We start from the raw sequence: 72089 nt of genomic DNA on the forward strand, positions 1-72089 counted from the left end.
CTGACTTGGATTCATAAGGAACCACATTATCTTCTTTTAAATCTGTTATTGCTCCCCAAATCCAAGTAGGCTTTGTGGTTTAAATCTAGAAATATTTTTCAATCAGATAGCTTCTGAGAGAGTATAAAATAGATACTTCAAAAGAGAATAAGCTGGGCTTCTGGCACTTTAAATACAGACATGTCTTTCTTAGTTCTCCTGACATTTCATTAAAATTATAGTACATGGAATAGAAAAGCCTAAGGCTCCCAAACCATGGGAGTAGAGCTATCAACAGACAAGCAATGATAACAAATATCTGTAAAAAGGTCAGCATATCCAGGAGTGGTGTTAATAACTCAGCAAAACCATTTGCAACCAAAAATACCATGGAATGGGTACAGTCTATGGCTCTGAAGAAATCAGTAACTCAGAGAGGCCAAGTAAAATAAGAGGGCAAGAATGAGAATTTGTGCTGATAACAGATTAATCAGAGTCAGTATTTCTCCCTACCCCTATAGCTGCCTCCTTTTGATTCTCATTAAACAAACCAACCAACCAGCCATGGTACTTAGGTATTTACCACATCTCCCCGACTCTTTTCTTCCCTGGAAAGAGTGAGTACACCCCAGGAGGTTGGTGCAGGGAGTTTTGGCACGACAGCCAAACAGCTCTCCAAGTGAAGAATCAGCTTGTACTAGGACAAAAGAAGAGAGGTCCCTGGGTAGTGGAGAGAATCCAATGGAAGGAAAAGACATTAAGAAGGAGTCTTTAGACAATACTGAAAGTATGATAAGAGAATTTTCTGGATTTAAAAAAATCCATTTGAATTTGACATTGTAAACTTATCACACTGTCATAGGGGCCGTAACATTGAGCCAGTTAGAGAACAAACTATTATTCTAGCACACTGCTAGAATCAATACCAAACAATAATCAGCCGATCAAAATACTGCATAAGAGACATCTATGGATGCATAACAAATTACCCCCAAATCCAGTGATTTCAACAATAAACGCTGGCTCTCCCGTGGTCTCTGTAGCTCTGGAATTTGGGAACAGCTGGGTGAGAGGTTCTGGCTTGCCATTTGCCATGAAGTAGCTACCAAATGGTTGGCCAGGGCTGCAGTCATCTAAACTTGACTGGAGCTGGAGGAGCCAATTCGAAGACAGCTCACTCACATGGCTGACAAGCTGGTATGAACAATGGCTAGAGGTCTCAGTCCCTCTCCATGCGCACCTCTCTCCAGAGCTGCTTGACTGTCTTCTTGATGTGGTGCCTGGCTTCCGCCCAGAGCAACTATGACAGTTAACTGTATGTGTCAACTTGGCTGGGCCAGGAGGTGCCTAGAAATGTGGTCAAACATTACCCTGGGCGAGTCTATGACGGTGATGTTGGCTGAGATTGACACTTCTATTGACAGACTGTGTAAAGCAAATTGCCCTCCGTGATGTGGATGTACCTCTTTCAGTCCACTGATGGTTTGAATAGAACAGAAATGCTGACCCTCCCCAGAGTAAGAGAGAATTCTTCCTGCCTGATAGCTTTTGAACTGGGACATTAGAATTTTTCCTGCTTTCTGACTCAAACTGAAATATCAACTCTTCTAGGGTCTTAAGCCTAAGAGGCCTTCAGATTGGAATGACACCATCAACTCTCCTGGATCTCCAGCTTGCCAATTTACCCTGCAGATCTTAGAATTTGCCAGACTCCATAAGGCATAAGCTTATTCCTTACAATAAATCTCTTTTACACACACACACACACACACACACACACACACACACACACACATATATATAATTATATTATATTTATTATATTATACTATATTATATACCTATTGGTTCTGTTTCTCTAGAAAACCCTAATACAACAAAGGATCCAAAAATTCACTTAGAATAATGGAAAATGGAGGTTAAAAATGTTTGAGAGGGAGGAAAAAACGAGTGGAAGAATTTAGATTACTGATATAAAACTGACATGGCAGGAGCAGAAAGAGGTTATGGGATATTGTTAATAAGCTGATTGCATATCACCAATCAGGAAAGCTGTAGATAAACCAGAAAATTAATAAATAAAAAATTATCATATAATAATAATATTTTGAAATAGTACCGTAGCCATAAAAAGAATTGAAAGCAGAAATTTCTCAAACTCTTTATGGGGGGCAAGGGGGTAGCACAAGGACGGGATGATTGAGGGCAGGAGATCAGTGATTATATTATAAACCTATCTGTCCCGCAGATTGGTTTTAAAACGTAAACATATACATGTATAACTTGGGCAAAATTTGTAAACAGTGACTTTTCTAAGAATGAATAAAATTATTTTTGAGAAAACTAAACAAATCATCAAAAAAGGTTATAAAGCCTCATTTTCTTTATGTAAAACTTTTATTTCCTATTATTGAAGAGCTGATTGCCAGAGCTGTCCTCGGCTTTCTGAGAGCAAATAGCAGTCATGTATATCATCCAGATAGGATCATTCATAAAAAGAACATTTGATCATTCAAAATGCCAAGCAGCACAGGAAACCTTTCATATGAATCAATACATTCTATCTTCAAAGAGGTTATTTTGTAACTTGTCCAGGGCTCACAGGTAGTAAATGACAGACTAAAGAATCAAATACCTATCTGTGAATATAGAGCAGATGCTCTGAATCTACCGCCTCGAAAAGAAAATTCGGAAAGGGGCAAAGGGGCTAGAAAGAGGGAGCAGTTGTAAAAAGATGTAAAGAATGGAACGTTCTGGGGAAAATAATGACTAACACTCATGTGTCCTCCTTCCTCTCCCCTGAATCCTTCGCGTACCTCCTGCCAAAAGAATGTTTCTAAAACCAAATTATGAGTATTCCCAGTCCAGACTCCCATACTGCCATATGTCTAACTATCCTTCTCTTGCTCTGCTGTATAAAAGGTGCCTCTTTATGTATCTGCCTCCCAAACCAGACTGTAAGGTCCTTACGGAGCTATCCCCTTTAGGTCTGTATCTTAATGTCTAGCCGCGTATCTTGTGCATAGCCTGCACTCAATAAAGGCTGGCTGGATTATTAGAACAATTATGTTTATGCTCAGACTGCCCAAGATATCCTTATTCAATAAGCGTTTATTTAGTGCATGATATGCCAAGTACTGAGGCACAGTTATTGTCCTTGGAAAGTTTACAATTTAGATGCAGAGGAACTCACATGAAAACAAATAAAAAAATCAATAAAGAAACCACTGTGATAAGGCAGGCAGCACAAGTCCTACTTGTTCAGTACTTGTTGTTCAGTACTGGGGGAAGGAGTTAGAGAAAGAAAGAAACTGTATTTAAATATCAGTGGGCAAACGGAGTTAAAAGGTAGTGACAGTGCTACGTTCAGGTTCTGAGGAAACTGCAAATCCCATTTTGATATGACCTTAGCAGGCAGGACACCTACTGGACAGTGTCCCCTTAAGTCACACCATTGAGTCGATACAGGAACAAATAATTATGGAGGTTCTATATATCTGTCATCGTGATTCATAGGCACCATGTTGGGATACGGTGAATCTTGCTTTCATGTGCCCTTTGGTTCTTCCTGTCCTCCTGGAAACATAGTTTAACAAGAAATAAATTCTGGTTTGATCAGTTGATAGGGTTTTTTTTTTTTTTTTCCATTTTTATTTGCGCAGCTATCCTTGGAGAAAAAGTCCACAGAGTAGTAAACTGTGTGTTTAGCTGTATTCAAGCTACCTGGCACTCTTCTGAAATAGAAGGCAGTGAATACGAATGACGGTCTCTAGTGCTGTTTTCTCCAATCAGCAGGGGGTGACTAACATGAAGTCTCAAGAATAGACTTTATGACAATCCCAAACAGGAAAAAATAAAATTCAAAGCCAAATCCACTGAAAATTGAACAACCTTCTTGACAAATATAATCACGTTCCCTAACTTTACATACACAATTTAGTTGGACACCAATATCAAGACCAATACTGTACTAATTAGCCAGATTAAAGATAACATGAAAATTTCACTGTGACTAAGGAAGTCAGTTTTAATTATGTGGAGTTAATTTTAATAGGATTCCCAAACAACCTGAATTATACAGTAGATTCATGATATGTCTTGGTCAATCACATGCTTTTAAATCTAGTTATGTATATCACAAACATTTCATGCTCTTCCTTATTTAGACTCCAAATTAATTCTATTGACTTATCTTACCCCAGTTTCTCAAAAATTCCCAAGATATTTTTTGATATTTATAATCATTTAGTCCAATTTAAACTGTTATCACCAAAAAGTCCAATTTCGTACTTTGATTATATCTAAAAAGTTGGATTTTCCCCCCATGGTCTTCAGCTAAAGCTTTTTTCATGCCACGAGTTACACGGGAGCCTGCCTCTACACTGGCAGTCTTAAAATAATAGTAACTCTAAAGCAGCTTTACCAGTCACTTAGTAGAAGCACACACCGCTTAGCATTCTCTCCACCTTTCTCTTCTCCTTCACCTACTTACAATCTAAGGAGGCTTATGAAGTGTGCCTTCAGTGTGCAACAGCCTCCCACCCAGTCCCCAGATGTGAAATAAGGAAACTCTGTGATGGGCTTCAGGACACGCCCCTTCCCCAATATGGCACCCGGGCATATTGAAGATCTTAAGCTGAAGGAATTCTAGAAAATGGCACAGGCAGGAAGGTCACTCTGACCTCACCTCTTGCCCTTCTCAGAAACAGGTCATAAAAGTCCCATGTGAAAGGCACCCTCCCTGCATCAGGAGGAAAGAAGACATTCTTATCACCAGACACAGGGAACTGCGGGCTGAGAAACCTGTACAAAGAAACCTTGTTAAACTAATTCTTATCACCCTTACCTTCCTTATTACTTCGCCATTTAAGACCCCAGCCCAACGGCCTGTCTGGTCAATTCTTCACACATGTATTGTTTCTCTCTAAAAGGTGTAAAAAGCTTCCTGCTCTGGTCACTTCTCCGGGTCTTTATTCCCTTGTGAAACCTGCATGTACAGGTAAAGATTCAATAAAAATTGTATGCTTTTCTCCTGTTAGTCGGTTTTTTGGTTTAATTTTCAGACCCACCCAGAGGCCCTAAAAGGGTGAAGGAAAACGTTTTTCTCCTCTACAGTTGGTAATACAAAATGCTATAAGGATTGGTGGAGTCCAAGACAATAGAGAAAAAAATCCACTGATCATTTTAAGTGGTATCTTGTTGTACTTTAACCTGCTAAATTAAAACTATAGAAATACATCTCTTAGAAAAACAGAAATGGAAGGAAAACTTCCAAAGTCATTGTACGAGGCCAGCATTACTTAATCCCAAAACAAAGACCCCACCAAAAAGGAGAAATACAGACCAATATCCCTGATGAACATGGATGCAAAAATTCTCACCAAAATACTAGCCAATAGGATCCAACAGTACATTAAAAGGATTACTGACCACGACCAAGTGGGATTTATTTCTGGGCTGCAAGATTGGTTCAACATCCGCAAATCAATCAATGTGATACACTACATTAATAAAAGAAAGGACAAGAACTATATGATCCTCTCAATAGATACAGAAAAAGCATTTGACAAAGTACAGCATCCTTTCTTGATTAAAACTCTTCACAGTGTAGGGATAGAGGGTACATACCTCGATCTCATAAAAACTGTCCATGAAAAACCCACAGCGAGTATCATTCTCAATGGGGAAAAACTAAGAGCTTTTCCCTTAAAGTCGAGAACATGGTAGGGATGTCCACTATCACCACTGTTTTTCAACATAGTACTAGAAGTCCCAGCCTCAGCAGTCAGATAACAAAAAGAAATAAAAGGCATTCGAATCAGCAAAGAAGTCAAACTCTCACTCTTTGCAGATGACATGATACTCTATGTGGAAAACCCAAAAGAGTCCACCCCAAAATTGCTAGAACTCATACAGGAATTCAGTAAAGTGGCAGGATATAAAATCAATGCACAGAAATCAGTTGCATTTCTATACACCAACGAGACAGAAGAGAAATTAAGGAGTCAACCCCATTTACAATTGCATCCAAAGCCATAAGATACCTAGGAATAAACCTAACCAAAGAGGCAAAGGATCTGTACTCAGAAAAGTACAGAACACTCATGAAAGAAATTGAGGAAGACACAAAGAAATGGAAAAACGTCCCACGCTCATGGATTGGAAGAAAAAATATTGTTAAAATGTCTATGTTACCTAGAGCTATCTATACATTCAAAGCAATCCCTATCAAAATACCATCAACTTTTTTCACAGAACTGGAACAAATAATCCTAAAATTTGTACAGAACCAGAAAAGACCCCAAATAGCCAGAGGAATGTTGAAAAAGAAAACCAAAGCTGGTGACATCACAATTCTGGACTTCAAGCTCTATTACAAAGCTGTAATCATCAAGAAAATATGGTACTGGCACAAAAACAGACACATAGATCAATGGAACAGAACAAAGAATCCAGAAATGGACCCTCAACTCTATGGTCAACTAATCTTTGACAAAGCACTAAAGAATATCCAATGGAAAAAAGACAGTCTCTTCAACAAATGGTTTTGGGAAAACTGGACAGCCACATGCAGAAGAATGAAACTGGACCATTTCCTTACATCATACAAAAAAAAAAAAAAAAAGACTCAAAATGGATGAAAGACCTCAATGTGAGACAGGAATCCATCAAAATCCTTGAGGAAAACACAGACAGCAACTTCTTTAACCTCGGCTACAGCAAGTTCTTGCTAGGCATGTCTCCAAAGGCAAGAGAAACAAAGGCAAAAAATGAACTATTGAGGAGCGCCTGGGTAGCTCAGTCATCAGGCGTCTGCCTTCAGCTCAGGTCATGATCCCAGCGTTCTGGGAACGAGCCCTGCCTCGGATTCCCTGCTCAGTGGGAAGCCTGCTTCTCCCTCTCCCACTTGCCCTGCTTGTGTTCCCTCTCTCACTGCCTCTCTCTCTCTGTCAAATAAATAAATAAATAATCTTAAAAAAAAAAAACTATTGGGACTTCATCAAGATAAAAAACTTTTGCACAGCAAAGGAAACAGTTGACAAAACCAAAAGACAACTGACAGAACGAGAGAAGATATTTGCAAATGACATAACAGATAAAGGGCTAGTATCCAAAATCTATAAAGAATAAATCAAACTCAATACCCAAAGAACAAATCCAATCAAGAAATGGGCAGAAGACATGAACAGACATTTCTCCAAAGACATCCAAATGGCCAATAGACATATAAAAAGTGCTCAACATCACTTGGCATCAGGGAAATACAAATCAAAACCACAATGAGATACCACCTCACACCTGTCAGAATGGCTAAAATGAACAACTCAGGAAACAACAAATGTTGGCAAGGATGCGGAGAAAGGGAAACCCTCTTACACTCTTGATGGGAATGCAAGCTGGTGCAGCCACTTTAGAAAACAGTATGGAGGTTCCTCAAAAAGTTGAGAATAAGAAGGTATTATACTAAGGGAAATAAGTCAATCAGAGAAAGATAATTATCATATGATCTCACTGATACGTGGAGTTTGAAAAACAAAGCAGAGGATCATAGGGAAAGAGGAGATAAAATGAAACAAGAGAGGGAGACAAACCATAAGAGACTCTTCATCATAGGAAACAAACTGAGGGTTGCTAGAGGGGAGGGGGCTGGAAGAATGGGGTTACTGGGTGATGGACATTAAAGAGGACGTGTGATGTAATGAGCACTGGGTATTATATAAGACTGGTGAATCACAGACTTGTACCTCTGATACTAATAATACATTATACGCTAACTGAATTTAAATTAAAAAATAAAAAAAGAAATATCATCAAGGATGTTGATCAATAAATTTTGTGAGTAGAAACCCATCTTATATTGTTTCCACTTTTATGATAATCACCTCTACCACTGAAATTCATCCCCTGCAGTTACGCTCACCAATTGTCTGACCATTTCATGTAGCCATTTTCCAAATTCAAACTTTGTATTAATTCACTCAGTTCTTCTGGGAAGCCAAAATGCATGAGAGTAAGATCAACAGTGGTTCATGTACTATGGACTCATTCGAAACACACAGCCAATCACTGGGCAAGGATAGAAAATGCCTGCTGTTTTCCAGGCACTATTCTTGTCATTGACAAAAGACCCATGAAATTTCATCATGAAAGACTTCTTTGGAGAAGAGGAGTTTTTTGGTTTCGTTTTGCTTGCAGAGTTGGTGTTCACAAATATATTACAGAAACTATTTTAGTGGAAAATAATCTTTAATAAGTTGATGTGAAAATATTATTGCAGTGTAAAGCATTTAGCATGGAACGAGGATCTCAGGCAGGAACAACCTTTCATATCATATGATAGACTGGTACATTACAGAAAGAGGTCTTAGATTTTGAGATGTGCTTCCCTGTAAAAAATGCATAGTTTTTAAAAGCACTTAGTATTAGAAAGGTCAGTTAAATTTGAAATGATATTTAAATATAAGGGCAAACAGCTCGTGATTTACATAAACATTTGGAGAAATTGCCTGCGGATAGTTCTTCTGTCCTCTTCCCTGACTCCCCTAAGGTTAAACCATCAAGCCTGACCTGACCACCTTAGTGAATAACAATCAATGTGGAAAATAAGAGTTTAGTGGGGAGTCTAAAAATATTCCTTTCATAAAAGCCAGAACTACATTTCCAGGACACGGACCTAGAAAGTGCATTTCTTTGTTTCTCCTTTCCCTATTTTCTCTGTCTCACTAGTGATTTGGTTAATTAACACTTCACCCAAGGATTACATCTCTTAGAGGTTCAGAGGAGTGTGAAATTGCCCTCCTGGCAATGACAAGGATGAAGGAATATCCCAGTCTCTTAGCTATTACTCTACATCTGGATTGAAAATGCAATATTTTAAAGAACACTTTCTCCAGGAACAGAGAAATATTATTCTATGACAGTGACTCTCGAAGTGTGGTCTTCACATCAGTAGAATCACCGCCGTTTAGGAACTTGTTAGACATGCAAATTAGCAAGCCCCCTTCCAGACTTACTGAATCAGAATCCTTGGAGCTAGGGCCCAGTCACCTGTAATTTGATAAACCCCCAAACTGAACCTGATGATGGATAAAATTTGAGAATCATTGGTCTTTGCAGCTCCCTCATTATTTCTGCACATGAATATATTATTTAGTGATACAGGAAGACTTAGGTTAAATTTGTGATTAGTAATATAAATCTGAAATCATCACCTTCAGAAGTTAAACAGACTAGTTCAAGGCCGCAGGTCTTCATCAATGTTTTATTTCACTACAGAGCATGTAGGTCTGTTTGGCACAAAAACGACTAATTATCTTAGTAGATCCAAAAGGGAGGAAATGCCAGCTGAAATGTGGCAGTACTTGTTTGAACAAAGGCTCCCAGTGAAAGAAAGTACTCAGTAGTTTTAAATACCATCATATTCATTCTTGAAATATTGCTTTATCTTTAAAAGAGTTGGTTTATTTAAAGTTTTTTGTTTCCTTGTCCCTATCTTATGTTACAGTCATCTCAACGAGCACAGTTGCTGCTGTGGTTTTACAATGTTTGTGCTATTTCTTCCAGATAAGGCTAATTTGTCAGGAGAATTGCTAGTTGTGATACCAAGACAACACTGCTGGTGAAGAGGAAGTAGGAGTTCCCGAATGAGGCTACAGCAACCTTTTTCATGACAAATCTCCAAAGGCAAGAGAAACAAAAGATAAAATGAACTTGTGGGACTTCATCAAGATAAAAAGCTTCTGCACAGCCAAGGAAACAGTCAAAAAAAAGTAAGAGGCAGCCCACGGAATGGGAGAAGATATTTGCAAATGATACTACAGATAAAAGACTGGTATCCAAGATCTACAAAGAACTTCTCAAACTCAATACGTGAGAAACAAATAAACAAATCATAAAATGGGCAGAAGATATGAACAGACACTTTTCCAATGATGACATAAAAATAGCTAACAGACACATGAAAAAATGTTCAAAATCATTAGCCATCAGGGAAATTCAAATCAAAACCACACTCAGATACCACCTTACGCCAGTTAGAATGGCAAAAATGGACAAGGCAAGAAACAGCAATTGTTGGAGAGGATGTGGAGAAAGGGGATCCCTCCTACATTGTTGGTGGGAATGCAAGTTGGTACAGCCACTCTGGAAAACAGTGTGGAGGTCCCTTAAAAAGTTAAAAATGGAGCTACCCTATGATCCAGCCATTGCACTACTGGGTATTTACCCCAAAGATACAGACGTACTGAAGAGAAGGGCCATATGCACCCCAATGTTCATAGCAGCATTGTCCACAATAGCTAAATCGTGGAAGGAACCGAGATGCCCTTCAACAGATGACTGGATTAAGAAGTGGTGGTCCATATATACAATGGAATATTACTCAGCTATCAGAAAGAACGATTTCTCAACATTTGCTGCAACATGGACGGCACTGGAGGAGATAATGCTAAGTGAAATAAGTCAAGCAGAGAAAGACAATTATCATATGATTTCTCTCATCTATGGAACATAAGAACTAGGAAGATCGGTAGGAGAAGAAAGGGACAAAGAAAGGGGGGGTAATCAGAAGGGGGAATGAAGCATGAGAGACTATGGACTATGAGAAACAAACTGAGGGCTTCAGAGGGGAGGGGGTGGGGTAATGGGATAGACTGGTGATGGGTAGTAAGGAGGGCGCGTATTGCATGGTGTACTGGGTGTTATACGCACCTAATGAATCATTGAACTTTACATCAAAAAAAATAAATAAATAAAAATTAAAAATTAAAAAAAAATAATAAAAGCAGAATTTTATCCCTATTGTCCCAATTTCCCAGGCTAGAAAGTGGGGCTACTTTCCCTTTTTTCCATCACCCTCCACACCTGCTCTGTCATCATCTTCCACAAATCCCTTCTCAACCCCCTCCACTCACCTTCCTCATTTTGATTCCTTTGCCACTGTAGCAACTGAGATGCTAATCATCTTTCAACAGGATGAGTCTAAATTCAGGGACACAGAAAAGATTACCGTATCTATAACAAGCCAATTCTTTCACAGCAGCTAATTGTCATTCTAGCTTCTAAAGTGCTTTCAAGCACTTACTGCTCCTGTAATCCTAAATGAGCTGAATGGGAAAACCAACTAGTGGAGGACTGTGGTGGTTCTGTTCTTTTAAAAACCTCCCCTGCCCACTACCTCCCCACCCTGCCCAGCTACATACTACATAATGATTATAATAATTCATTCACTCAACTTTTTTTTTTTTTTGATGCTGTTATCTGTCAAGAGCTGTCTTAAGCATAAAGGCCACAATAGTCAACAGAGACAAAAAACAGAGACTTTGCTTGTAAAATTCATCATCTAATGACAGCAATGTGTGGAGAGAGACATATCATTATATCTATATCTACAGCTACATCCAACTATATGTGTATCTAGCTATCCTTCTGTCTAGCTATTTTAGACAGAACGGTCAAGGTAGTCCTCTGATGTAGCGACGTTCGAACAAAGACATGAATGAAGTGATTGAGGAAGCCATATTGCTACATGAGGAAACAGTGTTCCAATATAGCAACTGCAGTCAACTGGGGGAAACAGAGGAGGCTGGTATAACTTGAGGTAAGGAAAGGGCATGGGGATGAAAATGAGGCCAGAGGTAGCCAGGGACCATGCAGATTATTTTAAGGAATACAGATTTTACTTTAATTGAGATGAGAGACTCTTAAAGGTTTTGAGAAGAGAGGTGACATATTGTGACTGGTATTTTAAAAGGATGACCCTACTTACCAGGAATTGAAGCAAGGAGACCATTTAGGAGACAATTTGCAATAAACCCAGTAAGATTGATCAAATGATGAAGATTTGATGAACCAGGGTGATGGGGTGGCGGTGGTGGTGTTTTCTATTAGATTGAATGTGGGGAGTGAGAGAAAGGAAGGAGTTCAAGATAAACACAATGGTTTTAGGCCTAAGGAAATTAAAGATGGAATTACCTTTTACTGAGAAAGGGAAAGCCACAGAAGGAGAAAACTCGGCGGGGATAGGGGTTGATGTGGTTGGGGAAAATAAGAGATTAGCTTTGGATTTCCTTTCTCAGACATCTAGAAATCAAAGTAAAAAAAAAAAAAAGTAATAAATTTTTGGAGTCATCAATTCAGGTGGGAGATTTAAAAAACATTTATCTCAAATCACATTCTTGTCAAGAATCACACACCTTGTTGTATAGCGTTTTTCAGTATTATTGTCCTTATTACAAATCAAGGGCTGCTCATTTTTTTAAAGGTTTTATTTATTTATTTGAGACAGAGAGAGAAATTGAAAGAACAAGTGGGAGGAGGGGCAGAGGGAGAGGGAGAAGCAGACTCCCTGCTGAGCAGGGAGCCCAACAGGGTGCTTGAATCCAGGACCCCAGGATCATGACCTGAACCGAAAGCAGACACCTAACCAACTGAGGCACTCAGGTGCCCCAAATGCTGCTTGTTCTTCAAAAATAAAACATACAGATATAGAAAAGAAAACCAAATATTACTATCACCTAATCTTTTCAAAAGTAACCCTTGTCAACATCTGAATGTATATATTTCCAAACTGTACAGATGTGTACATATATTACATATATATTAGTTTAAACCCTATGAAACTACAGCTATCCAATCATTTTGACCTAAAAACACTTATTTCAGCCTCATATACAGAGATATTAACACTATGAAAACAGAAATATGCAAAGTACATTTATCTATGCAGTTATAAGATGCTATATTTCAATTGATTGTTTCAGTTGATTCTCTTATGTTGCCTGTGCTGGGACAAAGCTGGAGTAACAGACCAAGAATTACAGTGAAAGGAAATAGGTAGTGCAAAAAACCTGAAAAATTCTACAAAATACAATATAACTGTAAAGCATTAAGGGTTACAAAATGGCCCCAGGCTATACCAAAATCATCAACAGACAAAACACTCAGGACTAATTAGTATTTATTTTTTACGATGATTTTAACCAAAATTTATTGATTACCTTATGTTCAGCCAAAAATTATTTTGATTGTATTATGTATTCACACAAGCCATCTAGATCCCGTCCTAAAACCCCTAAAAATGCTAAAGCCAAAGCTCTACGTGAAACATTTAAAAACTTTGAATTTTTCAACAGATTCTCCACCAGGGCACACCAAAACTGAAAATGACAGTGGTCATGGCCAACATAAGCCATAAAAACATAACCTAGAATGGATGATCTCCATTCTAAGCCATCAAACAGAGTACTATCTTCAAATTCTTTTACCCAATGACATAACGTAATAAATCTTTCATTGTAGTGTGGCTCTCTAGGGAGTCCATACCCTTCTAGTTCTCTCTAGATATACCTTTATTTTTCTGTTGAGGACTGTAGCATAAATATAGCAAAACCCTTTAATTTACTTTAAAGCATTTTAATTGTGGTAATTGAATTCTGCATGATTGTGATTACTAAGTTACACGTTCATTCAGCTCAGTGGTGTTTTTATAACATTTTGTGCAACAACAGCATTAAACAAATTGGGTAACATTGGTTGGTGGTTAACCACGATGCTGATGAGATTGAGCTGATAGGTTTAATACTTCCCAGAATTAATTCAGGGACAAAGTAAATAATCTTAGCTGTGTCTATCATTGGTCTTGGGGAGAGCTGGAGAAATTATGTGTAAGCCAGCACATCTCTGTTTCATAAAAAATTACCCACAGTAGGTATCTCAGAGTTATTTGAGGATCAAATGTAAGATCACAGCTTGCGAAAGTATAAACCATAAAGCACTAAATAAATTTAAGAGGTTATTGTAGTGACAAGATACAGCTAGCAAATGTATCAGAAGAACACGTTCTTTCAAGTTCAGTCTTTTGTTGTTTACTGCTGTAGGTATTGTAGGTTTTGTTTTGTTGTTGCTTTATAAATGAAAAGAAAAATAAAAAAAACCCCTTGAATGTACTGTAAGGCAAGGAGAAAATAACTTCCAAAAACTCACAAAGTTTTAGTCTTTTCTTGAAATGATGCTTGTCATATAGAGATTACAAGGCTGCTAGACAATGATGGATTTTTTTTCTTTTTATATGCTCAATTAAGATTATAAAATTGCTCTGAACTACAATTGAAATTACAGACAACAGTTTGCCATTATTTCTTAAAAGAGCCATTACATCGCGATGAGTTTTCACTAACAAAACTCCTATTTTTTAATACTGGAACTTTGTTTATTTTAAGATGCAATTCTCTCAGTTACAGATTGAAAAAAAAAAAAACCAGCTTTCTGATAGGTTAATATAAATGATATAAACAAATAAAGAATAAAAATGATTTTCCCTGGGAATTCATATAAGACAAAACTCAAGTAGTAAATTCTATTACGGAAAATTTAATAAGTTCCTTCCAAAAACTAAATTTTATAAATTTGTTAATATGTCTACTTCTAATTTAAAACGTAGTTTTTTCAACGTTTACAAAGTAGGAAAACAAATGTGTTTGGCATGTCAGCTTATTTTAAAGAACTAAAATCCATAATCCAAGAGGCATTACCCACGACCCAACCTGGAAAAGAATATTGGCACAAACATATGGTAAAGTGAAAGTAGCTTGAAATTGGTGGAGTCAAGGCTAAGGGATTATCCGAGATGGAAGAGAGGGCCAGAGATTGAATACGGCTGCAACTCCGCTTCCAGGAGTGGGGGAAGAATTAGCTGCAAAGGCACAGACTGCATCCTTCACTGACACTGGGGCAGTTACCTACCTGATAAAATCAAGGACGCAAAGGTGCCTTGTATTGTTCTGTGTACTTCAGAAATGAAGTTTTGAATTATGCCACCAAGCAAATTATTATGACGAATTGAGGTTTTATCCGAAGGTAAAGGGAAAATAAAATGTGTAATGAAACAAACTTGAATAATACTATATACAACTGCATGACTAGTTGTAGCGAAGATAACTATAGTCATTATACATCTTATTAATATCAACTCTTTCATCTTCTTCTTTTACTAGTTTATATATAAAGTATTTGCTGATTTACCTTATTATTTGAAATGTTAAAAGATGTCATAAAAGGATAGTGACTGAGCTAATAAAGGAGCATATATCACTCAGAGATGGATAAGAAATGTTTATGGGCAGGGAGACCATATAATTTATTACCCTAACTGGGAGAATATTAAATTCAAAAGGAATGCTAAAATAACAAACAATATAAATTTTTACACATTTGATTTATTTATGTCAGTGAACCTACGAAAGAGTCCTGCTCAAAAATTATTTTCCAAAATAATTTCTAAGAAATCGTGTATCTGCATATATTAAACCAAACAATCCCCTTATTCATATTCTGAACATTAAAATGTAAGATAGGTGCGATGATTATTATTATATATCTATAAACTTTTATCAGGTATTTAACTATATATGTTTCTAGTAATGTATCATTAGTATTATCCTAAAGAATTTTTCCAATGTTGACTTGCTTTTAATTTTTTTTCAAAAAATCATTTGCAACTTCCTCAAAGTTGCATCTGATGGCTAATAAACTCTAACTTGTTGACAACTTCAAAAGCCTCCTCTCTCCAGGCATTAATAATGTTAATTGAGGAGAGTGTCTCTGTACAGGTGGCAAGGTGTCTGCTAAGCTTGAGCTAATTCTGCTAAATGGAGGCTATTCCCAGGACTATTTTTTCATAATGAAAGGTGTAAATATTTAATGTCGAATATCTTATTTTTGCACCCATACTGAATAACTTTGATAAATATGCTCCCGAGGGGCTTCTACGTAGGATGCTTTTTGAATATTTCACTGGGCTTAGATGCCACAGAGCCAGATTCTTTCCATTTCTCTCCTTTTCAGGACAGAATGTAAATTTCCCCAATTAAAAATATGAACTCCATCCAAATGACCACGTGCGAAGACTGAAAAGCAAATACAATGCTGTGAGTATTAGGCAAGTTATCTATCCTACAGTAAAACAGTGACTGGGACAGTCGTGGCGCCTGCATAGGATGGATTATCTCACGGTCTTGTGTTTCTTGACATTCAAACGGCATAGTAAAATGTGTGCAGTGCAGGCTTTCAAGAGAAACAACCTGTGGTCGTATTTAATACTTTCATACCTTCGTTATGATGCATAAGTTGTTTAACCAAGACTCAGTTCCTTCTTGTGGAAAGATGGTCATAATTACAGCACTTATCTTACAGGCTTTCTTCTGAATGCTAAAGAAGGTAATGGATAGAACATTGGTAGCACAATGGCTGGCCCTAGTGGGGATCACGAAAATTAGCCACTGTCATTAACTGAAAATGTTGTAAAGAGCATATTTCCTTTTTGTAAAAGAGTATTCACGTCCAAAAAAAAAAAGTATTCACATACATAAAAAGTAGTTATCTCTGAGTCTTGGAGTTACAAGTAATTTTCAGACTTTGCTTTCCTCTGTTACTTAATTTTACAGTAGAGAAGAATAAAATATATCATTTAAAAATTCATTTGGAAACTCATGAAAATGGAGACTTTCATAAAATGACGAAAATAATTTCTATGAGGATTATTAGTAGTGTTTAATTTGGAGTACTGGGGACTATGAGAAATGTTTTACATTTCCTTTATATTTTCCCAATTAGCTGTATTTATAAAAAGAAGGAGTAAATAGGAAATTTCTTAATATATTAGCTACTTCATTTGAAAAGGCACTTAATTTATCTTTTCATTTTATTAAAGAGATAAACTGGCTGTCAAATGAATACAATAAAAAAGCCATGTATACTGCAATCCAAAAGGGTGAAACACCTTATTGTGCTTGTGGAATTTAATTCAATAAGAGATTCTGGATTGACCTGAATGAATGGTCAGCCATCTAAATGTCCTCTAACTTGTATAGGTTCCTGAGACCATTTGGAAAGATAAAGGCGCAAATGCCAATAAACTTGTTTCCTTATCTGTAAACTAGGGAAAAGGAATCATGTGAAGCGCCACCACAGGATTGTTTTGAATATCACGGAACACAGACAAAGGTCCTGATAAAACAAATATCCTTTGCAAATAGAAAGCATTTTTTATCACGGAGATCATCACATATGTGTTCTATCATCTTAAAAAACTGAAAGCAGACCAAAAATTAGTAATCAAGAATGAAAAGAACCCTATCTGGATGAGTTAGGATAAAGATTCACCTCCATCACAAAGATAAAAACATCCACAAGCAGTACGAAGTCTATTTCATTCTCATGCTAGTTCCGCATCTCGACTGCAGGTGTGGTCTGGCTCGGAGCCATCAAGACACTCGACGGTAAAGGCGCCTTTGGCATTGGCGCCGTGCTACCCCCTGGCACACAGTCCTCCTCCTCACAGTCATAGCCTTCTGCTCTCCTGCATTTGGCTTCCAGCTTGTGTGAAGAGACAATAGAAGAAAGCCAGATTAAGCAAAAATTGCTTATGCTCCTATTTCATTAGCAAGAATTCAGCTAAATGGCCATATGTGGCTTTGCTGCAAAGGAGGCTGGGGACTACGGTCTCCAGTTGGGGTGCCCTATTTAATCAGGGAGAAAGGTATAACAGATTTGGAGGGGCAACTAGCAGTCAAATACATCTCCTTACAGAGCACATGGGGCCACTTAAAACCACAGCATCCAGTAGTAAAACTTGAAGGAATTTCCGGGAATTCATAATTAAATTCGCTTAGCGCCTAAGTCATGCTGTTTATCTTTCACTATGCACAGGTTTTCTTTATCCTACAAGCGATACTTAAGCATAAGACAAAAAAAAAAAAAAAAAAAAGAATAATTTCGACAAGTCTTGTACATTTTACAAGGGTTTCTCCTCTTCTAGTCACAAAAGAACTCTGCCCTGTCAGCAGATGTCTTGCTTCTCAAGAGCTCCCTCTGTGGAACTTCGGGACAGCTATAGGGGAAATTAGGGTTTGAAGATGGGGAACTTCGAAGGAGTCTGTTAGGTATAGGAAGAGAGAGAGAGAGAGGAGAGTGTTTGAGCTATTTCAGAGAAAAACACACTTTATACGAAAAGCTTGTAATGCAGCTTAAAAATTTGGGAAAATGCCCCAGAGGTGGTTTAACGCGCCTTAGTAACAGGCGGTTGCTTTAATACTGCTCACGAGGAAGAAATTCCTTTGTTAAAGGGCTTTCTAATTGAATGAGGGCGCCCTCTGCTTACCTTACGAGCTCTTCCTTTCCTAGGAACTCAAGTGCATTGCTTAAAGCATGCCTGGACTCAGACCTAACCTTGATTTCTCAAGGAAAAAAAAAAAAAATCCTCACCCTTGATATGAAAATGGACTTAATAGATCAACCCATTAAGTCTTTCGTTATTCTCAGGTATTATTGCCAGGATTAGGATAACCTCACACTATTTAAAACTCCCTCTGCTTCAAGAAGCATGTGGTTTGGGACAGAAGGTCTCCAGTCTAATTTCAAAATTTCCACGGCTGCTGTAAATTACTTTGGGCAGAAAGGTGGTAGCAGACAAAATTCCTATGAAAGATATCATTTTAAATGTCATGGAGAGAATCAATAATAAAGGTTTGTAACATAAAGTTTCTTTTGGCAGAAGCAAGAATGACGAGAGGCTCTATAAGATTCTCTAAGGTCTCCTGTCTGATCCCCACAAAAGGAATTAATAGTAAGTGAACAGAACGAGGGACTTGAAAAGATTACAATAATTCCTCTATGATTTGAAGAATGAAAAATAATGGGAAGTTGTAAAAATGTGTTAGTCATTAAGCAGCTGTTTCAGAAATTGTGAAAAATAAGGGTGGCAGGAAGTCAGCGGATTGAGAAATCAGACATAGGCTTTTTTTTAAGGTTTACAGAAATAAAGCAAATTGAAAAAATAAAAGGACACAAGAAACCTCTGGGAGGTGTTAGATACGTCTCTTCCCGTGTTTGCAGGGATGGTATCACAGGTGTTTGCCTATGCCCAAAACTTACCAAATCACACATATTAAGTACCTGTAATTCTTTGTCTAGTCTACTTCAATAAAGCAATTCAAAACATATACGCAAAAAAGCACACAAATCTTAATTATGCAGCATAGTACATTTTCACCAAGGAGACACACCCAGATGGAAAAGTACAATATTTACCAGTACCTTTAAGGCCCCACCAGGCCCACCTCCACTAAGTGCCATCATAAAAGCAACCATTACCCTGATTTCTGACATCTTAGGTTAGTGCTGCCTTGGTCTTAACTTTATATAAATGCAATGGTACGCTGTGTACTCTTTTCCTTGCTTCTATGGCTAAATATTATGCCGATGCTCATACAGGTTATAGTGTATAGCAGTAATTTAATCCCTCTCATTGCTGGATAACGTTCAACTGTGAGTACTTCTCAATTTGTTTATTCTTTCTCGAGGCAATGCGCACTGAAACTCCAGTGGATTTTTAAATTTTTTTTTTAAGTTTTATTTATTTAAGTAATCTCTACACCCCATGTGGGGTTCGCAGTCATGTCCTCGAGATAAAGAGCCACATGCTCTTCTGCCTAAGCCAGCCAGGCACCCCTGAAACTCCAGTATAGAGATCGTATGAATAATACTGCTATATACACCTTTGTATATATCTTTTTTTATCTTCTGATGCATATACACACATATATTACTTTGGGTTATATACTTAGGAGTTGAATTCCTATGTCACAGAGTGGACATATGTTCAGATTTTGAAGATATTCCCAAGGAAATTTCCAAAGCAATTTTATCAGTATAAACTTCTACCAGTAGGATATGATGGTTCCAGTTACTCCCATATCCTCAATAATTCTTCAAACTGTCAGGCATGTTAGTTTTATGCATTCTGATTGGCATTTGCTTCTAACTTTTTTTTTTTTTGCTTTAAAATTCTCAAAAAAAATGCATTTAAGCATGTAAGAATAGGTTATGTATGATTGAGGGGCAGTGAATTAATTATATACAGGAAATAAATATAATCGATCACTACAAATTTTCAGTATTCTGTACTATGTATGTATATATACATACTTCATATATATTCTCTCTCTCTATATATATGTATTCATATATTCTCTCTCTCAACATATATGAAGAGAAAGAGACTGATTTTTGTTGGTGACTTATTTACATACTTTATCTTAATAGCAATTTATTCATTTTAGTAGACATTTTATGACCTTCATTATCCCTCATTTGGGAACCAAATGAAACATTTTCTAACATTTCCAATTCACTGAACTGGTTGTAACAAAATATAATCAAATTATTCAGAGAAACAGTTTAAATTAATAGCACATGCTGGGTCTCTATCACAAACTTTGGTTCAAGAAGTTTATTCTCCTTTCCATTTAAGGAGTTGGGTTATTATGCTGCAACTAATGGGAAGTTGATAGATTTTTAAAGTTCTGCAAGCAATAAAGATCTTACACCCTGCATTATTTTTAATTACAAAATGTTACGGTTGATTTCTCTCAATGTTGATCTATACAACAAGGGTATAATTTTAAGTGGATGCAAACCTTTCATCAAAACACAAAGAAAATTCAGTTTATTCCTAAAAATTGTTCAGAAACTAAGTCAAGTCTATAATTTATCACTCATAGATTTACTGCTAAAGAAGTAGGTGGCACAAAAATTAAAATGTCCTTATATCTCACTTCCCGGAGACCTCCTTGAAAGAAGGGAACTGGACGTGCATTATCACTGTTTCCATGGGTCTAGAAAAGAAGCTTAAAAACAATAAGGGCGTAACAAGTACTTTTTGTATTGCTCTTGTTCTCTGTCATAAAACAGTCTGATAATAAAGTAGACTAATCTATACAGCTCTCAAATGATCTAAGGTGAGAATCACTGAATAGGAAACATGGACATGCAGATTAGTACTCAATCGTATTAATTTCTCCTTTGAACAAATGGAACGCTCCATTACCACTGTGCTCAAGACGGCTATCTTATTGCCGGCAGTACAGTATTCTGTCTGCTTTGTCAAGAATCAGACTCCAAACCTTTTGGGATAGACTTAAGTTTGGTTCCAATGCTTTCTTCCCCATATCATGCCTCTCCCCATGTGACTTTGTAATTCTCCCCACTAGAGGCAGAGTTTACTTTCCCTTTTCTTGACTTTGGGCTCAACCATGTGACTCACTTTGGCCAATATGCTTTAGGAGTAGTGATGTCACCAAAGGCATGAAATCTAGTTCCTTGGTAGGGTTTACCCTCTTGTAATTCTGCCATCATCTTAAGAAGACACAGGGTCTCAGAATGAACCTATGTTGACTAAATGCAGCAAGGAACAACACCCAATGGAATTTTCCATTTGAAACAGTCGGGAGATCACCCAACTCGCAGTTAATCTGCATACTCATGAGTGTGAAAATAAATACTTATGATTTCATGCCACCTAGTGGGTTATTCAGCATTGTTGAAGCAATAGATGATTGATATATATTTTTTTTTAAGATTTTATTTATTTATTTGACAGAGATAGAGACAGCCAGTGAGAAAGGGAACACAAGCAGGGGGAATGGGAGAGGAAGAAGCAGGCTCATAGAGGGGGAGCCTGACGTGGGGCTCGATCCCATAACGCCGGGATCACGCCTTAAGCCGAAGGCAGACGCTTAACCGCTGTGCCACTCAGGCGCCCCGATTGATATAATTCTTAAAGGCAGACACCACATTGAATTCAAGTTTGTCCACAGCACTTATCCAAGTGCAATTATGCAGTAGGCAACCAATAAAGGACTATGGGATGAAATGTTTGAAAAGATCTATTTTTGAAATTTTAAGCTTTAAGGAGTTTTCTTCTCAGTATTTTACTACAAAAATTTTAAAACAGAAAAGTTCAAAGAATTGTTCAGGGAACATCCATATAGGCATCACCTCAGTTTGCAAACTTAGCATTAACTTTCAGATGTCATTTTCAGTAACTGAACAAAACTGGCTAAGTAAAGAGCCTAGCTATAACTGAAGACTCTAGTAAAACAGTAAAGTACTGGTCCTCTAGAAATTGCAGTTATCGTATTGTATCATCCTTTTTTCTGGTATTTCATAACGATTCAGAAGAGAAACAGATCAAGACCAGTGCACTGAAGGATGATGGCTGCATATATTCTCTATCAGGATTTTAGAAAGATCGATTGAAATGACTAAGACAAATGACACAAATCTAAATCACATACATGACATAACTAACTGTACAGTTTGTTAGAATGGTTTCTGTCACTCACTATCTGTCCTGGCACAGTGCTCCTAAGAAATGCCCAAATTAATAATTTTCATGCAAGGAAGAGGGGATCCTCTTCCACGAAGTGGAACTAGGCTAGTCCAGCCATTCCTCAGCCTTCCTCTAGATTTAGGCCTCTTCCAGACCTGGACTAAAATTTAGAAGGGTCGTGATGAAGAGGAAGAAGTAATTCACATTTCAGAGCTTACCACTCCATCTGACACACATGTCTAGCAATAAAGACTTTCACGTGTGTGAAGCAATGTAAATAAATCACGAAGCTGAGGGAATACAATTGGGATGGATGAATCCCTCAGCACGCTGTGCACCTCTTCATGCTACGTGTCCCTGTCCTTCTAGGATATTGCTGGAGCACAACAAACGTGCATTTAACTCACACTAATTCAAGTATATACACTCAGGCTAATTGAAAAGAATTGAGGAATGAGAGACAGAGAAAGAATTAAAATAGTGCCAGCGATTCTGTTAGTTATTCCATTCAACCAAATGGGCCACAAAATAAAGGGGCACTAGGAGTTACAATTCCACTCTCCCCCTAATCCACCTCACCCCATCTCTGAATTCCTCTATTTGTGTAAGCTTCTTGCTGTTTTGAGAGTGAGTCCAGTGTTTAAAAATACACATTTTTTCATATAGTAGCACTTTCAAACATAAGCCAACTGCCTAATCTGTTGCCAAATTGAAGAAAGAGAGCTCTTCTCAAGCTGGAGGAAAAGCTGCCAAAGAGCTGGGGTGTCCAGACAGAACCAACCCCTGTAATCTTAAGAATGATCAAAGGTCTTTCTCGGACTTATTTTGCTTAGCAAAATATTCTCTAGCTCCATCCATGTCATTGCAAATGGCAAGATTTCATTCTTTTTGTGGCTGCATAATATTCCATAATATGTCACACACACATACACACGCAGAGGACATTTCTTCTTTATCCATTCATCGACCGATGGGTACTTGGGCTGTTTCCATAATTTGGCTATTGCAGAAAATGCTGCTATAAACATCAGGGTGTATGTACCCCTTCAAATTAGTATTTTTGTATTCTTTGAGTAAATACCTAGTAGTGCAATTGCTTTGGATCTTGGGGTAGTTCTATTTTTAACTTTCTGAGGAACCTCCATACTGCTCTCCACAGTGGCTGTACCGGTTTGCATTCCCACCAACAGTGCAAGAGGATGCCGCTTTCCCCACATCCTCACCAACACCTGTTGTTTCTCCTGTTGTTTTAGCCATTCAGACAGGTGTGAGGTGTTATCTCATTATAGTTTTTTAAGAAGTTCTTATCTGATACAGAGAAGATTAGCATGGCCCCTGCGCAAGGATGACACGCAAATTCATGAAGCGTTCCATAAAAAAAAAAAAAAAAAGTTCTTATCTGAATTCCAGTTAGATAACATACAGTGCAATATTAGTTTCAGGTGTACAATACAGTGATTCCACACCTCCGTATGTCGCCTGTTTTCCACAGTGGCTGCACCAGTTTGCATTCTCATCAAGAGCGCAGGAGAGTTCCGCTTTCTCCACCTCCTCACCAACACCCATATGATTTCCCTCATATGTGGAAATTAAGAAACAAAACAAATGAATAAAGGAACGAAAACAGAGAGGCAAACCAAGAAACAGACCTGTAACTCGAGAACAAACTGCTGATTACCAGAGGGGAGGTAGGTGGGGGAATGGGGGAAACAGGTGATGGGCACTAAGGAGGGCACCTGCGATGAGCACCAGGTGAGGTATGAAAGTGTTGAATCACTATACTGTACACCTGAAAGTAACAGTACACCGTATATTACCTGGAATTTAGATAAAGACTTAAAAAAAAAGAATAATCAAAGGTAATTTTTTTTAAAAAAGTTTTTATTTATTTAGTTGACAGAGACAGCCAGCAAGAGAGGGAACACAAGCAGGGGGAGTGGGAGAGGAAGAAGCAGGCTCATAGTAGAGGAGCCTGATGTGGGGCTCGATCCCATAACCCCGGGATCATGCCCTGAGCCAAAGGCAGACGCTTAACGACTGTGCCACCCAGGTGCCCCAATCAAAGGTAATTTTGACTGCAAATGATATTGTATACACTGACATTAAATCTAACCTTCATGTGAAATTGACTTCAGTCTCCTGCGATGAGAATAAAACCTCTATCTCCCAGATGAATTCTGGAATCTCCAATCTGTCATGAACAGTTAAGATTATTGTCTACATTTTGGAATGAATTGATATTTACCAAGTGTTGGTGTTAATACATGAATCATACTTTTACTGTTTACCATCTATGAAATAATTTCAGTAGTTATGTGCCTAATTTTCTTATCTCTTCTACCAGATAGTAAGATTCTAGACATTTTTCTCTTTTTGCATCCCTCAGAGTATTAGCACATTTCACTGCACAATGTTGTAAACGAAGAAATAAATTAACTCAAAAACCACCCACGACTACTTTCCCACCAGATCATACTGACATCCAATTGGACATTAAGTGTAAGCAGATACCTAACATTTGGGAATATGAATACTATACTTTCAGATTATACTAAATCAAAAGAGAGTCAGACTGTCTTACCTTAAAAAGAAAACAGGAACAGTTAAAGTAGTATAATATCAGTCATGACACATAGGAGATCTAATACGATCCATCGAATTTTAAGGATTGACTTGGAAAAATGTAGACCCAGAAGAAAATAGTATACTATTCTATAATGCTGGCATTCATTACTTAAAACCATCATATGAGGTAGGTGCTATTCTTATCCCTATTTTACAGATGAAAAAAATGTCATGAGAAGATAAGTAACTTGCCTGACACCACACAGCTAGTGTCAGTGCTGGAATTTGAACCCGGGCAAGCTGGCTCCAGAGCCTGTATATACAATCTCTCCATCAGAGTACCCAGTGCCAGGTATATGACACTAACAACCTTTATCTACACAAATGATTTCCCTTTTTGCCCTGCTGGGAGTGAGACTTCTTAGATGCACATACGAGATGCTGAATATCAACTATCCGTTTAAGAAACATAATCCCAAAGCAATGTAACTGAACATGAAATAATAATGTAGAAAAAAAGAAAAACCCTTAGAAGCCTTTTTAAATCTAACACTACATGAGAAAATAATGCACCGATCAGCAAAACATGTCCCTTGGATCAATTCTACGCTGTAGATGCAGCTTACAAAGAAAAGGAATAATTCCAAGGTACTAACAATTCATCAATAAAGGTTTTATGAGTAAAAACAAAAGCACCCTTTATAGTATTGTAACTGTTTTACTTTAGTCCAAATAAAAATCTAAGCATATTGATAGTCTCTCTAATCACGAATAGTTCAAGCACACCATTACTTCTTGAACCCATGTTCTAACTACAATTTCTCTGGAGACATCATTATTCCTTAGAGTTAAGCATCCTTTGGACTGGCAAAGACATGCACCCCTAGAAATTCTAGAATGAATATAGGTTGGATCTTGCCATTTACTTAGGAAAGGGCCAATCACTGTGTTTTCCTTACACAGATGTGATTCTACATTTTTCTACTTGTCTAAGCAAATTCACAGTTGCTAGTGTTCATTCTAATGCAAATATCTGGCTGGCAGGCCCCCGTTTTCTCCCTTTCTCAGATCTATTCTTCCCTTTGCTCCGCTGTCACTCCTTTCCCATGCGAGTGCCTACAGCTACTCAATAAATACCTGTTGAATATTGAGCAGTACCACATAAACAAATAAAAAATCCCCAAACCTAACCACTTTACATGCTGATTGGCCCTCAAACACCATTCATGACTACTTTTCCTACATCCAAAAGAACAATTCCAATCCAGTTAATCTTCTGATTTTATTTGAGGCCATTTTAATGTAACCCAGAACTTTTGCTAAACTACACAGGTCCTTTTCAACTTCTAACTTTAAGACAGACAGATGTAGGTGGAATCTAATTCAGATTAACTCAGCCAATAAAGTCCTAAGGTAAACAAAAAGGGTGTGGGTGATTTCCTATAAACTTAAATTCAATAAGGAATACATTTTTATTTTTATTCCTAGCCCTTTCATTTAGACCCCTGATATGTGGGTCTTCATCTTTTTTTTTTTAAGATTTTATTTATTTATTTCAGAGAGATAGAGAGCACTAGAGAGAGAGAGAACAAGCATGAATGGGGGGGGTGCTGAGGGAGAGGGAGAAGCAGGCTTCCCGCTGAGCAGGGAGCCCGATGCGGGACTCAATCCCAGGACCCCGGGATCATGACCTGAGCCGAAGGCAGACGCTTAACCAACTGAGCCACCCAGGCTGCCCCTGGTCTTCATCTTTATACACTTTTAAAAAATGTTTTAGAACTTCAATATTATAGGGGCGCCTGGGTGGCACAGCGGTTAAGCGTCTGCCTTCGGCTCAGGGCGTGATCCCGGCGTTATGGGATCGAGCCCCACATCAGGCTCTTCCCCTATGAGCCTGCTTCTTCCTCTCCCACTCCCCCTGCTTGTGTTCCCTCTCTCGCTGGCTGTCTCTATCTCTGTCGAATAAATAAATAAAATCTTTAAAAAAAAAAAAAAAGAACTTCAATATTATAAATGTCTGTTTCACCTTAATTACAATATGCAGTTAGACTTCATTAAATACAATTTGAATATTAGGTAAAAATATCATTTTAATAGGTTAAGTGTTACTTTCACTGTGTGCTTTTCAAATTGTGCCTCAAACAACCAATCACCTGTATCAGCAAAGACGTACTTACACTCTAAAATCAAGCTTCCACCATTAAAATATTCGAGCTTCAAAACTTCCAGATGGACGGTTTCCAATTAGCAAGAGGTAGAACAGAATGCTTTCACAGGTGGTAAGAAAAAAGCCCAACAAAGGATTTTAGCTAATCCTTTGTGGGTGGAAATTTCAGTCAAGAGAAAAACAATCTTGTAAGAACAATATTAAAAAGAACAAACGTTTTTAATGCTACGGGAAGTAGAAATACAGTTTTGCCAAACTTGACATAAGCAAATGTATGTCACCAGATTATAGGACAAACAGGCTGTGTGCCCCTATCAAGAAGTTAGTAAGAAAACACCTTTGTGACACCTCCCGTTGGTCTGCCCTCAGTTAGTAAAATCCACACCTAAAGATGAGATGACACTGTTTCTTCAGCTATAAGTGGGAAAAACTTTCAACAATACTGAGGTCATTACCACAAAAGAGATGAAAGGTGATTTGGGACAAACAGGCCAGTATAGCATATTGGCTGAGGGTACAGAATCTTGGGTTGCACTGGCTGGCTGATCATGGATTTTACTCATGTCGGAGTAAATCGTGGGGCCTTTCATGTCTCAACTTGTTCCTCTCTAATACCAAGTTAATAGAATTCTCGTGAAAGAATAAACAAGCAGTTGTATATAAAGCTCCTGGAACAGGGTCTATGCTGCAGGAAAGCTGGAGTTACAGGTTTGAGATGACGCCAAGACTCATAAGACAAAAATAGGCTTCGATCTGGTGCTACATTTACTTAACTTTACAGAACAGTTCAAGGCAGGGGTGATAACAGGGACATCAGCAGTGTGCCACCAACAGTCCCAGCATCTGCCCAAGTACACGCATTACTTTGCCCCATTGCCCATGCAGAGCATAAGCACTGAAGGTCCCCGTGGGTCACCTGAGCATAGAGAATCCACGAGCCCATTGTCCCCTGACTATTTTACACCGTCCTAGTCACACAGGCTAGAGTCCTGCACACCAAGGCAAAGCTCCCTTAACACAATGCAGTTCCACCTGACAAAGGAGGCGGACCCAACACTCCTCATTTTTATTTACTGTTTCCAGGGCAACAACGCTGCAGAGCCCAATGTCATTCTCAGTGAGTTCTGCATCAACGCCGACCTGATAATTTCCATTTACTCACAGTCTGTCATGTAGAAAGTGCTCTAAAAATGTTACCTGTTAGTCTTCCAATTAGCAGACAGGTAATATTCTGTGTCAGTTACTGCACAGTGTCACTATCAATGAAGGTACTGTCAAAGACACATGAAAGTGAAGACTGCCAGATGAATTTAAAGTACCCACTGAGTACTGAGACAGTAAGCATATGCCGACAACAGTGAGAATGCCCTTTCTGCCTGCTAAAGCTATCTGTTCCCCCCCTTATTCTAGTAAAAGTATTTCAGTTTTTCTTTGGGAGGTCCATTCTTACCCCAATCTCATATAGTTCCAGTAGGGACGGTCCACCCCTGTGTCTAAGGGCAAGACTTGGGTTGCAGGCTTGTGCCCCTGTGAGTAATTCAAGATTAACGTGTAATTCAAGTCAGGCCACTGAAGGCCACCTTGGATTTTTACCTGAGTTATTTCAAAAGAGGTATGTTTGCTCTGCCACGAGCTTATCACAATAGTGCTTGTGAGGAGAGCATCAGTGGCCAGGCACCGAATGGACAAAGCCTGCCTGAGAACATAGGCTGCAGAGAGCAAAGCCATTACAAAAGATGGAAAGAGGGTGGACACTGAAGTCTCTGGAATTTTCAAAAAGAGAAGTTAGTAAATCTGTTTGAACTTGGTGTCTGTTAAGCCCAGTCTGCAAGATTCCTGACTAATCCAGGGAATGAAGTGGGAGGAGAGATGCAAATGAAAAGACAGACCGTTTAAATGGAAAGAGCGTAAGTCCCGACAAATAGTCGTGGGAAGCGCATGCCAGTGTAGAGCCACTGTGGACGTGCATTCAGAACGGAAAGAGCTGGCCTGATGCACTAGGGCTAAGGCTAGGGAGGGGGCGGGTTAACCCCTTCCGGAGAATTAGACAATCGTGATACCCTCTGGCACAGAGGGCCAGTCTAGCTGAAGCAACTATGAACTGCAACAGGCTGCATTCCTGGGCAAGGCGGGCAGAACTTTTGAGCACAGGACGTATGAATTCCAGGGTGCTGGCAGAGACATGGTGCTTGGCCTCTCAAAGGCACTAGAAACACAGTGAGGGATAGAGAAACCCTAGGTCATCTAAGAGACAGAGGCAGAAAGAGATTAGCCAGACACCAGACCAAAGATGAAACTGATATTTAAGAAGACTACTTCCTGATTGTGCTGGAAAATTCTCCTTGGATCCAGTCTGAGCTACTATCTGAGATAGGACTAGTACAGGGCAGGTTTTGCCATTTAATCTTATTAGGAAAAAAAAAAAGTTTTCCCAAAATTACTATCTAAGAAAAATACAAGGTCAGTGCAGCTAAAAGAAAGCTTTCATAATGCATTTCATTCATATGAGATGAACCCTTTTAAAAAGATACAAAAGTGCACAATTTCTCTTATTATTAGGTGAGAATACTACTTGGCATTTGGGATGGGGCATTAGATATTCACATAGAAAAAAAATAGAAAGTAAAAAAAAGCAGCGGCACAAACAGCAATAAAATATTTCTCATCTTACTGGCTAACGGAAAAATATTAACGAGATCCAGATACACTACAAACTGGAAATTAAACTTGAACTAATATAAGCAAACATTACAGGGTCATGTGATATATTCTGGGCACAGCTTTTTTATGAATCAGGTAAGATGGAAAGTATATATTTGGGGCACCTGGGTGGCTCAGTCATTAAGCATCTGCCTTCGGCTCAGGTCATGATCCCAGGGTCCTGGGATCGAGCCCCACATCGCATCGGGCTCCCTGCTCAGCGGGAAGCCTGCTTCTCCCTCTCCCACTCCCCCTGCTTGTGTTCCCTCTCTCGCTGCCTCTCTCTCTCTCTCTCTCTCTCTCTGTTAAATAAATAAATAAATAAATAAATAAATAAATAAATAAATAAATAAATAAATAAGATCTTTTTTTAAAAAAAGTATATATTCAAAAGTATCAGTATATGGAACATCATTGTTTAGAACTATAAAAGATTAGGGGCGCCTGGGTGGCTCAGTTGGTTAAGCATCTGACTCTTGATTTTGGCTCAAGTCATGATCTCAGAGTCCTGAGATCAAGCTGTGTGTTGGGCTCCACGCTCAGCATGGGATCTGCTTGGGATACTCTCCCTCTCCCTCTGCCCTTCCCCCCTCGCTCTCTCACATGTGCTCTCTCTCTAAAATAAATAAAATCTTTAAAAAAAATTGCAAAAGATCCAAAGTTGAATATTTTAATTATTTACTTTCTTAAGCCATGTTCTTTAACAGTCTATTATAAATTCTTCACAATTTGCTTCATGATGTTGACAATAAGCATATATTTAATGAATACTTACTAGGAATATACTGAGTAGTTTCATGTACACTTCCTTATTTATTATCAGAACTTCCTCAGACTCCAGGAAACCATGAGTTGAAATGGTATCATACTAAAAGGAAAAACCTAGATTTCAATGGTTCTTATCCCAGGTACTGACAAAGAACCTCTACTTGCTTGCAAAAGTCACACTCCGTCATATCTGAGAGTCTGCAGGTGTTAACTTATGTGTGTTCACATACGTGCCTAAGTACCATTACATCCACAGGCAGTGGATACACATTGGAAACTTCTATTTGTTTCCACTCACGGCTAGACACGCCATTACTCTGCCAGACATCCAGAGACATCTCGGTCTCTGCTAGTCGTCCTCTAAGTGCCATCGTGCCCTTCTTCAGTTAGGTCAGACATCTAGTATTGTCGCTGAGCACGGCCAGTGAAGCACTGGCACACTTCCGTCGGCAAAGCCGGTCAGGAGTGGTGTGGTGAAGTGGTGTGCAAGTGCTTCCCTCCCCTCATATCCTAAAATGTCTGCACAGGTCCTTTACAGAATTTTTATTGGAAGTGCTCCTTCTGGTTTTGGTTTTTAACTTTAATCCCTTCACCCTGATATTTTTATCCCAATATTCAATAGGACTTCTACAGGGAGAAGGGCAGGTGGAGAAATTGCATCACATGACAAATCTCAAAAAGGAATGTCATGTTTAATTTACTATTGACTATTCTTTCTAAAATTATTTCCTTTATTTGAGAGAGAGAGAGAGAGACAGAGAGACAGAGAGACAGAGAGAGCATGAGCAGTGGGGGAGGGGGCAAAGGGAGAAGGAAAAGCTGACTCCTCCCCTGAGCACACAGTGGGACACGGGGCTCAATGTGGGGCTCGATCCCTGGACCCTGAGATCATGACCTGAGCTGAAGTCAGACCCTTCACCAACTGAGCCACCCAGGCACGCCTACTATTGACTATTCTTTCTAATAACCAAGGCTTTCTTACTGTGTCAAGTTGATTTTACTGAGCTCCTACTTCCGTCAGAACTAGCTCTCCTCAAAATCCTCTCAACCGCTAAGTCAGAAATTACTTAGTTTTAAGTAACGGAAGTCTCATTCAGTATTAAGCTGTTAGCGGATGGTGGAGAAAACTTACTGGCTCAACAAATTCAAATTCCAGGGGTAGTTCTGTCTTTAGGCACAACCCTGTCCGAAGACTTCAATAGCATCTTCCAACTTATCTTATTCTCCATCTCTGTTACTCTTTATGTTGGTTTTGGTCTCAGGCAAGCCCCTCCCTCCCCCAACAAAAAAGGGGATAGCACATCCTCCTTCTTCCTGGTTCCAGAAAAAGTCATTTGATTGCTGTAGCTTGAGGAACTGGGCCCATAGCTCAGCCAGCCACTGTGGCCAGAGAGATGGAGCATTCTGGTTGCCAACCCTTGTTTTTAAGCAGGGCAAACCATGTAATTAACATCCGTAGCAGTTAGCAGGAGGATAGTTTACCAAAAAAAAAAAATAATAATAATAATAATAAGCTGGGCAGTAATAGTTGTCCACTAGAGCCCTGCCCTCAGCAGGTACCTGCAGGGCTAGTCTGATCACAAAGCATGCCCAGGTAAACTGGAACCTCGGCAGCAGGAATGACACGGTTTAAATTCTTCCCTTAGCTCATGTGCAGAGCCAGGATTCAAAATGGGGTCTCACTGCTCCAATGCCTATGTTCATTTGACCATATTCTGTTTTCCTAATTATAATGTGTTTCCACATTTCAGAAGAGCATTCCTGGCTATAATTATGCAGGCATACCAAGAGAAAACACAACTTCGGAGAAGTCAGAAAAGCTAAAATAGAGTCTCTCAAAGTATGCTCCATAGCCCCTAATTCAGAATGACCTGGGGAGTTTATTATTATTTCAGCTTTGGGGATCCCTTCTGAACTCTTAAATCACAATCTTTGGGTTTCTCTGCTTGCTATGCTTGCGCCTGTCCACTGTTAATGGCCTGGTCCAAAAGAGTGAATTATCTGATAAAATGATACCTTCCCTGCTGTGATCAAAGTTCCCGTTCAACCAGATACTTGCATCTCTGTTCACACCAACTTGCACAAAAGCAAAGGAGAGCCACGAATTATCAATGACTTAGTGGGCCGTCCGTGCAGTGCTGTTGTGGGGTACCGCCAATGCCATAGCTCGAATTCCCAGTACTGATTCAACACCGAAGCCGGGGTATTTTCAGAAATACACGTCACAGATGTCTGTTTGCATGGAAGCAAACACAGCACATTTTCAATACAGAGTTAATACAACGCAGAAGCAGTACGTCATGAGCTCTGCTCTGGCCCCTTTCTGTGTGGGGAAGCTCCTCGGCTACCACTGTGATTGAATACGAAGGTATAGCGAAAGAGAAAAAGAAGGGAGTTGTTTCTCTTAAGAAACTTAAGGCCTTAAGTGATATCTTAAATGCCTGTGCTTTTTAGTTTAGGAAAGCTGGCAAGGGCAAAATGAAGAGCAGTCATGCACCCACAAAAAGCCCAGGGTTAGGCATCCTTAGCATTTACCGAACAATCTGAGGCATTTGTTATCAGTCCTCGAAATATGCGGTGATCACCTGGGGAGGATTAACAAGCACTGTTGCCTGGATCCCTGCCCCGGACATCCTACTGTCACTGGTCTGGGGTGGGCGCCCAGAGCCGGGTGCTCCCCAGGCGATCCTGATGTGCCGCAGGCATTGGAAACCACCGGGAGCGGGGAACTGTCATACTGATTAGCGAAAACACCTACCATGGTGTTTTAAAGGCCATTCCTCTAAGAAGACATCTGAAGAAAGTGTTCATCAGTAAGCAAAAGAAATTGGCAAGGTTTTTCTAGGAGAAATAATAAATATGAAAACAGCCTAAGACATCAACCCTCAAAAATAATCAGGTTTGGAATACAGAGTGCTGTGAACGTGGCAAGCAGAAAAGAGAAATTTTAGCTAAAGGAGAATGAAGAAGTGGAGAACCTTACCACCCAGGATCAGGAAATTGAATTCCACTTAAGAGCCAATTGAGGGCCACCGTAGGTATCTACAAACGGCGGCGGCGCGCTGAGAACCGGGCCTGCAAACGGAAACAGCACCAATAGCAGAGCAAAGTGGTTAATCCAATGTGTCTTTAATAGAACCGCCTCCAGGGAGTTTTACTTCCTTCTTTCTCCCCGACAGGCATTTTTAGCTACAATGATGAAGTCATTATACTCCCAACAAAGCAACTGTGTGGGAGATCATTAAATTATCTAATGTCTGCGAATCTAATATTTGCATCATCTAGAGACTAGGTCAGACCACGACTGTTAGTCTCCGGTTAAGGACTGCTACGAATAAAGATTTAGAGTTGATTTAAGTTGTCTTCGGTTCAGTTTACTACTTAACCTGCAGGAAAGCAGCAGAAAGGATCCGCGTGTGAACATGACACCATGATGCCTGAGTTGTTCCTCATGGAGACACTTCTGCCTGAAGCTGGCAGATCACCAGAGTCAGCATGGAGTCAAGAATTCATAACGTGAGAAGAGTTAACAACCATGGGCCCACTGCTTTTTAAATGATTTTATTTAGGCTTTTATGTAAATCAGCACTCAGGGATCCACTCAATATAAAAGGGCATTATCACAGCGGCATGTCGGTAACATACTTCCTCCTCTAATTCTTACTCCGTTGTTGGGCAGCAGAAGGCCTGAAGACTGCCAGCCATACGTGGCAACCGCCAAAGCAGGGATGTGCTCCCCTGGACCACCAGATGTGTAATGGTGCTTGTTCCTGGGACCGAGTACTCTCCAATAAGGGTAGGCTCTACTTAGGAACCATTAAGTCCCAGGATGATCAGTTGAGGCCATTCAGTTTAGATGTTTCTACTCTAAATGTATTAAGTAAAAATCCTTAGGATTTTTAGCTTGGGACCCACAAAATAAAGGATTTGGAGAGTGCTCAAGAAATTACTTTGGGAAAACCCTATGAAAGATATATTAAGTGGCTGAACAGAGCACTCATAAAATTGCTTGTTTTCAAGTATTAAACAAGGACCCCATCAGACTGAGCTGGCTCTAATGCCCCGGTAGCCTACTGTAAGCAAAGCTAAACCTAAGCCAGAGTCAATGCACTTGAATCAGAGGAAAAGAAATTTAAAAACCACCAATCACAAATAGCCCACTGGGTTTCCCAATAAGGCAACCACTTAAGCTACAGTCAGTCAAATAATTACTTTCTTTCATTTCTTTGTCGTCTCTATACAATCCTTGCTCCAGCTCCCATCTGTGAAGCGCCCCTGATCATTTCAGCTTTGGTGCTGTTCAATTCAAATCAATGCTTGCTCAAAGAAACACTTCAAAAACTGTAATGTTCCTCAGTTTACTCTTTAACACTTGTAACAAATTCAGCAGGTATTGTCAGGCCCTGCCTGGTAACCAAAGCTTACATTCCCCTCCCCCAATAAATAAGACGATTTCCCTCCTACCCGAGGCCTCAAATTTTAGGACATATTTTACGTGGTTAGAGCTCCTCAAGGTATGATACCTGACCAGCTGTATTAAAATCACCGAGGCTTCTTTCCTCTCCACAAATGCAATTCCTTGCTCCTATTAGAGACCTAGTGAATCAGAGTATCTGGTGTCCAGGGCATCTGAATCTGCATTGGCATAGGCCATCCAAACACGATAGAAAACTACTCCTCCAGTGACTTTCAAACCAGGTGCTTCCTAAAATCAGGAAGGTGGGGGCTGAGCAGGAGTTGTAAACTGCCCATCTGATAACAGACTAGATACCGCCATTTGGATACTGATGTCCCCAAGTTTAACTGTGTGGCTCCAGGTATGACATCGTCACTGAACACAAACTGCTGACCACTTTTGGTCCCTGCCCAGTATCAGGGTCACCATCTCGGAGTCCCTTGTGCTTTGGCTGTCAATGATCCTTGGGTTTATTCCCGATTCTAAATCTCAGTAATTCCTATGGCCCCCACTAGCACATTATGAACTGCTATCAGTTCTTCCTCTGTGGTATGGGGCAGGAAAATGATGAAATATTTCTAGGCCTTGCTGATTACAGTAATGAGACAGAGCGGATTAAGAAGAGCCATCGCAAAACTAGACATATCCACTTGGACAGGGATATTCTAGGGTATATTCTCATCTCAATTATTACCTTAGATAGCAAATCCAAGCCTGGCGGCGGGGGGAACAGGGGGTAAAACCAAACTGCAAAATGCAGGGATTGTATTGCAGGGGAGAACTTTTTATTGTAGGATCCAAAATCAAACGGTGATTTCCTAATCGGTGACAATGGCAATGAATGAAACAACAGTCAACACTGGGAAATCAGGACTGACCACTCAGGGATCATGAAATGTTGTAAGTAGATAACAGAGCTCCAAGTACTGGTCTCTAGTTAAGGGCAGAATTCCACCCAGTTGGAGTAAAGAACGTGTTTTTCTTTTATTTACCAAGTCAGGAGCTCAGCAATAGTGAACCTCACTTTCATATATGATGTGCGGACATACCTTAGAACCCACTGGAAGCTGGCTTGATGGGCTGGAGCCTCCTAAATCCCTCCTGCTTCTAGTTAAGCTGGGCCTGACTAAGGCTGCCTATCACAATTACCCTCAGAGGACTTTTGTTGCTGTTATTTTGTCACTACTTATATATAGATCCAAGAACTATGTCATCAGAGTATTCTTTGTTTTGGCCCGGCCATCTGTGCATTTTAAAACTGCACAGGTGATCCTTATGAGCTACCAGGTTAAGAGATACCCACCCAGGCATCAGAATCAGGCTGAACCTGACAAGGTGCAGGGCAGCTGGCCGTGGTACTAAAAACGGCAAGTGGAGTCCACTACTGGTCCGAGCAGAACAAGCCTCTGGGCAAAGTGCTATGAAAAAGTCTAACTCTTTTTTTTTTTTTTTTTTAAGAGAAAGAGCGAGAATCTCAAGCAAATTCCACGCCCAGCACACAGCCCAATGTGGGGCTCAATCTCATGATCCTGAGATCATGACCTGAGCCAGAATCAAGAGTTGGACACTTAACTAAGTCACCCAGGCACCCCTGAAATGTCTAACTCTGAAGAAACAAAGAGCATTTCTTCTCTCCTAGTCCACCCACTTCCTAGAACGATAAAGTGTGCATCGTAAGAACTCTGCATTATATTCCACAGTAAGCACTGCCATCCCAGGAAGGTGGAGTCCTTTCCACACTTCCGTCTTTCTCCTGCCCCACCAAATACAGGTTACTTTAACACACAGAAAATTTTATTTATAACCTATGGACTGTTAGACATTTAAGTCTGGCATTCCAAAGAACTTCCTATTATGAAAAATCTCTGAAACATCTAAAGAAAGTAATTTTGGCACTTTTCTATCATTCAAAAATTGATAACCAATTCGCTTCTCGCCTCTCAGGTGTATTATTTTAGATGAGGGAATTCCGGTAGTGGGGATTCTTTCATATCTGTCCAGAAAACCCATTACGAACAACCACAGGAAGGCGAACATCATCTTTCTAAAAGAGAGTAAACACGAGGCTTAATTTGTTCATGTGCAGTAAACAGTTTAGTTTTGAAGGCAGAATCTAAAGTGAAGATTTTATTTCTCTCTGGTCATTTTGATCTCCCTGCTTGAAAGGTATTACCGAGATAAGGAAGCATCAAAACCTACTGCCGGGTAATCAGAGTTGAAGGAATAGAACTTTGGTTGGGAATTATTGTCTTAAATCTTCTCTGGCTCAAGATACTAAAGCTCGTACCCCTTACAGACTTTCCCCTGAGGTGGCTTGGGCTAAGAAGCCCGTAGGGAACTTAGGAGCCAAAGAGTCAATAGCAAAGATTCAGTTGGTAATTATGTGCTTGGCATTCAAATTTTCCCACCAAGTGAGGATAAGAAGGCAAGATCTGGGGGCGCCTGGGTGGCTCAGTCGTTAAGCGTCTGCCTTCGGCTCAGGGCATGATCCCAGCAGTCTGGGATCAAGCCCCACATCGGGCTCCTCTGCTGGGAGCCTGCTTCTTCCTCTCCCACTCCCCCTGCTTGTGTTCCCTCTCTCGCTGGCTGTCTCTCTCTCTGTTAAATAAATAAAATCTTTAAAAAAAAAAAAAAGAAGGCAAGATCTGTTACAATGCTTCTCAGTTTCAAAGGTTAGGTCACTTTGTGATTATGTTTGTGAGATACTCGACATCATTATCACTGTGGAAAAAGACAACCAGTGCTGAAACAGCTTTGATCAGCACAGACCTGGGACTAGAGAGGACATTCCATCCCTGAGACCAGGATGGTGTGGAAGGAGAGCTCAGAGAGGCTATTTGGCTCTTTGTTTACAGAGAGATGTGGAGTCTTCACTGGGGCTAGTAGAGCTCTTGAACGGATGGCCTCTTCATTTTGATTAATGAAAGCAGAAATTTGGAGAAAGATGATTTCAGAACAGGTGTCAATATCTAAAGCTGCACTTCCTTCCTGACACCAAGGAATCCATACCGCACGCTGCTTACGACGAAAGTCAGGTGTTCTGTACAGCACTTATTTGGTTGTCTCTTTAAATTACTCAGACAGACATCATTTTCCTTCACTCACCCCTTTTCAAAGCTGAATGGACAGCCCCCATAAGAAATGATACCGTTCTAGAAAATATTAACCTCAATGTGCCATATCTTGTCCTGGGAAAAAGTAAAAAGACACAAAGAAGCAGGTCTATAACATGACAGCCAACTACCATTTCAAATCTCCAGACTAACGTTTTCACCTCTTCTCCTTATTCCAGATCATTACTGCATGGAGGCAAGAACAGGAAAGGAAAAAGTAAAATTTTCACCTGCACTTTGTTTCTGATGTACCCTCGAAGGGGAGGATGACCAGTGCTCGGTCAGACCCTGACTCAAATCAGCTCAAATAGGGTCTCTTCAGTGGGAATCTGGAAGTGAGGCTGAGAGAAGAAATGGCTAACTTGCTAAACAATAAAGTTAGGAGCTATGAGTTGTTTACAGCAAATCATCCCCCTTATGTTTTTCCTCTAGGAAAAAAGAGAGGAAGCCTATCTCAGAGGGGAAAACAACACCAAATAAACAGACAGGCACCGAATGACAAACAAGATATGTGGAAGGAAACAGGAATCCCAGGGGCATTTGCTTACAATTCATTTCTGAATGCTGGAAAAATCCCTGCCTTAAAGTTCATCGAGATATCTCTGAATCCTGTCATTAAATACCACTTCCACCTTTTGTAGGTGTAAGCTAAGTGGGTTAAGTTTCCCTAACTAGCAAGAGGAATCTTTAATATAACTGGTTAGAAAATATAATGGAACAAAGTTAGTATTGCTAATAACCAAAAATATAAAATTCCTGGTAATAAACTTAATAAAAATATTACAAATTATATGGAGATTTAGATCTAAAAATAGAAATAATTACTGACAGATATAATAGAAAAGATGCCTAAGTGGAAAGAGAATCTATTCCTAGATAAAAAAGAATCACATAAAGACAAAAATTTTCCTTCACTGAAATGATAAATATACTTTGGATCCTTTAAGGACTTTTTTTTTTAACTTGACAAATTTATTCTAAAGTTCTTTTTGAAGAATGAAGAAAATCTTAAAAGACAAGAATAAGGTAACTTCCAGTGCCTCGTAGTGGAATGCATATTAAAATGACAATTATTACAAGACTGTCTATATGTGCAGGAAGACAGAAATCCTTAACAAACTTAGAAAACCCAAAAACAGACTAAGCTTCATCTAAGCATTTATGATTAAGAATGATCATTTATTAAATAGGGCCTGGACATTATTATTTTTCAAGATATACAATTATAATATAGATTACATTATACAACAGAATGAATCCCAAATACAGTATATACACAAAGGTAGTTGAAAAACCACACACACATAAAAAAATTATAATAAACTGTGAGTGAATATTAATTTGATCCCTGATCAATGAAGGCCTTTGTGAATACAGAATAAATAAATAAATAAAAATTTCAAAACATGGCATACGTGACTGTCTGAAGATTTAAGGATCTCTATATCAAAAATAAACACGAGCAAAAATAAATACATTGAAAAAAAAATTTTAATTTACACAACAAAGTAAGTCTTAATAATATGTTATAAAAGCACTCTTAAACTGAGAAAGGATATGAACTGGCAACTCAGGAATGAAAAATAAATAAGAAACATTAGCAAATAAGCAAATTCACAAAGTGTCCAAGAAAACTAAATTAAAGCAATAAGGAAATTCCCCTGACCGAATTTTTTTGTTTACTTATTTGTATTATAATGATAAGAAGTATGTTGGCACTTGTATATATTACTGAGGAAGAGTAAATCTGTAAGGCCTTTCCATCAAGCTGCTTTCCAAAACATTGAAACTGCTCAGAGCCCAACAAGTATGTAGCTTTGGGAAGTTATTCTATGGAAATCATCAGAAATATTAACAAAGATGTAACCATAAGAATGAGTACTGCAGACATTTTTACAACCTGAAATTGCTAAGATACTCAATAATAGTAGGGAATTGATCAGTTAAATTGTTGAGTATCATTGCAATAACCACTGAACAATTAGATTACCAAAGAATAATAATGAAGAAAAGCTCACAATACTTCAAGAAATGGTAACTTATGAAGTAACATTTATGATAATCTCTAAGAGTCAAAATTAAGTTGTTTAAATAAATGACTAGAATCACAGAGACCAAAACAAACAGTTCTGGATATGTTAAGATGGTGAAATTTTTGTTTTATTCTTTATATTTTTAAAACTTCCAAAATTTTCCAAAATGAAAAGAAAATCAGAAAAAAAGCATAATCCAGTAAAAAAAAAAAAAGAGCAATAACAATACAAACAAAAAAAGAAATAGAAAAAGAAGGCAGAAAAATTCATCCAGACAGGGGGCCCACGTGCAAAAGCACTAGAGTGGAAAAGAGTTTCAGATATTCTGGCAACTCCAAGTAATTTTGTGTGGCTAAGTCACAGGCTGTGTCACGGGTAATTCAAGAGATGCAATTCAAAAAGGAACTTGTCTTCCAGGCGTAAGAATGTTAGTTTCCTAGTGCTTCTACAACAAATTACCGCAAACTCAAGAGCCTGAAACAACACAAATTTGGTATGCAAGTGTGGAAGTCGCAAGTCTGAAACGAATCTCACTAACCTAAAATGAAGCTGTAGGCAGGGCTGCATTCCTTTGTGAAATTCTAGAGGAGAACTCATTCCCTTGCCTTCTTCCAGCTTCTAGAAGCTACCCACATTCCTTGGCTTGTGGCCCCCTTCCATTTCCAAAGCCAGCCAACGGCTAATCAGGTTTTGCTTACAATGTCATCCCTCCGTTTCTGACTCTTCTGCCTCTCTCTTCCACATTTATAAATGACCCTTGTGATTATAATGGACCCACAGATAATCCCAGATGATCTCTTGATTTTAAGGTCAGCTAGTTAGCAACCTTAATCCCATCTGCAGCCTGATTCCCTCCAGCCATGTAGTATAACATATTCAAAGGTCCTGGGATTAGTACTTAAACATTATTGGCAGAAGGGACATTATTCTGCCTACCACAAAGTATTTGCTCTGGAAATACACTGATAGTGGCAAGACCAGTTAATACAGGTTACTTTACCAAGTCAAGGGTACGGTATTTAACTGGTCTAAAGAAAACGTCTTACTGAGACTTGGACAGTATGAAAGGATGGAGGGTAAATTGTCTTTGAATTCAAGGATCAGAGGAACTGTCCATCTCACTCCTTCCCACAGATTCAAATCCTGTGTTTATGGCAATGCTCTGCATACAGTAGAGGCTCGAGAGACACTTGCTGAGTCAGTGATTGATCCAAGAAATAATTCACACCACTACTTTTCTGAGCTTCTAGAGTTCCATGGTTTGTTCTCAAATTTCTATAATATCTACTGTCTGAACCCTTTATTTTAGCACTCGATCAAGTCTTAACATTATTTATTTTTGCTTGTATTCTTTATTTAGCCAACTAATTTGCCTTCTTACTCATTTATTGAGAATTAACTGCGATATTACCCATGATCTAGTTTATGTAAGAGTGGTACTCCATCAAACACTTTCAAATGCCTGGCTTGATGAGCAAACTTTTATCATACTATGTGGACCCTCCATGTAGATACGGCTGATTATTTTCTGCCATGTAGATAAGACTAAAATCTCTGCTCCGTTTTTCTCTTGTATTTTTATTATTGCCTCAAGGCCAATTCCTACATGATCATAAAGGGATTCATTGAGTGGGTCGTGAGGTTATTAGAATAACAAAGATAAAGCTTCTCTTTATATTTCACATGAGCTAATCCCCCCTTGAATATCCTGTTATATTATAGGATTTTGAAAAATAGTACAGAGTTTCTGCTGTGTCAATTGCTAAAATGGATAGTCCCCTGCTATTTTAAGTATAGCTGAACTCAACAAATGGAGTAAAAAAAAGAGCAGAACTGAGAAGCTCAGCATCTTAGACACGTTTTGTGAACATTTAAAATAAGTAGGCTTTATACCATTTGTCGTCTTGGGGATTTTAGAATTTGTCCTGTATTATCTTTGAGTATATATGTATAATTTAATCACCATCCATAAGTAATGTTAATGGATTGTCAGGATAATGCTGTGTCAGGATTAGATATATTCATGACAAAGAAGCAGAGTCAAACTTATAATAAAACATAGATCTGAGGGTATGCCAAAAGCTGAAGATGATGTATGATTTTCTCTGTCTATAAAATAAATAGTAGCAATGAAAGCAGTCATGACTACTAGTCCAGAATAAATGTGGGTCCATTTCAGATTCTACCAAACAGAGAAAGAGAGACTGACGTGGATCTTTAGTCTTTAGACCAAGGGATGAATGAGTTCTTATTGAGAAGTAATAAAATTTACAGGGTAGGGACGCCTGCATGGCTCAGTCGTTAAGTGTCTCAGGTCATGATCTCAGGGTCCTGGGATCGAGCCTCACTTAGGGCTCCCTGCTCAGTGGGGAGTCTGCTTCTCCCTCTCATTCTGCCCTTCCCTCTGCTTGTGCTTGCACGCTCTCTCCTTTCAAATAAATAAATAAAATCTTTAAAAAAAAAATTACAGGGTAGAAAAGGGCATCTGAAGTCAAGGATGAAATGGTAAAACAAAAGAAAACAAAGCAAAACAAAACATGAAAAAGGCAGAATATGTTGAGAATACTAACGGTACATAAAAACGAGCTGTAAAATGTGTATCAGATGATGGTAGAATACTTCCTTCTTCCCTTTCTTCCTTTCTTTTCCTCTCTCCCTTTCCTCCATGCTTAAAGAGAGACTGACTTTGTGCCAGCCCTTACACGAAATTTCGAAGATACTTATTCGAAGATAAGAGTGCATATTTGTGGCAACTTCATAATTCAATAAATAAAAATAGGTCTTTGATTTTCAAGTATAAGCTGGTCTCTGAGTAATAATCTATGAATAATGTTTTACCCATGATGTATCTTAAAATCTACATTGATATAACCTCTCCTGGAGATGCCTTTTTTAAAGATGCATTTTTAAAGCCGTGTAAAATTGTCCCCGCCCTACAGGAACTCACATTTGAATGAAGGACCCAGGCATAAAGCCATTTACAATATATTCTCATAAATTCTAATGAAGGATTAAGAGATAAGCAAGTATACTACGAAAAGAGAAAAAAAGAAGGAAGGAAAAGCTTTTCAGGTAGAGATTATTTCCTGGAACTTTTTTTACTTGGAAATAAACTGTAAATGTATTCAAAGATCAGATTCATGGAAGGCCTTACATCTATGCTCAGAGTTATAACCTCTCCTAAAAGCAGTGGAAAGCTTTCTAGTGCAGTTTTTTAAAGCAGAATGACCTGCTCATTGGTACAGGGATGGTAAAAATACAACTGAAGCATTCTAAGGCAGACACTATTAAGAAGTGAATACTTAAACTTTTTATTCATGTATCAATTCAGCAAATACTGTTAAGCACCTACTAGGTACACAAGTTTCTATGTTGGGTTTTGATGAAACAGCTCTAAGCACATCAGACACAATCCTACCTAAATGGACCTTACAGTCTTATATGACAAGGTAAAGATTCTGGAATATATGCTAATTATATGGGGAACCTTTTAGAGAATTTGATTCTGCTATGTAACATAATCTTATTTCCATTTGCAAAAGATTGATTTGGGTTCTATGTAGTACATGGATTTCAGCAGAGGCAAGAGTGATGCAATCAGGAGACTACTGTAATATTCCAGGTTAGGGATGATGGTATATTGGGACAAAAAAGAAGATGGAAAGAATTAAACACATATGGGATCTGTTGTAGAGATGGAATGAATGGTTGTGCTTCTGGTTGAATGATAAGGGGGAGAATGCAGACAGCAGGTTAGTCTCGGGTTATCAAGCATATGCTAAAATTAAAAGGTTTTGAAAACTCAAAAAAAAAAAAAACCTTTAAAAGTAATAACTATTAAATAGGCAGTCTGGTATACAAATGTTTTGTTCAGAAATAAGTCAGGGTTGCAGACATGGATTTGAGATAAATTTATTTAAAATCTTAGAACAGAGTCAGAGAATCTAAGAAGAGCATATGGATTAGAATAAGAAGGGAGGTCAAGACCAACCCAACATTGGAAGGTTGGGCACAAGAGTCAATCAAATAGGCTAACAAGAGCCTGTTAGACAGGAGGATGTTTTCTGGAAGCCAGAAGAACAAAGTATTTCAGAAATGGAAGAGATAACAGATGAAATGTTGCTAAGTGAGACCATCAACATGGAGATTGCTGTTGACCTTGATAACAACAGTTTCTGTGAAGAAGAAGAGACAGAAGAGCATTCATGGAAGGGATCCAGGGAGGAAAGTAAGGAGGTTGAGACAGTGACTAAAGATAAGTGTTTTGGTAAAATTTTCCATAAATGAAGTTGTAGTAGATGGAGGGAGCTGAGGGGGTTCACACGGTGAGGGTATTTTCAATATGGATGACACTAGAACATATTTGTATGTGAACAGAATGATCTTTTGGATAAGTAATAACTGATGCATTCAGGAGAAAAAGGACTCACTGCAAGAAGAAACCCTTTAGAAAGCAAAATGCAAATGGGATCAAGAGATCATGTGGAAGGTATAGCACTTTGCTAGGCAAGTGCAGTGGAAGGAGTGAGAGGCAGTTAAGTTACTGATGGTCAGGGACTTGTTACAACAAAAGACTCTGGAATCTAAGCTGTATAAGAGAGGAAGTGCCCTCACTTGAGGGGTGACTATGAGGGGTGTGATGGTGGGTACGAAAAGAATTAACGTCAATAGAGGGGAGGTTTAGGTGTAATTAAGAAATGGCAGTGAACAAGTTGGAAGGACTGTTGGTAGTGGTAGTGAGGATCGTAATTACAAGATTACCATCGTGGTGTTATGAGAGAGAAACAGAAGCCATTGCAAGAGCACCAAGCCAGGCAGACGTAGCCAAATTTGCAATGTGAAGGACTGTTCCTAGCAGAAGTGACATTTAAGTTGAGCTCTTTAAGGTGAAAGAGATAGGTAAAGAAAAAGGCAAAGTATTACATTTAGGAAGAAGGCCCCGACCTATTAAATGTCTGAGTGGCTTCTATGTTCCAGGCACCAATTTAGGATGTGGAGATAGAAAAACTGATGAGAGATACAGTTCCTGCCTGCATGGAACTTGCGTTCTAATGGGAAAGGCTAAAAGAAGTTCTAGAAAGCAGGGACAGAACGCGGCACAGCCAAGGATTCAGAGATGGGGGGTGGGGGAGGTAACATCATGGTGGGCCTTGGATAACTATTTAGGTTTTTATCTCATGGGCAAAGAAAACCCACTGAATGGATTTGGACAGTAAAGGAACAGATCTGCAGTTTTAATTCTTATCTACACAATCATTGTAAAATGAATTAAAGCAAAGATGGTTAAATGGTTAAATTAAAAAAAAGTGATTTTCCCCTTTCCTCATCATTCAACAACAAAAATACTACTGCTGATATATTATTTTTTGTTTCCTTATAGATAGAAACATAGACATACATGCATATGCGTATTAGTTTCCTTCACACAAATGTAACCATTCAATATACATTTTCTGTGTGTGTACATATGAAGAGACAACATATTGGAGTATTTTATCACATCAGCGCATACAGATCTACCCCAATTCTTTTTTTTTTTTTTTTAAGATTTTATTTATTTATTTGACAAAGAAAGATATTGAGAGAGGGAACACAAGCACGGGGGAGCTGGAGAGGGAGAAGCAGAGTCCCCACTGAACAGGGAGCCTGATGTGGGCTCGATTCCAGAATGCTGGGATCATGACCTGAGCCAAAGGCAGACGCTTAACGAGTGAGCCACCCAGGCGCCCCTGCCCCAATTATTCAAAGAGTTTATGTTACTTCCTTGTAGCATTGATGCTTAATTTATTTAACTTGCCTTCTGTTTTTAGATACCTAGGTTGCTCCTTTATTAAACCAGGTTATTAAACAGATGTGCAAAATTGTAAATCAAATTGTAAAACACTCTTCTAAATTTATTTGGTTTTGGGAAATATTTATACACTATGTTACTTTTACTAACAAATGGGTTGAAAGATAATTATCTCTGGGTTTCTCCTGCTTTTGCACTTTCTTGCAAGTTGAGACACTCAGTGCCTTTGTTCTGGACTCCTTTGTCAAGGATGTTCATATTACGAACACACTGGAAGATAGCAATCATGTCTCTAAGGTATGCCCATTATAAAAGAATAAGGCTCCTAAGCTCAGGGCCTCCCCTGTAATGCAACTCAGTGTATGTGCTGGTATCACTTAACCCTCTTCATAATGCTCTGTGGGAAATGGGGCTTAGAGAACTCATAAAATAAAATGCTGACACTTCTGACTCCTGGTATCATTTTGAGTTTTAATGTTCTCTGTCTGTGACACAGGCATCTCATTTCTTTTGCCAGCATCCATGAAACTATGGCAGACTAACTTGTAAAATCTCAGGACATGTCATGGTACTAAACAGATTATTTTTTTTTTAAATTCCATGTCAGTTTTAATACTGTATATATCAATAGACATACCTCACATAAGTAAAGGCTTTTTAAGGTCATCCATCTTCTAGGGTATAAAGGTGTCCTGATATCAGAAAGTATAAGAACCACTGCTATATAATATTTCATTGTATTATTTATACAATTTATTTCTCCATTTACGGACAGACACTGGGTAGTTTCTTATCTTGGCATTTATGAATAAAGCTGCTACAAATATTCTAGTATATGTTTTTTGATGTACTTTAATGAGAAGATATGTGGACTTTGTGCTGTTATAAATGGTTTCATCTTTAAACATTTTACTTCCCAATTTTCTAACATAAAAAAATACAACTGCTTTTTATGTATTGACTTTGCATACAGTAGTCTAGCCAATACTGTTAATTTGATTAGTCTTTCTGTTGATTATTTTGAATCTTCTAAATACAAAATGATATAATATGGAGATGAAAGTTTTATTTCTTCTTTAAAGTTTCATATATTTTTACCATTTTTCTTGCATTTTTGCACTGCTAGGGCCTCACATTTAATGATGAATAGAAGAGACTAAAAATACATTCTTTTCTTCCTTATTACAGAAGGAAAGCTTTCAACATTTTGCTATTAAGTACAGTGTCTCTGTTATGTTTTGTTTTTGTAGAAAATCTTTACCAGATTAAGAAAGTTGTCTCCAATTCATACTTTTCTAAGAGGATTTTTTTTTGTAAGTCACATTTGGACATTGTATCTTATCAAATCCTTGTCCTATGTCCAGTGAGAAGATGTGATTTGGTGATTGCATTTTTTAAATGAATTTTTTATGTGACATTTTATTTTTTAATTAAGCTCTATGCCCAATGTGGGGCTTGAACTCACGACCCCAAGATCAAACATCTCATACTCTACTGACTGAGCCAGCCAGGTGCCCCTGGCAATTGCATTTTTTAAAGAAACTTTCTACCTCATCTCGGGCTTTTACTTATCATTCCAAAATTGGCCATAATATCCTCTTATGCTCTTTTAAGTATCTGTGTAATCTGTGATAATGTCTCCTGTTTCATTCCATTCATTCATGTCCTTTTTTTCATTCTATCCATCCATCCATCCATCCATCCACACATTTTTTTACTTAATCAATCTTGCCATGTATTATCAATATTTTTAGTCTTTTCAAAGAAACATACTTTGGCTTAATAGTCTCTTATAATTTTCAATTTTACTCATTTCTGCTATTATCATTATCATTTACTTTTTAAAAATTGTATTTGTGTATAATAAATATGTTGTTCTTCTTTTTCTAATGTCTTCACACAGTTTTCTCAGGCGGGATCCAGGCAGGAGAACAGTGATCATATTAAGTATTTAAAACAGAATTGTTACTTCCTATCCCCAGCCTCAGAAAACCGCTGATGTTTTCCAACACTCTAATTTAGATTTGCCAGTTCTAGAATTTCATATAAATGGAATCATATAATGCATACTCTTTTCTGCCTAGCCTTTTCATTCAGTAAAAAGTTCTTCAGATTCGTCCATGTTATTACAGGTTTTCAGTAGTGCTATGTTATTGCTAATATTCCACTGTATAGACATACCATCATTTGTTCATGGTATTTATTCACCTGTTAATGGACACCTGGGTTGTTTACAGGTTTGACCATTAGCGGTAAAGATTCTGTAAACAGCAGTATATAAGTCTTTGCATAGACATTGATTTTCTTTTTTCTCAGATGCATATGGAATTACTGAGTCATATGGAAATTTCATTGAGATTTTAAATGCAATTCTTAAGAATGTTTAGTTAGTGCTGACTGAGCTTTTATCCTGGATATAGGTTATTCCTTACTTCTACTTTTCTGTTTTTCTTTTTTTTTCTTTTAGATTTTATTTATTTATTTGACAGAGAGAGAGAGAGAGAGAGAGAGAGAGAGAGAGTGCATGCACGAGCAGGAGGAAGGGCAGATAGAGAGGGAGAAGCAGGCTCCCCACTGAGGAGGGAGCCCTATGCGTGGCTTGATCCCAGGACCCCAGTATCAAGACCTGAGCCGAAGGCAGCCACTTAATCAACTGAGCCACTCAGGCGCCCCTCCTACTTTTCAGTATTTGGTTGTTTTTTTTTTTTTAACTGTAACTTCATAGATAGGTTTGTGGATTGTTAAGAGATGGTGCATTTAAAACCTAGGCCTAAATTCATGGTAGTTAATTATTTATTAAGGGCAAACATAGTTGTAGCTATATTATAATTACTTTATTTATATTATTTCATTTTCTTTTCATGATAATCTAAAAGGGTCTGTATACTATTCTTATTTTTCAGATAAAGTATAACTAAGGCAAAGTTATATTAATTAATCTACTCAAAGATACAAAATTTAGAAGCTGCAGAGCTAGGATTTGAACCCAACAAGTGAGATTGCCAAGTCTGTTCTTTACTGCCTTAAATATAGAATAAAAGGGTAAATAGATACTTGACCTCCTTCGGAACAAGGAAGTAAAACGATGCATGTGCTTTCAGTATGAACAGCAGTATCCATTTAAATGAAGATTTCTAATGTCTAATTTTAGTCAATACATGCAAATTATGGATTAAAGTACACAAAGTAAAAGGTAGAAAACAAGAAGGTTAGGTGTATTTTTAAAGTGCAATTAATTTTATTTATCTTGTTAACACCTGATAGTTCCAAACCTAGTAAGGCTATTTATCACATAACTCAGGACTCAAACTATCTACCTACCTACCTAAACATATGCACACCAAATACTACTTATCCATCCATGTGATATTTTGGTATTAATTACAATTATTCACTAGACTATCCTTCGTAAACACTAACAGTACATAAGTGATTAAATTAAAAAAAAAAAAAAAAGAAACACTCCATATTGTTGGATGGATTTTCTTCTACTTTTTACAGCTGTGGTTTGAGCTCAGGTACAATATGTTCCATGGGATGTACAGAATAAATTCCTGACCAGCTGTAACATCTTCACCTAATCTCTCGGCTGTTGGCATCAAGAAATAAATGGAAAATCTATAATGTTATTGTATTAATCATCATGAGAGGAAAAGTTCAATTACATGGTTTTTCGAAAAAGTAACAGTTGCTTATTACCAATTTTGTGACTAACTGAATCACGTGTATTTTTAAGGAAATTATTTTTAAACTTGCTAATAAGGTACCTTCAAGAGGCTTATAAAAATAATGGTAACATTTTATCTTCTAAACTCTCGCAACTACAATACAATCTCTATGTGAACAGAAAATATGTTACTTGGGTACAACGTTTTCCAGTTTAACTACCAGACTCCTACTGATATAGAGGACCGCCACTGAGATCATTAAATAATCATTTTCAGAGAAAAGTTTGAGAGAAGAAACATCACACTTCTCACATACCACCTGAAAGGGGCTGCTTATGGAAAGCAGTGGGGGGGGGGGGCGCAAGGGTAGAGGGGATGTGCTTTGTTCAAGACAGTAAGAAAGGATATGAACCACTTAACGAACGGAAATCAAAGTTTTGCCCATATATCTAGGCATTCGGTACTTGGAACACAAAAAAATTACATACTTCTTTCTTTCCATTTATCCAGGGACAGAACTCCCCCGTAGTAGTGATCTCTGATTTTGTAAACCACACCAGAGAAAAATCGTCAAAACAATAACCGATTTGGTAAAACAAAAACAAACACCCCCCCCTCCCAAATCACAACATCCTAGGTTTTAGTACTGATATTTACTTATTCCAAATTGTACAAATTTCCCACTATTAACTGCCTCAAAAATACTTTGTCTCAGACATTATAAAAAGGTACATTTACCACTCAGAGAAACCCCGATTTCAGGTTACAAGAAACGCAGGCAAAAGCTATACGGGATGTCATTTACAGCGTCATAAACGTGAAATGTAGCTAATGAGGCCTTCACAGTGGTTGCGTCATGCTCCTTCTCACTCCGCCTCTATGGCAGCTACGATTCAGAAAAAGTCCATCCATTCTCTGCAAATCTGGCTGCTCCCTGCTCCAGTACCAGTGTTGGAAAACTCAATTTAAATTAAACCTAATCACTTCTGCCAGCCGCAGTGCACTTCCCAACACTCCTAACCCACCTGAACATTCTAGCATGACTTTGTTTCTTGCATCTCTCAGCCTTCCTCCAATTCAGCCACAGTCTAATTGGCTGGCTGGGGATTCCACTGTCACTCAAGCTAAACCCCAGACTCATTGAGGAAATTGGAAGCCGAGTTTGCAGTTTGAGTTTGGTTCCAAGGGTACATATTTCCTAGTGTTATTTTTTAACCCCTCTAAGCAGCCAGACAGAAGGTAAGAAAATGCATGAAACTGTACCTTAAAATACAGATCTTTTTTTCTGACACATTTAATTGTTTAGTTCCATGCTGGTGGTCAAGAAAGGAACTGAAGGTTTGTCTTCACATTTTGACACTAAAAAGGCAGCCATGATATCGTCTGGAAGCCCCTTTCAACAACCATTAGGTTACCATTTTACTTTTTGTTTTTTGTTTTTTTCATTTAAAGAATAGTTTGTTTTTTAGGTTACCATTTTTAAAAAAATGCTCTCCTTTGACCTCAAGGCTATTGGTTTTGGGAAGGAATTTAACAAAATTTTCTGTGAGTACCAATCAAGACAATTCAAGATTTTGTTTTCTGCTTTTAGATTAGGTCTGGTGGCCTCTACCTACCTACCTACCTACCTACCTATCCACCCACCCACTCATCTCACAGAATACAAACTATTTCTAGATTGTTACTAACGTACCTGATACTACATACCGCAAGAGAAATTCTGCCAGATCCTGCTGCGCAAATCAGAGGGAGATATTCTCAGCGCCAGGCTACCACGCTTTATTTCACTGTAGGTAAACACAAGACCAGGTGGTGGGCTCTCTGGCTGTGTGATCGAGCATGGAGGGTTACAAAAAACCTGCCACAGTGGCCTTCTCCTCAAGTAGTTTCCATCTTATGAAGGACACATTGCACAGTGTCCTCTAGAAAGTACCAAATATGCAACAAAGACAACAAGTGATCAAGAGTTTCAGAGGAGGGGAGAGATGACTTTTTCCTAGCCGTTCTCTCCTCTGCCTTTCTGAGCAAAGGTAGGGCAGAAGGAACAGAACAAAAAAGTCTTGATGATTGCTTAGCCTCAACCCTCCACTAACTCAGAGTGGCTTTGCTCTCATCCAGCATTAACATACCCTATGGCAGGGCCCCTGGGTGGCTCAGTCAGTTAACCATCTGCCTTCGGCTCAGGGCATGATCTCAGGGTCTTGGGATGAAGCCCTGCATTGGGCTCCTTGCTCAGCGGGGAGTCTGCTTCTCCCTCCCGCCTGCTCATGCTCTCGCTCTCTCTCGCTCTCAAATAAATAATAAAATCTTCTAAAAAAATAAAAAGAAATTTAAAAAATACCCTATGGCCGTTACACAACCATCTCCATAATGAATGAAATGTAAGCCTAGAGTACCCCAACACCATAAAACTGCACATTGACTTAAACAATGAAAAAGAAGTCAATGTCCATGGTGTATTAAATATTTGTGTCTAAACATGCTTGAAGTACAGACAGCATAATCTTTTTAGCCCAAATGTAAATTCACCTGAACCAGAACCAGACTAGAATTCACTCTGGAGGAACCAAAGCAAATTTTTCTTTCTTTTTTTTTTCTTTCTTTTCGTTTTTGGTTTTGCATTTGCATTTGCTTATAGCATTTACTTTCCTGTCTTAAAGAGTAAAGAAGCTGTTAAGTGTAAGCATATGCCTCTTTGTTCTTAGGTCACTCAAATACTCTTAAATTAAACACAATCTGCTATCTTTTTTACATGCCTTGTTTTCATTTCCTATCATATAATCCCCTATGTTTACATTTGATTTCCAGTCTTGGCCAATTAAATATCTTAGTATATGTTTATATCTTAGTAGATATAGTATATATCTTACATACTTAGTATATATCCAAGAGTTTTCTAGTTTTCTCCTTTTTACAACCGCCTTATTTAACTTTATCATATTCTTGACCCACTGGGATCCTACTACACAGAATGCAGGCCACCCTCCCTAATAAAAGACAATGTTCGTTGTTGTTCAGAGAAAACTATCGTTAAGTGGATATGAACCTTACTTATACTGTGTTCCCTTCTGGAGAGCGGTCACTGAATTGGCTTTTACTCACTGCTGGAATGTAAACTGGCAAGCCCGTTAAACTGGGATAGCCATATAAGCAGCAGATGCAGATTACCTACCCTACCCTAGGTTCATACAAACCCATGTAATTGGAATAGGCACTCAGAAGGACACAGTGGGTCTCATTTGCATTTCCTTTTACATGAAATCATTTTGTATCCTTTGGCATTTTTTTCTCTTTAGAAGAAAATCCCTTAAGAGTCTTTTTATGAAACAACCCATCCTGTGAAATACCCTAAGCAATTTTCCTAAACCTTCATTCTTTCATGATGATAATGATGATGATAATGTTGATTTGGGGGCCATCTAGTCCCAAATAATATGTCCAAGCATATTATAGGATAGAGGTTTGTGTAAGATTTGATCAGCGTTTTCAGATCTGTCCTATTCTCTGAAAGCTGCTCCCTCTTCTTGTAGTTAGCTTGCTGAACCGCAGTCACTAAAACACTGGAGCATTGATGGAAAAAGTATCAGTTCTTCAGGAATGAAAATTTAATTAGCTAGGAATCATTAGCAGGTTTCTTAAATTCCCTGAACCTCAATTTTCTTACTTTCTAAATTGAAAAAGTTTGAACAATGCATTTTTTAAGATCTATGATGCACAGGGTATATAATATATATAATATATACATTGTATATAGTACTTAATATATTGTACATATAATAGAAAAAATAGAAAAATACATAGATATTATAAATATGTTTTATAACATACTGTAACATATAATAAATACAAATAAAATACTATATATATATATAAATATATAAATTTAATGGGAAGAGCTGCCATTATTTGAAAGCAAACATGTTTTTTTTTTCTTTGATGACTGAGCTCATTTATAACCCAGATTATTGACTTCATTCCCCAAGTCTTTTCCCATCACACATATGAATCCCTATCAGACTGGAGCACCCAGCGGTCTCACCCCCTCTCCTTCACTCCATTATAGTTCTTTGGGTCTTCTCTGATCCCTCCCATCCTCACAAGCCCAGGTGCCTTTTCTTGTCAATCTCAGGCCAATCTGATTGCCCACACTGGGGTAAGGGGCTTCAGATTCTGAGGGCAGGAGGCAGGGATGAACTAAAATGGTATAGCAAATAAAATCACTAATATTTTTTTCTGGATAAAACTAGTAACTTAATAATATTATACCAATATGTTGTTATTTTAACAACATCTATTTTTCCCATCTTACCATCTTACTGTTGTCCTATCTTTGTTTGGATCAGGACCTAAGAAGGGCTACCGCAATGTAAGTTAATATCCCATCCCATTTTAGAGAAGAGGTCAGGAAATCACATGCCCTGCCACATATGATCCTGTGGCATTGTCCACATTATTTGTCCAGTCGGATCCATAAGCAATGCTACCAGGCTTGTCCTGGGACAAGTTATGTTTCAGTTCTTTCTTGCTCTTTTCAGGGACTAGTAGACCCCACTGTAGTAGGATATTCAAGCTTTTATTTCCTGGGAGATCAAGCACTTTGTGAAACTGTCCCTTCCTGATTTCCAGACCTAATCAAAAGGATGTCTATCCTAGGTCTTCACTGTTCAAGTCTCTCTAAATAAGCTGAATAATACTTTTTAGATAATAGGCTAATGATTACTTATTAACGTTCTGTCCATCCTACCAAATGCTTACATTTAAAAAGTCTTCAGTGACTACCGGATACTAAAAGAATCCCAGCATACAATCATGTGAAAATCACAGGTTTGGGTGAAGGACTGAGGGAAAATATTTTGGGCTTACGGAAATTTTCAGAATCCCTTCTTCATATCCATGAAAAGCATGTTTAGGATTAAGATTAGCTTCAAGTGTTTTCTTCAAATAAAATGATCAATGAAGTACACCTACTACAGATCTACATACAGAAGACTGAAGGATTATATATGTAAAATTTCTACAATATGAATGTGTGTGTACATATCAATTCCCACAGAATGTTTATCTGTGCCTTAGGACTCTGAAAGCTTTCACCTACTTCCCATGGTTTTATTTCTCTGCTCTTCAATAAACAAAATAAAGGCCAGTGCAACAAGATACTAGAAGGCAAAATTTACTCTTTGAGGAATTCTGCGATCACAAAATCCCTAGTTCATTTTTCCCCCATCCCTTTCTGGTATCTCTTTCGCATTCATTCATTCATTCATTCATTCATTCATTCATTCATTTTTTAAAAAGATTTTTTAAATTTATTCATTTGAGATAGAGTGAGAGACAGAGAGAGCAAGCACAAGCAGAGCAGAGAGGCAGAGGGAGAGGGAGAAGCAGGCTCCCTGCTGAGCAGAGAGCGTGACGTGGGGCTCGATCCCAGGACTGGGAGATCATGACCCAAGCTGAAGACAGACACTCGACCGACTCAGCCACCCAGGCGCCCCCGTCTTTCACATTTAGACGACTTCCTCAGTGGTTGAAGCCAAACATCAAGTCGGTCTTGCTTCAGCATAGGCCTGGAATAAGTTATTTAAAATGACATCCAGAGTGCTTGAAGAGTTTGTGAAGAAAAGACCAGGAAAAATAGAAGACAAGATGAACCGTATGGGATTTAGAGGAAGAGTAGCTATAACTAAGAGAGATATTTGAACGTCTTGACATTTAATGAATATGTAATATTTTATGCAAATGAACACACAATTTTTTTTCACTGATTCAGTAACTCTGGCACTCTGAGTCAAATACCATTAGCACTTGGTTTAAACAGAAATATTTTGAGTAATTCAATAACAATTCAGCTACTTGAATATATTATGCAGGAAGCAGAGGAGTTGATATAATACATCAACACCCATAAGTTAACAATACACATATCAATTTCTTAAGCAGATTATGATATGATTCCAGCAACACAGAATAATCGCAACGTAAGAAACTCAAATTGGATTCTTCCCTCCATTATTGTTTTCTAATATTACTTAAATGATACTTCATTCTTCTTCTTCTAGTCCCATTAATGCTCCCTCTTCAACTATGTCAAGGCATCAGAGACTTCCAAAGACCAAAATGTAACTGTTGATTCTTGCTGCTTCTACTCACAACAATAAAACCTGCTGTACATTACATCATACTTTGTTTAACCAACTCTCCAGATTTGCCTAAGACTGAGGAGTTTCCCAAGACACAGAACTTGCAGTGCTAAAAGTGAGAAAGCCCCAGGCATACCATGACAAGGTTGTCACCCTAAGTCATCATCCATGTAATTGCTGAAATTAACACCTAGGAGCAAACCTTGATTTCTCCTTTCCCATAATTCTTCAGATCTACACAGCCAGTAAACCTTGAAGCCTCTATCATGAAAACATCCCTTGGACTCTCCCCTTCTTACTTCTCATCTGTAGTCATAACAAGCCAAACCAATACCACCACTCACTTGGGGAACTGCAATGTCCAATGAAGTGCTCCCTAGCCAGTGTTGCCCATTTACAGAAGTTCCTAGCCATGAATAAAAGTCATGCAGAATCTTGTTCCCACCTACTTCTCCAACTATTCTTGAACCCGCAACTAAGATCCAGCACCGCTGGTTGTGCTGCTTCTCCTTAACACGCCAAGCTTAATCCTGCCAGGAGGTCTCTGTGCTGCTGTTCCCATTGCTTGCAGTGATTTTTTTCTCCTTTTTTCTGCAACTTGCCATGTATTCTAAGGTTACATATCGTCTCTGCTAAGAGCCTTACTTGACCACCCAATCTAAGATTCCATTCGGTGACTTTCAATCACATCACCATGATCTAATTCTCTGTATAACAAGTAGTACTTACTATATCTGATAGTTTATAGTTTTATTTTATTGTTTGTACTTTATTTTGTATTCTAAAGTTAAATGTTTAAAAATCATGTATTACTATGAACACAAGAACACAAGCATTTAAAATATATACAAGGAACTATTTTTTTAATCTCTAAGCCCAGCATGGGGCTTGAACTCATGACCCCAAGATCAAGAGTCACATGCTCTATGGACTCAGCCAGCCAGGCACCCGTAGGCAAGGAAATATTTAAAACAATGACTAATATGGATCTTTGGGTGGTAAAATCCTGGGTTATTTGTATTTTCTTATGCTTATTTGTATTTTCTTATGCTTTCATATTATTTTTTTTCCACTGCAGGGCTTGAATTCACGACCCTGAGATCAAGGGTCAGATGCTCAACTGACTTAGACACCCAGGTACCCTTTCCCTATTTTTTTTTTTAATTTTTTAAAGGTTTTACTTTTAAGTAATCTCCATACCCAACCTCAGGCTCAAACTCACAACCTCAAGATCAAGAATTACATGCTCTACTGACTGAGGCAGCCAGGCCTTCTTCCATATTTTTTTTATATACTCTGCTTTCATAATTTTAGAAACAAACAAAATCAAAATCAAGCTTGTCATAAGAGGGTTTCATCTGAGGCTTACCCTCTGCTTTGGAAGCCCTGCTGCCTTACCCAGCGTGGTTTAGAAGGCCATACTCTCTGCTCCCTTTGTTTTCCTTGTATGCCATTATCATAGTACTTGTGGTATTGTTTACAATTTTTTCTTTTCTCTTGGTTTCACCCTCTAGATTCTGAACTCCACTGAGGAACAGAGGGCAAGGTCTGTGTCTTTGAGGTCATATTCCTCATACGTACTTGTAAAATAAACTTGCTCTGCCTTTAAATATCTCTGTTCACACCTATACAACACTGTTCTCCAATCAAAATGCAAAAAAAGGGTTTAGCACTTCCAATTCCTATCTACGTATGTTTGATCGTATAGTTTTTCTCAAAATAAGAAAATCAACATATGTCAATAAATTGTCTATGCAGGTTACTTATAACTGTTCAACCTACCAATTCACTCCTCTCTTACATTAGAACAATTATACACAACAAACTGCTTGGGACAAACTGGATTCTCTACATTTTGTTCATTATCACATAAATACATCCTAACGAGACTGATTATGTGTTTCAAAATATGTCCTCTTTAATATTGAGGGTGTCTTATTATGACCACTGAAGTGACTGACTTCAAATGACATTTATAAATCATTTCTGACAAATGGATTAACATGCAAAAGAATATTACACAGGTCTTAGGCTTCAAAATAGCTTTTGATGATGCACTGGAGAGTATTTTGGATTTAGTGACATAATTAGGACTACATGGGTCTCACAGATCCTTAAAAGTTATGCATAACTCCCCTAAGAGTTAAAGGTACAAAGAAAAGGAGGATCTTTAGGGAATGGTTTCTTTACTTTCTCTTTCTTTCTTTCTTTCTTTCTTTCTTTCTTTCTTTCTTTCTTTCTTTAAGATTTTATTTATTTATTTGACAGAGAGAGAGCACAAGCAGGGGGAGTGGCAGGCAGAGGGAGAGGGAGAAGCAGGCTCCCCACAGAGCAGTGTGAGCCTGATGTGGGGCTCGATCCCAGGATCCCAGGATCCCGGGTTCACGACCCCAGCCAAAGGCAGTCACCCAACCAAGACACCCAGGTGCCCTAGGGAATGATTTCAAGCTGTAAAGCATCCAGATACAAAACAGGTCAAGACTGGGTTAGTCAGCATTGTGGTAAGGACAGATTTTACCTAGTAGTGGAAAAATCAAAATGAAATAAAAGACAATACATATGTTCACAAGGAGTTTGATCTCTAGAAGAGTAAAAATAGATTCAAGGATACCATTAACACAAACAACAAAATCCAACCTGCTTACTAACACCCAAAATTCCTCTGAAAGATCAAAGCTTTCAATTTCACTTTAAGAGGTAAAGCCCTCTGGTTCTAAAGACTGTTACAAGTTGATATAAATTCACACTAAGATCACAATAACTGATATTTAGTCTTTCTTGCAAGTTTATTTTTAAATAGCCAATGGGTTCCTTAGATTTTTTTTTTTTTAATGATTTAAGTCCAGTGAAGAATCTTTAGAACAAAAAGAAAGAAAATTACTTCTAATCCTATCACACAGCATTAAAATCTTTAAATCTTGGCGCATATACTTCTGGAATCAATATGTCTGCCTTTCTGACTCTGAATTTGTCTCTCTCCTTACTGAGCATTCTTAGGAAATAACACAAAAACTTATGAAAATCTAGTAATTGTGGACAGATATAAATCTTTTTTTTTTTTAAAGGATTTTATTTATTTGACACAGAGAGAGATAGCCAGCAAGAGAGGGAACACAAGCAGGGGGAGTGGGAGAGGAAGAAGCAGGCTCCCAGCGAAGGAGCCTGATGTGGGGCTCGATCCCAGGACCCTAGGATCACGCCCTGAGCCGAAGGCAGACGCTTAATGACTGAGCCACCCAGGCGCCCCTGGACAGATATAAATCTATCACAAGACAATACTGTAACTCCTATGATTGTTATGGAAATCATTTACCACTGACTTCAACATATAGGAAATGCCAAAAAATATTAGCAATTCTAATTTATCACTCCAATTTATACCAAGTGCCATGGATATAAAAGAGAGGTGGATAACCAACCTTTTCTGGAAAAAATTAGGTAAGGGAGATGTATGTGTCTGGAGTTTACAAATGAGTAGGAGGTTTCCAGGTAAAGAGTGGAATAAAGGCTATCCAAGAAACAAAAGCGTGGGGCGCCCTACTGTTGATTTCAGCTCAGGCCCTGATCTCAAGGTCATGAGTTGGAGCCCTGTGTGGGGTTCTGCACTCAGTGCAGTCTGCTTAGAATTCTCTCTCCTTCTGCCCCCACCTCCACACCCAAAATAAATAAATACATCTTAAAACAACAACAACAACAACAACAACAGCATTATAAAATGTAGAAAGCTGGGGAGAAGTTAGAGCATAGAGTTTTTAGGGGAAAAGGGTAGGAAAGAGGGTCACAGATATAGATAGGAGGAAATTATACCATGAAGAGATGTTTCTATGTGAAACTGAACAGTGTGTGTTTATTTACCAGGAAACTGAGAGCCATTTGAAGACAAGAACAGAAGTTTTTAGCTCATTAATCAATCTAATAGAAATGTAGAAAATGAACTCAAATAAGGGGACTTAATGTTAAGAAGATCAGATAGGTTCCTTCAAATACCTATAAAAATTAGGGGCACCTGGGTGGCTCAGTTGTTAAGTGTCTGCCTTTGGCTCAGGTCATGGTCCCAGTGTCCTGGTATCAAGCCCCGCATCGGGCTTCCTGCTCTGCTTGGGAGCTTGCTTCTTCCTCTCCCACTCCCCCTGCTTGTGTTCCCTCTCTCGCTGGCTGTCTCTCTCTATATCAAATAAATAAACAAAATCTTAAAAAAACAAAAACCAAACCCATAAAAATTATTGCTTTTGAGATGGCTTTGAAATTTTCATTAAGATTACTTATATTTATCAAGCCTTATATTATCAAACCATTTCTTTCTCATTTTGTGCTTGATTTGTTTTTCCTTCTATAAAACCATGATATCAATATTTTTTCAAATCAAGCATGTATTTAAGGCATTAACTAAAAATCATCTTTTAAGACAATACAAAATATTTTATCATTTAGTAGTAAAAAAAAAAAATGCTGAGAAAAATGCTAAAAATTTTCTACATGCCAACAAGCCAGTAAAAAAAAAGGCTGGCAACAAAATAAAAATGAAGCCTTTTGAAATCATCCACTCTTTGCAATTTTAATTACCATACTAAAATGACTCTAATTTAACATTTAAGGAAGCCAGCTTTAAATGGTGTGTGTGTGTGTGTGTGTGTGTGTGTGTGTGTGTGCTTTCACCAAAGTAGTTTTAGTTTTTATAGGCCTAGGAAGGATGAATATTCTGCCTGAAAGTCACTCAAAATCTAATATTGGCCTTAATTTGCCATACTACTGTTTAGAACTTTGAATGATAGTAAATATGAGATATAAATACCATTTCCTTTATCTCTACGTGAGGTTTATTTTACTTATTTTTTTTTAAGAGAGAGAGAGTGTGAGACTGAGCAGGGGTGGGGGGTAGGGGCGGAAAGGGAGAGAGAAAATTTTAAGCAGGCTCCACGCCCAGTGCAGAGCCCAATGCAGGGCTCGATCTCATGACCCTGAGATCATGACCTGAGTCAAAAACAAGAGTCAGACACTTAACCAACTGAGCCACTCAGGCACCCCTCTATGCGAGGTTTAATCTTACTTGCAAAATAGCAATTATGCTTATCCCGAGGGCAATCAACTGTATTATTTTAGAACAAACATAGGTCCCTGAAATTTATCTCGGTCTTGGATTGAAGACATTGGAAAAACACCAAAGCAATAAAGACTGCCAGGATTAGGATACCAAAGAGAAGGAAAGCTAGAGTCACCAATGTCAAATACCATGCTGCACTCCCTAACTAGGAGGCCAATTACAAAGCAGTGATGGACAGGACGTGAAGATGAACAGAGCTTCTAGTAGTCTTATAAAACCAAAGGGGCAAAAACTAAGGTTGTAGCCCAGAGAGGATGAGGGGACCTGGTAAGTACTCCAGACATTCAGGTGTGATGGCCAAAAAACTAAGAGTGAAATAGAAATAGATTAGCCTGTACAAAGAAATTACCCTGTTATGAATCAGCTCAAGTAAAAACCGAGTTAAGTTTACTTGCCCTGGAGATCACGTCTGCCAGAACCTAAAGCAAGTTCCCTCAGGAAGACATCATCCAGTGATTCAAATTATTTCTACAGCATTTTTCTATACAATGTCTAGCAATTAATAAAAAATAAGCAGACATATGAAGATCAAATGAACAAAAAGCAAAGGACAAGTAAATAACAGAAGCAGAACCCAGGAGATTCAGATATTGGAGCTGTCATAGGTAGATTTTAAAAGGCCTGTATTGCACATATTCAAGAAAAGAGTTGATAGCATTGAGAATTTCAGCAGTGAATAGTAAGCCAAAAAAAAAAAAAAAATCTCTAAAACCAGAAAAGGCAACAGGTGAAATTGAGAACTCAGGAAATGTGTTTAATAGCACAGTATATACAGTTGATTTTTAAAAGTTTAGGAAAACAGAACACAGATTAATGGGGAAAAATGCATGTTGAAACATGGAGAGATAAAAGGTAGAAAACAGAGATACAATCTTAATAAGATACATGAGACATAGTGAGAAAGACGAATATAGAAGCAATTGAAATCTCAGAAAGAAGAAAAAGGGATAAAAGCAATATTTGAAGAAATAATAACTAAGAATTTCCCCAAATTCATGACAGACATCAAGCCACAGATTCAAGAAACACCCCAAACACCAAAGCAGGAAAAACATAAAGGAAATCACTCCTAGTAAAACTGCCAAAAATAATAAAAATCATAAAAGCAATAAAAGGGACAAAGACTCATCGCCTTTAAAGGAGCAAAATCACGATTGACAACAAATGTCTCAAAATTAGCAGTCAAAAAGAGAGATGATGGAATGAGTCTTCAAGATATGAAAGCAAAAACTACAAGCAGAGAACTTCATACCTAGAAAAAAAATGCCCTCTAAATATAAAGGTAAAATAAAGACATTTTCAGAGAAACAAAAATTGAGAAGAATCACCTCTAGCAGTTATCTAACAATATTAAAGTACTGAGATCAAAACAAACCCACATGGAAGGAGGAAGAAATAACGACCAAAAAAAAAAAAAAAAAAATCAAGTGACTATAGATTATCAGCTGTTGAAAAAATAAGAATGTTGTGGTGTGCAGTCTAAAATATATACATGCATTATATAAGTATGTTAACAAATGGCAACAAAGTATGAGAGGTTAGTGAAGGGAGTTAAGGTATTTCCAGATCTTTCTGTCATTCTGGAAGTGATTAAGTACTATGTATCAGAGATACTAATGAGTCAACGGTCAATATTGTAATCGCTAAATTAATACTCAAGGAAGTTTAAAGCAATGTATATGCTGATAAAGGGAAAATAGGCTATATTAAAAAAACTAAACCAAAGAAGGTAAGAAAGAAGAAAAGAATGAAGAAATAGTGGGAGAAATTAGAAAACATAGTTTGAGAGTTGGTTCAAGCCCAAATATATCGGTAATAACATGAATAACAAAATAACATTAATTACATTAGTTGAATAAGGATTGGGCTGTAGTAGAGCAAGTTTGGAATCACACTGTGCTGGTTTGAGAGAGGGACCATGAATACCACACCGTCAGAAAGTATTAAGGAAGAGACAGTTCCGAGACACAAAGAAGTTAGGCAAATGAAGATCTGCACAGCTGGTTGGAGAAAGGATATTTAAGAACATAAAGTAGATAGGTATGTTTAAACCACTCTATGGGGCGCCTGGGTGGCTCAGTCAATTAATAATACATCTGCCTTCAGTCAGGTCATGACCTCGGGGTCCTGGGATAGAGCCCCATGTTGGGCTCCCTGCTCAGCGGGGAGTCACTTCTCCCTCCCTCTGCCCCCCCTCCACTTCCACTCTCTGCTCTCTCTCTCAAATAAATAAAATCTTAAAAAATAATAAAAAAATAATAAACCACTTTAGGATTTTTTGTTGGTTTGCCTGGGCTGCGCTAATAAAGTGCCACAGAATGGGTGGCTTAAACAACTGACATTTATTGTCTCACAGTTAGAGAAGCTGGAAGCTGAAAGGAAGGTATCAGCAGCACGGGTTCGTTCTGAGGGCTGTGAGGGACAATCCATTCCAGGCACCTTTCCCTGGTTTGGAGATGGTTGTCTTCCCTGTGTGTCTTCACATCATCTTCCCCCTGAGCAAGTCTGTGTCCAAATTTCCTCTTAGCAGAAGGATGCCCACCATATCTGATTGGGGCTGGCCCTAATATCCTCATTTTAACTTGCTTGTCTTTGTGAATACCTTATCTCCAAGGAAGGTCACATTGTGTGGCACTGCAGGTACCGGATTCAACGTATGAGTTTGTAGGCAGACACAACTCAATCTGTAACAGAGTGTTTATCGTCACTGTAATAGGTTTGAAAATAAAATCTGTTTGAAACCCTCAACAAGCCTATAGAAAATGTTAGTAGGGATCTAAAAACGGGAGTAGAGATATCGAATTCCTGCTGTACTTGGGCGTGAGCAGAATCTACCGTCACCAGCGGTGAATCAGCGTAAGGACTTTTGTGTACAAACCTGGATTGCACGCAAAGAAAGGATTTCAAAACCTTGTAGAGGATCAGTGCAAGCCACGGATAGAACTAACGTGTTCGTGGGATATCCGTCATTATCTCCAAAGAACGAAAGATCCGAATTGGTTCAGTTGTTGAAAGAAAGAATATTCACCGTTCCCTTCCCCATGCCCCAAATGCCCCTCAAACCCACCTCAAAAATGTTGACTGGATTTCTATAATTCCTTCCAAACACCCTGCTGTTTGAAACATTTTAATGATACAGTAATTGGACACACACTGACATACAATGTTATTTTTTTAAACATTTAATGGAGGTTAAATAACGGCTCCAAAACCTATGGTTCCATGTGAATTTTTACACATTAATAATTATACCACCACAGTAAGTTACGCTTTTCTCCAAAGTGGGCTGTGTATAACCCAAAAGATCTGCAAGATATTCAGTTTGTGTGGAGGGGGAAAAGTCCGTTTATATTTCTATTTATTTTATTTTAATTCTAAAAATAAGAAATTAAGCTTATTAATAGTATAGATTAATGAGTAATTTTGTCACTTCTTATTGGTCACATGTGGCAGTTGGTACATCAAAGAATCTGAGGGCACCTGGGTGGCTCAGTCAGTTAAGTGTCTGCCTTCAGCTCAGGTCATGATCCCAGGGTCCTGGGATCGAGCCCCACGTCGGGCTCCCTGCTCAGCAGGGAGTCTGCTTCTCCCTCTGCTACCCCTCCTCGCACTCATTCTCTCAATCTCTCTCTCTCTCGAATAGATAAATAAAATCTTAAAAAAAAAAAAATTTGAGGGTAATGGGAGAATTCCATGCTGATAGGGATTATAATTATAAAGTAGCCACACACTTGCCAGCCCTCACCTCTGTTCATCCGAAGCATCACAAGACAGTCTGTAGGTTCTGTGTGCTTTGTTAAGGTTATTTTGTCTAGCTTTAACCAATCTGACCTTTTAAAAATGGATGTGACCTAATAAGATTTCTAAAAAGCAACATTAGAGTGGAGATACTACAAATAATTCAAGCACAAAAGAAGAGTAAGAAGATGCGATAGGGGCACCTCCAGCAAGGGTTTCTCAGCTAAGCCAGGGAGTACAAATGATGTCAACTGAATTTTTCCTGACCAGAGTTTAAACAAGTGCAAAGAATGGAGAAGACAATTAGGAGAATGAGTTTACACTTGTTTAGAGTGAATTCGGATCTAATGTTTAAAGGCCTAAAAAATTTTAAGAGGAGTGCCTGGGTGGCTCAGTCTGTTAAGCACCTGACTCTTGATTTCTGCTTAGGTCATGATCTCGGGGTCTTGAGATAGACCCCCCCGTCAGGCTTCTCACTGGGTATGGAGCCTGCTTAAGATGGTCTCTGTACCTCTCCCTCTGCCCCTCCCCACTCACTCCTACTTGCACCAGCTCTGTCTCTCGCACACACAAAAAAAAAGTTAAGATATTAAGCAACAAAGCATCTAAAACATAAAAACAAAGGTCTATAATTGGAAAGAAAAAGCTTTTATGTATATTACTGACAAATAAAATTATTTAAAATAATGTTAAGTTGATAATTATCTTCTTTTCCATTTCTATTTTGGTGTTTTTCTAAAAATGCATACATTGTTACATTACTATGTGTATATAAAATATAAATAGCTATGCATCTATTGAGGTGCTCTAAAATGTCTCACTACCATTAGGGTCTAAGAAAACAGTTGGGAGACTTACACTCTACATATGCTTTCCTTGTATTTGGAAGTAGATATATCAAGGGAATTTCCCAGTGGGATTTCTCTTTTTTAAAAAAAATCACTTATTTTGACAAAGTGAAACTAGACAGTATATATTAGTAGGTTTTGAACTTCCAAGATAATTTAAGAAACAAATTCTGTACAAATAAAACTAGCTCATTAAATGGATGTAGGACTCAGCAGTGCTTAAAATAAATAACATAGTTGAGTTTACTTTTCATGTATTCAACAATATTTATTGAATGTTTGTTACATGTCAGGGACTGTTTGGACTCCGAAGAGAATACTGAATAGGAAGGATATAGTCCTTGTCCTCCTGGAGTTTATGTCCTAGTGGAAATACCAGAAAAATAAATAAATATGCATTTTGTCAGATGTGAAATACAAATGAAATGAAATAGAAATATGGGTGCAGTGGCCAGAGAATGGTAGTCAAGGTAAGTGTTACTTCATAGAAGGTGACAGAAAAATTCCTCACTGAGGAGGCGGGATTTGGGCAGAGACCTGAAGGAAGTGCGGTAGAAAGCCAAGGGGTTATCCAGATGTTCCAGGCATAGAGAAAGCAGGTACAACACCCCCCCGTCCCCCTCCCCGTGCTGGGTGCCGCGTTCAAATGGGAGCCTGCTGGGAGCGGAGGGAGTGAGGGTGGTAGGAGGAGGCCCAATAGCAGAGAGAAGACTGGATCACAGGCACGGCCTGTGGAGATTTGTATTAGCTCAGAGATGGAAAAGCCAATGGAGGAGTTAAAAGAAAATGAGTGACAGAATTGAAAAGGTTTGACACGTTTTAAAAGTATTAGAAAGCGAAGAGGGCATCATACATAATCGCCAATGATCTAATATTTTGGTACTTGATAATTTCATAATGTCATTCATCATGATTTCTGAAACATAAATCAATTTCCAAAGAGCTAGTGACGGTGAACCACGTGAAGAAGTCCAATGCTATGGGTGAGGCTAACAAAACATGGACCCTCACTTTCGATGAACTTACAATTTATAGTTGGGGATTCAAGTCAAATACATGAGAATTTCTCTAAAGCCACTCTTTCTAAAAGGATTTCACTTATTGATTTGAGGGAGAGAGAGAGAGAGAGCAAGTTAGCATAAGTTGGGGGAGAGGAAGAGGGAGAAGCGGACTCCCCGCTGAGCAGGGAGCCCGATATGGGGCTCGATTCCAGGATCCTGAGATCATGACCTGAGCCGACAGCAGATGCTTCACTGACTGAGCCACCCCGGCGCCCCTAAATGCACCCTTTTAGTAAAATGAAAAACATTAAGATTCTTAAAAGGGTGTGCTGAAACAAGTTCCAAATGTGTGGTATGTTTACAAAGGTACACATTCGGCAGAGAGATAACTAACTGTGGTCTGGCTTTGCCTGAGGAGGTGTCTGGAAAATAGCGAGGAGTAAGCAGTGGGGGGGGGGGGGGGTAGAAAGAATTCCAGGCAGAGAGGAAGATAAAAATGTAAGGAACTTTTCAGAATTTCTAGGTAGATTTTCTTCCTTCTATCTAAAGCATAAATTCCACATGAATATTGAAATATTTCATTAGTGTGATTATTAATTATTGGCTGATTATATTCCTCTGCAAGTATATTAACCAGCTTGTCTCTCCTGACATAGCAATGCATTTTTATTTTTAATTATGCTCCTGACATAAAAAAAATCAGAAGGCAAAGAGAGCAGATGTGGATTCCACGGGATTTAAAGATTAATCTATCCTCCACTGCACCCACTCAGCTTCAGGCAGGAAGAAGCACTTGCTAATGAGTCAGATGATTACCGGCATTAGGTTTATTTAGAGGAATTCCATGTGTGAGGGTGGGCTTGGAGTGAGTACACCCAGAAATGGAAATGTGAATGCTCCCCCACTTCAGCATTATTCAAATAAAGTCATGCTGACACCGCTTTGCACAACTGAAATTTATCAGTTGTTACTGTTCTAAACCACAGCTTCAATCGAGATGCTCTCCTAACAGGGACTCATCTTTTAGGTGCTGTTCGCTGCCCACATGGCAGAGGTATAGACTATAAAAAGCTGAAACTGAAATAATGCCATGTACTTGGAAAGTCTATGACAAGAATTCTACTGCCATCAAGAGCATCTTTCCTTCATAGCAGGTCAAATGAGTCTCTAATTCAACTTGTGAAACGCTAGATCTTTGTTGGAGAAATAGCCACACCGGCTTCCCAAAGCACTACGAAATACTCTCTCTTCACCGAGCTGAAATTTCTTTCACAGTAACTACTTGGTTTTAGACCTAAACTTTCACAATTCATTACAGTGATCAATGCTATTAATCCCTCATTTGCTCTCAGTGTTGGAGGACACACACATACTAAGCATTTACCACGAAAATAAAGAGAACCTTTCTTTTTCTGTTTTTGAATGGTGATATTTGCTTGATTATTTTGTTTCAGTGAAACATCTGGTACAAGTTAATGAGTCTATTTGTAAATATGTTTACATTTTGTCGATTTTGAATTTTTTAAACTATATTATCAAATGCTATCTTAATTTGTCTTTCCTCCAAGTGGTTGTCTTGTCTCACTTTAGGAAATCTTTGGATTTCAAAACATGTTTGACATATGTGATCATCTGAAAGGAACTGCCACATTCCATCTCTCTCAGCATTTAATTATAGCCAATCTTAGGTAACCCTCACTCTTGTACAGATGCAGCGAAAAAAATCATTAACCTTCCTGAAACAACTCAAACATATCCCCACATAAAAGCCTTCCTGGGGCACTGAATCCTTCGAGATACATCACCGAGCTCACAGCATACTTATTCCATGCGTTATACTGGTAGGTGATTCTGAGCATATTTACAGATGTTGACATTTGTCTGAGGGTATAGATTATTTAAGATTTTTGAGGTTACTGCCTCTCTCTCTCTCTCTCTAATTGTGCAAATGGTCGAGTCCATTAACAAACAAAAGAGTTACTTAGAGGATCTGTGTTGTCAAAACCGATAAAGAACATACGTACTCTAGTGGCAAGGATGAACACTGGAATCCAGACACTGAGTCCGAACCTCATTTCTCTTTAGGAAGGTTAACTAACTTCTGTTTTCATTCTTTTCTTTTTTCTTTGTAATCTTTAAAGCAGTGCTCTTAACTTCTACTTCATTTCACGGTTGTTGAAAGAATTAAATAACCGCCTGTCACATTTGTGGTACACAGTCCCTAAAACTAATTAACTGCCGGTTTTGGCTGCAACCTCACCAAAATTATTGAAATCTATCATGTGGTTACAAGAGACAAGGGAAGAGAAATATTTAGTACCAGATAATATCCAGGATCTGGGAAAATAATTATCTTAACAGGCAGAGAATCAATATTATATTCACTCCATCTTTCTATCCTTGACACTTGCATGTGTGCCCCCCGGACCTCCACGCCACCAGAAGGCATGAGGCTCCCGTTTAACGGCAATGCTAGTATCTTCAAATGATAAGTGAAACTGGAATCTGGACGGGGGAAAGAAAGCTTTTTAGGCAAAGATCTGCAGCTGGATTGCATGAAAGCCAAGAGATTACGACTGCAAAAGAACATTAAGACAAAAACGAAACAGCGATTCTGGGATTCAGGCTTTAGCAATTTGTGGAGCCTCTGGAAGAGACAAGGTAGTACACAGTGGACAGAGGTATCAGAACTCAGGAATGAATTCTAGATTAGGTGGCTACATTAGGATTTCGACAGCATTTAGAAACTAGTTGACTCCACGTCTATGGGTGAGATTTCCTTGGAAGAAAACGCAAGATGAATACACAGGATCTAGGCCGTGTGAAAAGAGAGAACTCTACCTTAGGGGCACTTATATTTAAGCATCGTTATAGGAAGAGAAAGTCACACTGGGAAATAAAATAATTGGCAGGAAGATGTAAAGAAAACAAAGAGGAGTAGTCTTCCAGAAATCGGAGAAAGAATTCTAAGAGGAAATAACAGAAAAATGGCCACAGGATTTAGTGATCTGTTGCTTATTTTCTAAGAAAGGTGAGAACAAAAGTCACATTTCTTTTGGTGATGAATAAATTAGTAAAGCGAGAAGTTGTGAAAATGGGAAGTACAGCTCATTTCATTAGGAAGCTTGATTGAGAGGGAAGGAGAGAAGGTGGGTACTAGTTTTTAAGAGACATAGCCTCTAGCTTTGCTATTTCCTGAATGTGTCTGAAGCAGAGGAAACATTTAGGAGGGAGAGAGAAATGAGAAGAAGAGAGCGGGTATGAGGGGAATGGAGATGTTTCCTCAAGAGGAGGAATGAATTGAATGTAATACTTAGTGTGATTCCCTTAACTTCCAAGGAAGAACAAAGAACCTCTCTCCTTAATGCAGACTGTGAAACTGTCAGAGAGACAACACAGCAGCGTTTGGTCCTCTGCTAGAAGTCACACTCTGTCAGGTGTAGAGTATACAAGGAATTCATGACTTTCAGTGCCGACAATTCCATTACTGACAATTAAAAACAACAACTGAATCTCTACTAGAGAATCGGGGTGAAGTGGATGTGATAAAACTCTGGGAGAAAGGGACTGGATCACATGGAAATTATCAAGTGAAATTAAGGGGATTAGACTGAGCTTGAAATGGGCTACAGACCACAAGAAGACCACTTCTAGAAAAATCAGGGTAAAATCCACCATGATGCTTTGGCTGGAGATTACACCCATAGGTACATAGGAAGAGATAAAAGATATCTGATAAAGTAAAAGCTCAAAATCTGTTCAACTTATAATACTAGGGGCAAGAAAGAGGACTCTATGAATCCAGAACAGAACATGGTGTCCAGAAGCAGGTGATTTTATCTGAGAATGGAGAACCTCTCAGCATGTATTTTGAAACTTTGTTTTCAAGGACCACGATCTTCAAACTAAAAAGAATAAAACAAACACGGTCCAGAGATATTTGAAGTCCACGAAAGGTGACAAAATAAGAGGAAACAAATTCAACTCTCAAAGGATACGTCAACAATCCCCAGAGCACAGAAAGAACTAGCAAACCCAGCAAACGTAATTTTTGAGACTTTTTTTTTTTAAACAGAAAAATGGGAAAGGTGCCAGGAAACATGACAAAAAGAAATCACCGTAATTTACAGATGAAGGGGAGATCACAGAATCTAGGAACCACAATGCTAAAGGCAAAAATGCTAGGATATATCATAATATCGGTAATTTGTATATCTGAGAGATCAAAGAAAGAAAAAGTGTTCATACACAGCTTGTGGGGATATATACAAAGGCTCTTTGGAAGAGGTGACTTTTGAAGATTGGGGACATTTTAACAGATGGAGAGGAGGAGGGGTAGAGCAGGGGCAGTGGGTAGAGCAAATCAGACAAAGAGAAAGAAGCAAGACTGTAATTGTCATGTTTGGGGAAAGAAAGATAGTGGAATAGAAAATAAATCTGGAGCTAAAAAATAGTAAATGGCTATATTATGCTTTTGCTGCTAACAACAGTCTTATCAAACGATAGGTTAGCTTGAATGGAAAGCTAAAGAATATTTCATATTGATGTGTTTTTTTACATAAGCAAGCACTGCTTACGGGTATGTTTTGTTTTCATCTGTTTCTATTTTAAACTCACAACCAATCCGAAAGGGAAGAAGCTATGCCACTCTCAAGATGCTTTTGCAAATATTAACACCTTATGGATCTTTTCATTTAAAGGAAGCCTCACAACTGCTCACCTTACTCCAGCCCTCCAGGCTGGTGCTCCAACACTTCCATGCTTTTTAAAAGCAGGAATGTAAATTGGTGCAATCACTGTGGAAACAGTAGGGAGGTTCCTCAAAAAATTAAAAAGAGAAATACCACGAGATCCAATAATTCCACTACTGGGTATTTATCCAAAGAAAACGAAAACAATACTTTGAAAAGATATGTGCACCTGTATGTTTACGGCAGCATTATTTACAGTAGCCAAAATATGAAAGCAACCCAAGTGCCTATGGATAGATGAATGGACAAAGAAGATGTGGTGTATCTATACAATGGAATATTACTCAGCTAGAGAAAAGAATGAGATCTTGCCACCTGTGACAACATGGACAGACCTGGAGGGTTTTAGGCTAAGGGAAAAAAGTCAGACAGAGAAAGACATGCCTTACACGTGATTTCACTTACATGTGGATTCTAAAAAACAAAACAAAAAAACAAACAGATTCTTAAATGCAGAGAAGAAACTGGTGGTTGCCAGGGGGGATGTGGGGGCATGGGGAAAACAGGTGAAGGGAATTAAGAAGTACAATCTTGAAGTTATAAAATAATTAAGTCACAGAGATGAAAAGTACGGCATATAGAATATAATCAACAATCTTGTAATAACGTTGGATGATGACAGATGATGACTATACTTAGAGTAAGCACTGAGTCACGCACAGAAATGTCAGATCACTACATTGTACACCTGAAACTAATTTAACAGTACATATCCACTATATGTCAATAGTAAATTTTTAAAAGAAGGTTTTTAATACTCAATTCCCTAACATGCCCTGGGTCTTCTGTGCTACATCCCTTCACAGTGTAGATGCTCTGATAGGGGTTTTGCTCTATTTTAAAAGATGTCAGCCCGGCAGGCAGAGCTTTGAAAAATGTGATGGGAATGTATGGTAGTCAGAGCTCTTAAGACCTAACCATCTTATTTTTTTATGTGTTTTTTTTTTTAAATAAAAAAGATCAGTCGAAGTCTCAGTATTTCGAAGACTGTCACCCATCAACGCTAATTCCCCTATTGTCAAGATGCCACTCACCAGCCTTAAGACCAAATGCAGAACACAGTACGGCGATTTTATTTATGTGTGAATAAACGGACTCCATCACC

The 72089-nt window shown here is 38.4% G+C and overlaps 1 non-coding gene across 1 annotated transcript; it reads left to right on the top strand.

Moving 5' to 3' along the window:
* Positions 1-23421: 23421 nt before the first annotated feature.
* LOC123784914 (U6 spliceosomal RNA) lies at positions 23422-23527 on the top strand. Its single transcript, XR_006777581.1, has one exon. It is a non-coding gene; the product is annotated as a U6 spliceosomal RNA (small nuclear RNA).
* The last annotated feature ends 48562 nt before the right edge of the window (positions 23528-72089 follow it).

The sequence above is a fragment of the Ursus americanus genome, chromosome X, assembly GCF_024610735.1.
Source record: "Ursus americanus isolate L20-20 chromosome X, mUrsAme1.1.p, whole genome shotgun sequence".
In the NCBI taxonomy this organism is placed as follows: Eukaryota; Metazoa; Chordata; class Mammalia; order Carnivora; family Ursidae; genus Ursus; species Ursus americanus.